At 37.3% G+C, this 72,089-nt stretch overlaps 1 pseudogene; it reads left to right on the forward strand.

The window, feature by feature from the left end:
• Positions 1-41,642: 41,642 nt before the first annotated feature.
• Positions 41,643-41,742, forward strand: LOC122097783 (annotated as a pseudogene).
• The last annotated feature ends 30,347 nt before the right edge of the window (positions 41,743-72,089 follow it).

A 72,089-nucleotide genomic window follows, 5' to 3' on the forward strand; every position in this document is an offset into this window, starting at 1 on the left:
ATTAAATAGTGTGTTTTTCAGCCTCCATGTGTTACAGGATTTTCTTTGGTGGCTTTTGGTTTTGAGTTCTAATTTTATTTACTTGTGATCTGAGAGAATGCATGGTATGACTTCAATGTTTCTGAAATTGGACAAGTTTGCTTTGTGACTAAAATGTGGTCTATTTTAGAAAATGTTCCATGTGCTGCTGAGAAGAATATGTATTCTGATGCTGCTGCGTGAAATATTTGTTAGATGTCTGTGAAATCTAGTTGATCTATGCAGTTGTTTAGGTCTACAGTTTCTCTGCTGAGTTTTAGCCGTGTTGATCTATCTAGTGTGGATAGTGGTGTGTTAAAGTCTCCAATAATTAATGTCTTTGGATCTATATGAGATTTGAGATAAAGTAGTTTTTCTTGGATAAATTTGGGTGCTCCTTTGTTTGGTAAATACATAATTAGAATTGTAATGTCCTCCTGAAGGAGAGATCTCTTAATGTGTATATAGTGACCTTCTTTATCTGTTCTCACTAATTTTAATTTGAAATCTATTTTATATGGTATTAGGATTGCAACTCCCGCCTGTTTATGGGGGCCGTTTGTTTGGTAGATTTTGTTCCAGCTTTTCACATTGAAAATGTGTTTGTTTTTATGGGCAAGATGTGACTCCTAAAGGCAGCAGATAGAAGAATCTTGCTTTTTAATCTAAATAGAGAGTCTATGTCGCTTGATTGAAGAGTGAAGTCCGTTAATGTTGAGAAATAGGAGTAAGAGGTATTTGGGAGTTCCTGCCATTTTATCCACCTAATTTGGGGCTGCAGCTACTGGGTTCTACCTATGGTTCTTGGATTCTTGGGTATGGTTTCCTGGCCTTTATTGTGGTCTTGTTGGTTTTCTATGTGTAGGACATCTTTAAGATCTTTTGTTGGGCTGGTTTGGTGGAGATATATTGTTTCAATTTTTTGTTGCTATGGATCATTTTTATTTTACCTTCCATAATGAAGGAGAGTTTAGGTGGGTACAGTATTCTTGGTTGTCTCTGCTGAGAAATCTGAGGTGATTCTATTTGTTTTCCCTTTATAGGCGATTGATCTTTTCTCCTTGACAGCTTTAAAGATCTTTTCCTTGGCCTAAATTGATCCTGTACAGATTATAATGTGACCGTGGTATGTCCTGTTCTGGTCTGGTCTATTTGGGCTTCTAACAGCTTCTTGTATCTGAATAGGCCTATCTTTTTGCATGTTTGGGAAGTTCTCTGCTAGGATGCTGTTACACAAATTTCCTAGACCATTAACTTCTGTCTCTAGATTCTTCTCTACACTCAGATTAGGCCTTCTGATGGTATCTTCCAAGTGTTGAATAGATCTATCATATTTCATGGATTTGTGTTGGATGGTTGTATGTTCATTCTCTATAATATCTATGCTGTCGTCAATCCCCGAGATTCGATCTTCTGCATGGTCTATTCTACTCTCAAGACTTTCTACTTTGCTTTTTATTTCTTTTCCTTCTAATTGGTTGGCTTTGAGAGCTTAATATTCTTTGTTAGAACTTTGTTCTAGATCTTGTAAGGACTTCTTTACTTCCTTAATTTGGTATTCAGTGTTTATTCTCAAATCACTTAGTTGATTGGTTATGGATACCTTGGACTCCCATTCCTTCTGTAGGGCTCCACTGAGCATTCCCTTTGCGGTCTCACTGATGTCGTTCAGCTCTCTGTTTATGGATTTCACAAATGCCTCCTTTGATCTTTGTCTATTCTCATCCCCATCTCTCAGTTCCTGTATTTCTCTTTGATTAGCATCCTCACGTTCACACATTTCCAGTAGTTCTCTTTGAGTGTTCTGAGCCTGTTCACGCCATTCCTGACTTTCTCTTTGTGTGTTCTAAGCCAGCTCACGCAATTCCTATCTATCTCTTTGATCTCAACCTTCTCAAGCAAATCCTTTTTTTTTATCTTTGAATGTTCTAAATCTGCTCATGTAATTTCTGTATCAATCTTTGAGTAGCCTCCTCACACTCAGGAGACTCCTGTATTGATCTTTAGTTTTCCTCCTCTCTCTCCCTATCATGCTCACACAGAGACATTTGCAAGTTTTCACTTACCCTGTTTTTTTTTTTTTTTTTTGGTCCGGTCGTGGGGCCTGAACTCTGGGCCTGGGCACTGTCCCTCAGCTCTTCAGCTCAAGGCTAGCGCTCTACCACTTGAGCCACAGCGCCACTTCCGGCTTTTTTCTTTTTGCTTATGTGGTGCTAAGGAATCGGACCCAGGGCATCAGGCATGCAAGGCAAGCGCTCTACCACTGAGCCATCTTCCCAGCCCTACTTACCCTGTTTAACTGTAGTGTTTATACAGCTTTTTGGAACTCTCCTCTGGATTATTCATTATCTGTTCTGTCCCCTGATTGTCATGAGTGGGAGTTGAGAACCCCGGGCTTGCTATTTTTCTTGTGTTTTTCCGGCTTGTTCTGCCTATTTGGGATGACAATAACACCAGTTTTGTACTAGAACACTATTTTAAAGTAAACATCAACCAAAGTCCATAGTTGCATAGTCCAAAATCTGCAGATAGAATCTGGTTCAAGAGATACAATCTATTGAACATCAAACAACTATGTCTTAATGGCCTAAGAACAGCAAAGGAGAATTTGACAACCAGAAATTATTAGGTTTAGGGAAAATGTGGGGAAAATAGGATTAGAGGGATTTGGGAATGTGAGGGAGAGTGGAATTAACCATATCCTAATCCCAAAGAGGGAAATGCATTGGACAGAATGATAGCAGAGAGAGTGAAAAAAAGAAAAAAAAGAGAAGAAAAAAAGAGAGAAGAAAAAGAAAAAAGAGACAAGAAGAAAAGGAAAAACAAAAATTTTAAATTAAAAAGTTAGGGGGCAGGGAAGTTGGCTCAGTGGTAGAATGCTTGCCTTGAATGCCTGAGGCCCTGGGTTTGATTCCTCAGCACCACATAAGCAAAAAGAAAAGAGCCAGAAGTGGCGCTGGGGCTCAAGTGGTAGAGTGCTAGCCTTGAGCTGAGGGACAGCACCCAGGACCAGAGTTCAGGCCCCACGACCGGACCCCCACCAAAAAAAAAGTTAAACCCTTAAAAACTGTAAGTTTGAAGAAGTAGTATTCAGAGAAGAATGAGGATGGGATGAGAGGAGGAGAGGGATAGAAAGGAGACATGAAAAACTAGAAAAATAAAAATGTTCAAAAATATTATATGGGTGTAAAGAGGTAATACTGCTATTAAGTAATTTAAGTCTAAGAGGTTTGGAATTGAGTTATTTCTGGATTAAGTATGGACACAATGGAGGATAAGATTTAATAATTGATGACGGTTATATTTGAGGGTGAACAGAACAGAAATTAAGTCACGCAGAAAAGAATGAAAGAGAAGAAATGAAAAGAATGAGAAAAGAATGAAAGAAAGAAAGGATCAAAAGATGAGTAGAGATTTTAAAAAGCACATACACATATACACCTAAAATAAAAATTATACAAGGAAGAAAAGAAAAAATAATTGAAAAAACATTTTTAAAATTAAAAATTTAAAAAAAAAATAAAAATAAGATGCAAAAAAAAGAAAGTGCTTTGATTTTTTTTTTTTTTTTGGAGGGAATGGAAAGATTCTGTATCTCCCTTGTGTCCATAACCAGTCTCTTGGTGGAGTCTCTGGTTTGCTTGTGGTGTTTGGTTTTCCTGTAGCTTGATTGGTTTATTAAATCAGTTTTTGGGGCAAGCAAAAAATGCTCTGCTTTACCCAGGATTTTGTGATCCTCCTCCCAGGCTAGTTCTGTGAGAGGGGGATCTCTTTTGAGTATCACAAAAGAGGGAGATGGCTTTTTCCTCTAGTTTGGGGATGCTGTGTTGAGGCTAAGTTCTGGATAGAGTTGAGGCTTTTCAGCAAACAGTAGCTTTTCCCTGAGGGGCTAGCTTCTGAGACAGTCACAGAGCCCAGCCTGGAGCCTTTCTTGGGGTTTATGTTTACTGAATTTCAATGGATTGTCTAGGTTGCTGTACGGAGGGGCAGCATCTGGCTCTGTTTACCAAGTGAAGAAAGCCACTCCTGGGGGCAGATTTTCCTCTGCCTGGGGTGGATGACATTTTCCTGGGAGCAGTTGTGCCTTGCAGGTCTGGGCAGGTTCCTGTGACCTGCTAAATGACTGTCTTGTTTTTTCCCAAGGCCTGAGTTGGAGCTGGCAGCTCAGCCTGGCTTTTGTCAGTATCAAAGACGGAGATCTCCTGTAGTGGGGTTGGGGATGGGTGCCTTCCCTCCTCTGCTCCTTCAGGAATTAGGATGTCAGGTTTCTACACACGCCTGAGGGTTGGTCCCTGGGTAGTCCCTGGTCTGAGATCTGCAGGGTGAAGATATCTGCTCCTTGTCAGTTCTTGCTGGTGTTAAGAAGTATCTGTTTACCTGCTGTGTCTGACACCTTTGACCCGGACTCTGTGTTGAAGATATGGTGGCTACAGCCACCGCTGCTGTGGCCGCAGCTGCCAGTAAGTGCTCAGATTTGTCTCTTTGCCTGGATTTTCCCTTCTGGCGAAACTCTTTGTACTGTGATGGCACACTTGGTGTAATTCTCTGGCTTAGGAGTGTTCATTAGAACTCTAAAACTTCTTTGTATGGGAGAGCTCGTTTAGCCTCCAGCTTCTCCTCCGCCATCTTCCTGACCTCTGAAAATCATATTTTGACGGTTGAAATCATCCATCTAATTTGACTCATAATCCCAGGCGTTAGTGAAAATTGCCAACTTAAATAAAAGAAATACCCTGGAAAACGTGGCATTTAATTTTTCTCAATCCAACTTAAAGTGTTCCCAAGTCAGTGGTCTCCTTTTCCTTCCAGACAGCCTACAGCAGTTTGCAGAAACAGGCATTCAGTGAGCCCTAGCTAATTGCCACCTTCTGATATGGAGAAGGCTCCAGGAGGGGGAATGGACTTGTGTACCACTTCCCAGCTGGAAACAGGCCAGGGTGGACACAGATTGGAGTCTGCAGGACTCCAGGGAGGAGTCAGAAAACTGGTGCAATGCCCCAGGAGGGAATCCATGCCACCAGTGCAGGCCCAGAGCCCTGTGCCCGGATGCCCACAGAAACCATAAATGCCCTAGGTAAGGTTCCCCTCTCATCCTCGGTCAGGGTGAACCATCTGCCATGTCACAACTTATGCCAGCCCCCAAAACCTCATAGATTCACAGCCCCTGTCCTATCCTCTCCCTCACCTCATTCCCTAATTTTGTTTGGCAGACACATTCCCAACCTTTGAATTAGCTCTAACTATAAACACAAAAGCAGAGTGTCTGGCTGGAAGATTGTGACTGTGGTCACACTCGCCTCACCAAACATTTGGCTGTGGATAGAAGGACAGGTGTCCACTCTAGTCCAGCAGTGTCCACTCTAGTCCAGCATTCACACAGGTCACCTAGGGGAGGCACATGCAGGCCCAGCATCTAATGTGGGCTATAGGAAAGGGCTAAGAGAGAGGTGGAAATAGGAGGAAAGGAATGTCTACTGAAATCTTCCCATAAAGGAGCCAAGAAACTGTGAAGGAGGAAACAAAAATTGTGGCTGTGCTCATACTTGGTATTGAAAAAAGAACAACAACAAATACACACACAGAAATAAAATGCTTTAGCTGTTTTTAGACATGATGACTCACATATATTTTCATTGCTCTCATCTCCCTGCTATCCCAACGTACAAACACACAGACACACACACTCACACTCACACACACGCACACACACACACACACACACACACACATACACACACACACACACACACACACACACACACAAATCCAGAACGGTGACAGAAGACTTATCCATTCAGCACCTGCAATTTGCCAACTGATCACTCACCTGAGCACAGTCAGGGTGTACAAGGAGAAAGATTCTCTCTCTCTCTCTCTCTCTCTCTCTCTCTCTCTCTCTCTCTCTCTCTCTCACACACACACACACACACACACACACACACACACACACACACACATACACACACTCACACAGAGACAGATTTGTACCTCTCCTAATTTTGTTGGTTCGTCATCTGGGACAATGTAGAAGCTGGAGCACGCGGGTTCTCATTCCCCGTACCCTTGTCAGAAACAAGGGCTCTCACAAAAGGAGAGGACCACTCTAATGACACAACACGAAGCACCTCTGCCCTTCTCCAGGGTCAGACCCTTCCCCTTGGAAACAACCAGCCTTAACTGTGCTAGGGATGTGCCTGATGTACTGGCTTTGTGTGCTCTATGCTCCTGTCCCAGACCCGTGCTCCTACAGCAACAGAGGCCAGCCATTGAGGCTACCTCCCCTGGTGCATGTGCCTGCTCTTTTCTTTGCTCTCTCTCTGCCCCTAATTTTCTTCCTGGCTGCCCTGCCTCTGCCGCGCAAGTGGCCAGCCCAGTGTGCTCCTTGCTGCAGCAGCTACGTGCTCCCTCAGCCACGCCCTGTCCTCCCCTTGGTCATGCCTCCTCCCCGCCTCGGCCACACCTCCATCACTGGGTTTGTGCTGTTCTGACTGCCCTAATGCTACCAGGCCATGACAGAAGCAGCCTCACCTCAGGTCAAGGCTTCCCCCAACCCCAGCAGCAGCTGCTTGGGGGATCAAATCTCCCCTCAGCCCAACTGCTGTGGGACTCTTCTCCTTCCACCCCACACACCAATAGGTGCACGGTGACCTCCATGTTTGTGTGTGTGTGTGTGTGTGCGTGTGTGATTGTTCGGGATACCTACCTTTCAAGGATTCAGAGCATCGCACCATTTGGGATGATAGCACACAGCACATTTTAAAAAAGAGCACAAAGTACCCTGTGTAATGGACTCAGCAATATGCACCTTTTGAAGGACTCAGCACATAGCAACCTTTGGGATCCTCATGGTAATCTAATGACTAATAACATAAGACATGCCATTTTGACATCACTAAACATAAATATCATAGTATTATGACATCATAAGTCAGAGTGACATTATAGACATAGTGTGAATGCTTATTCTGTGACTTCATTATATTTCAAGCGAGCAATATTGGTGGATATCAGAAATCCATTGTAACCTCAAAGCCTTGTGACATGAAAATCCTTTGCGACATCACAGTGTCATTGTGATATCATTAACCTGTTGTGACATCACAACCCTGTCCTGTCCATTGTGACCTCATCACCAATGTGACATCACAAAGCCATTGTGATAAAACCTTGCTGTTGTGATATTACAATCACCTTGAGACCCATTATGACATCTTTAGCACCTTTGAAAATTCAAATGGCCCACTTGGGCAGTTTTGCAGTGTATGGTAATTTCTGTTAGCTATGCCCAAGAGGAACCATGGTGATTCCTTTTGTGTGCTCCATGCTCCCTGGGGAGCTTCATCCTGTCCCTTCCTGTGCTTTCCAGTATGCAGTGACCACTTTCACAGAGCAGGGATGACTTACATCTTACTTGTTTCATTTAACATAAGAAAGGCCACTGGAAACATTTATTAAACAAAGAACATAGCATTTTAGCCATTTTAAGAGGACAGGTCAAGGTTATTAAGCGCATTCATATTACTGTAAGACAAACTCTCCAGCCATCTCTAGTGACTTTTTTCCCTACCAAAAAAGAATTCCTAACCTTTCCACTTCCTCCACCCCCAACAGCTGTCATCCTGTTTTCTCTGTAAGCTACACTTTCAATTCCACCTTCTAATGCACATTCAGTGTTTGTTTTCTTGTGACTGACAGTGTACTTGAAATAACATTTTCAGTGTTTGTCTTTGGTGAACCATAAGAATTCCCTTTTAGTTTGAAACTGTATAATATTCTATGTACAATATTCCTGTATAATATTCAGGCTGTATTGGATTTATGGGTTCATCTGCTTATTGGCATTGAGTTTCCATTCTTGATTATTATAAATCATGTTATTACAGGCAAAAAAAATCAAATGGCCTTTGTGACATGACAGTCCCATTGTTATCCATATCCTCATTGTCAACTGAGATCAGATATGCCAATGTAATATCACAAAGGATTCACAATATAATCATTGATGTAACATCACATTGTCATTATGACATAAGCTCATGGTGAAATTACAAATCTTTAATGACATCATACCACTATGACATCATGTTGTCATTGTGACATCATATAGACATTATGAATGCCTATTATGTGATTTCATTATATTTCAAATGTGGCAGGTGGGTTCATATCAAAAACACAGTTCGACTTCATAAGCATTGTGACATCACAATCCCTTTGTGACATAACTTTGCCATTGTTATATCTCTAAACAACTGTGAAAATTCTAACATATCCTGTCCTGATAAGTTTTGTGACATGTTGCCACTGTGTTGTTAGGCCCATTGAGAGCTCAATCTATTTTCGACCTCATATTATTTCAGGTATGACATGAAATATTGTGACATCCTGAATATTGTGACATCACACTGCTAGATGTAATGACCATTGTGTCACATTGTCACATCACAAATCTGTTCTGACTTCATCACATTTGTGCCAACAAATGCTTTGGAATCCTCATAAGCCTGTTTTAAATTTATATACTCATTGTGAATTAATGACAATTGAGGTCTGGAATGCCATTGTCACATCAGCAATCTACTGTGACATCACAAAAATATTTTGAACTTATCACTATAATGGCATCCAACTAATTGTGACATAACAACTCTCTTATGACATCATTTGACATCATATTGCAATTGTGATATTACTGTACCATCATGCTTTCACAAACCTATTATGACCTCATCACATCTTAGAAAATTCATGGCCTTTGGGACATCAAGCTCCTTCTGTGAAATTGTATCATTATGAACTTGTAGCAATTGAAACTTGAAATAAGATGTGATATTACAAACTAGTTTTGACATCACTAACCCATTTTTATATCATTAATACTTTGACAACAAAGCCTGTCATGAACTTTAGCACTTTTGACAAAAATCATGGCGTTTGTGTCATCACAGCTCATTTGTGTATGTCATTGTGACTTCATTCTCTTGTCCTCACTTTAAACTAATGTCAATTAAGATCTGTCATGCCATTGTAACATCAAAAACCCTTTGTGACATCATCACCAGTGTGACATCAGACTGTTGCTATGATACCATCAGCTCATTGCGACATCACCAAGCTACAGTGACATCATAGCTTTATGACATCGCATTGCCATTTTGCTGTCATGGACACATTCTGAATGCATATTCTGTGATTTCATTCTATTTCACATGTGCATATCAGTTGATTACAGAAACACATTGTGACCTCATAACCATTATAACATCATAAACCTTGTGTGACATCATAACAATTCTGACATCACATTGTTATGAAATCTTTAGCTTATGGTGACATCACAAAATGACAATGACATTAAACATTTGCCATTATGTCATTGTGATATCATAGTCACATTATGAATACCTAATCTGTGATTTCCTTGTATTTGAAATGTGGCATGTGGGTTGATATCAGAAACAACCATGGTCACATCAAAATCCCTTTGTGACATCAATTTGGCAATGTGACATCACAATGGCAATGTGATGCTACTAAGGCATTGTGATATCACAATGGTCATGAATTCACAATGAGTTTCTGAGATAAACCGACATGCTACATTAGAAATAGAATCAAATAACATCATAGGCAAACACAAAGTGTTATGACGCTAGAATGACAATGTCATGTTACAAAGCTATGATGCCATTATAGTTTTATATGTCAAAATGAGCTGATGGTGTCATAATGGCAACATGATGTCACAATTATGATGTCAGAAAGGATTTGTTATGTTTCAATGGTATGTCTGATGTCAGTTGTCATTAGTTCCCATGAGGATATAGGTACAAAATGGTTCTGTGATGTCACAGAGGCCATGAGTGTTTTCAAAGGTGATAAGAAGTCATGATAGTTTTGGGATGGCACAATGTGATCCGTAATGTCACAATGGAAATGAAACGTCCCATTTGGTTTTTTCTCTGAGCTTATGGTCAGCACCCAGGCCCTGTGTTCAACCCCAAAACCTAGCCACCAAGGGCCCAACTAGGAGTGGTCAAAATTTTCAAAACTTGATGAACTTCACGAGCCCTAAATGACAGGAAGCATTGTGATATTACACATGTGCTTAGATTTAGCAAGCTTACAGAAACCTAGAAAGGCACCATTGCCAATAATGAATCATTTTATTAGGTTCAGCTCCCTTCTTGTCTGCCAGAAGGATCCTTGAATAAATTGTACCAGGTTATTTCAACACTGGAACGTAGTCTAACAAAGACAGACCAAGTGCAGGCAACTTGGCCTGCCATGGGAGGTGGCAAAAATGAAGGCTTCCTGTCAAAACAGCACTGGGGAGAGAGACAGCTTGGGGTACAAAGAGGTCTTTTGCTCTTGGGCTTCAGAGCCTGCCCACAATTCTCCTCACTAATTGGCCCAGATGTAGTTGTTTGTTACACAGCTGTACAGGAGTGAGGCCTTTGTCTGCCTATTCAAAAATGAGGGAGACTTCCTCCAGCAACCTGTGGTTTGGAGAAAACCTCAGACTACACTAGGAACAGTGAAGGGAACCCTGGAACATGCATTGTTTTGAATGCACTGTCTGTGCAATGAAATCATTCTATTCAAAGCAAATTTCCTAGCTGGGTGCCTTTCATCATAATGACTCTGGACCTTAACAGATAGAAATGCATGCATACTTACATGCAGAGACATGGAGTTACTTTTTTTTAATTTGTATTTGCAGGTCCAGGGGTTGAATTATGAGCTTAGGCACTCTCCCTGAGTTCCTTTTGCTCCAGGGTAGCAATCTCCTTTTGAGCCACAGCCCTACTCATGGCGATATTTTATCTCTGTGATCCCTCAGAAATAAGAGTGCTGTGGACTTTCCTGTCATGGCAGAATTCATAATGGCATTCTCTAACTCTCAGCCTCCTGAAGAGCTAGGATTACAGGCAGAAGCAAATGACACCTGGCTTTCTTTTCTTCTTCTCATTCGTTTCTTTCATTGTGACAAACTGAAATCTTCACAGTGTCATTCCAATGGTTTGCATTTCAAAGTAAAATACCCAGGACTGGAGTTGAAGTGCCAGTACTGCCACCTACAAATGAAGGGAGATCTTGAGAAAAACATTCCTATCCATGGGAATGCCTAATGGAATGTTATAAAATTAACAATTAAATTTGCAGTTAGTTCATGTTTCTCGTATAGAATGACACACAAAAAGTAGTGGATTATGTCTTCCATTCCAGCACCATGCTATGATTCTCCTAATTAAACAATACAGACTACTTTTACATTAATACTTTAATAAGTATTCAACCATGATACTTCATTAAATGGAGGCAAAATTTAATAATAATTCATAATATATATAATTTAATATCCTCACATTGTCTCTCTCATGTACATTGCAAGCTATACATCTATCTATCTATCGATTGATCTATCAATCGATCTATCTATTTATATCTATATCTGTATCTATATCTATATCTATAGATATAGATATATATCTATATCTATCAGCCACTAACAAAGCTTGTTCCCAGGCCCTCAGAACTGGCTGGCAGCTCAGTTTGCCAAAGTCTTTTGTTCTACAACTCTCCCTTTCATGAATTGGGCATTGTGGGCTGTGAGTTCCAATCTCACCATGGCCAAAATTTTATATGTGGAGTCAGAAGCCAATTTTGACCCATTTTTTCCTTCTTTGTGAAAGTCCTGGGTCTCAGTATGATGTATAATCCATATGCAAATAAATCCATGTGATAAGATGTAATAAATGAAATAAATGTTATATATGTAGTAATACTCAATAAAATAAAAAAATAAGGATAATAAATGTCATATGGAGTAAACCCATGTATGCAAATAGATCTCATATATGAATATTATTTTTTTCAGTGCTGGGGCTTGAATTTGGGCCCTATAAACTGGGCTGAATTTCTTGTCTTCAACGATGGTGAGCTTTCTCTTCCCCATAGTGCCACTGAGTAACCTAGACCCTGTGTTCAAATCTCAGGCCTGCCAGAAAAATGGTGCAAATTCCAAGCCAGGGCCTTAAATTTTTTTGGACAGGCCTGGGGCAACTCTGCCTCAGCTTCGATCATCGTAGGCTGGGATGCAGCCTCTGGTCTCACAGCCCATCCTGAGATCCTAGGACCCGAGTTCAAATCTTAGGACTGGCAAACAATAAGTGCTGGGAAGGTGGCTCAGAAATAGAGTACTTGCCTTGCATGCATAAGGCCCTGTGTTCGATTCCTCAGCACCACATAAGCATAAAAAAGCTTGAAGTAGTGCTATGACCCAAGTGGTAGAGCAACAGCCCTGAGCTGAAGAGTTGAGAGACAGCACCCAGACCGAGAGTTCTCACCCCAAAACCGAAAAAAAGAGAGGGAGGAAAAAAAGAGAAGGATAAAACTGGGAAGTTCTAGAAGCCACTTTTACATTGTTTTTTCCTTTGCATTGGAAACATCCTGGGTCTAACTCACAGGGCCCGGAAAGTGTACATTACCTTGCACTGCTGAAGTTTGGTGGGCTATCAGGGAAGCCATAGCCAAACCAGCAACCTAGGCCCAGGGTGTGAATTCCAGGACTGCCACCTATGAATAGCGGGAGATCCTAAGAAACGCATTCTGATATACATCCATATGAATAGAATGTTGTAAAGTAACAATTACATTCGTAGTTAGTGTATGATTATATTATAAAATAATACACAATAATTATAGTACATTGACTAATTTTCAATTAATACTTTGTTATGTATTCAACCATAATACTTAAATAAAGGAAGGAATGATTTATTGATAATTGGTAGTAATATAGTATGCATAATTAAATATACATACATCTCTGACTTGTTTTATACATACATACATAATATATGCACACATTGTATATATATATATATATATATGTAACAATCTACATATCTATTTCTACACTTGTCATTCCTGAGGTTCAGTGCTAGAGTGCTCGCCTAGTATGTATGTAGCCCTGGGTTCGATTCCACACTATCACATGCACAGAAAAAGCCGGAAATAGTGCTGTCACTCAAGAAGTCAAGCACTGGCTTTGAGCATGAACGCTTAGGGACTGTGTCTAGGCCCTTACTCAAGCCCCAGGACTGGATCCAAAAACAAGTTAGAATGTTCTGACTGCAAGTATAGAAGGCAAGGCAAGGATTTCAAATACCTCATCACAGAGCAAGCTGGGAGTATGAAGTTGACAGCTGCCAACTAACCTGACTTAGCTAGTAGTGAACAGATACAACCCAGCACCATGGAACCAGACACTGCTTCCTACCTCTAGTTGCTTGGGGGATGAGATCAGACACTGGTGGGTTGAAAACTCAGCCCTGGCAGGAAGTCTGGGAGACTCTGAGCTGTGCCTCAAAGTGGTAGAGTTCTCGCCTTGAGGAAAAGTTCTTAGGACAGGACCTCCAACCTATGAGTGCAATCCCCGAGGCTGATGACCCTCCTCACATCTAAAACATTTGATGTGAACTTGTGTTGTTTGTGAAAGAATGGTGATACTGATGAAAGCAACCTAAATCTAATGACAGTTTGTGGGATACAGCTATGTGATGAGTCCTTCCTGGGGTGCTGGTTGTTCATGGGGAGCTGGGTCGTTCATGGGGTACTGTGTGCTGAGTCCTTCTCATGGTGCAATGTGCTGAGTCCTTCACGAGTTGTATTCATTTATCTGGTCCTTATAAGAGCTACACAAGTAAGATGATTGTGCAGATGAGAAAGTTGAGGCTCGGATATGTCCCCAAGGTAGGGCCAAATTTCTGTATATACTGAGCTCTAGTGACTTGTCCCCTGCAGACAATTGTTTTGGTTTAGTTTTCTCCATCATGAACCTTGAACTCAGAACCTAGGTGCTGATTTTTTTTTCTTGGGCTCATGGCTAACTTTCTACCATGGGGAGCCAAGGTCCCCCTTGCAGCAAAGTGTCACTGGTTAGGTGTCTTTAGCTGAGGTCTATCATCCTGCCTGCTCAGGAAGCTGAGGATCTAGGTTCAAAACTATCCCAGATCACAGTCCAAAGCCAGCCTGAGCTGGAAATTCTTTGACAGAAAGCCTGAAGGGGTGCTGAAGCTCCAATGGTAGAGCATTAGACTTGAGCTGAAGAGCTCAGAGACAGCACCCAGGCCCAGACTTGAACAACTCCAACTTACAAAAAAAGAAAGAAACCTGAAGTGGAGTGCTGGGAATATTTCTTAGGGGTAGACTGCTTTGCATGTGTGAAACCCTGGGTTTGAATCCTCAGTACCTCATCCCTAGAAAAGTACCTCATCCCTGAAGTGGCTCTGTGGCTCAAGTGGTAGAGTGCTGTCCTTGTACCAGAGAAGCAGTTGCAGTGGTCAGGTCCTGAGTTCAAGCACCAGGATTGGTGTACACACACACACACACACACACACACACACACACATGGAGGCATCGTTGCCAATAATGAATCATTTCATTAGGTATAGCTCCCTAATTGTCTACCAGGAGCACTCTTGAATTAATGGTAGCAGTTTGTTTTAACATTGAAACATAGTCTTATAAAGACAGGATGAGTGCAGGGAATTTGGCCTGCCCCGGGATGTGGCACAAATGAAGTTTTCCTGTCAAAACAGAGCACTGCGGAGAGAGAGAGCTTCGGGTAAAAAGAGGCCTTTTTCTCCTGACCTTCCGAGCCTGCCCACACTCATTCTCAGTAATTGGCCTGGATGAATTGTTTGTTACACAGCTGTACAGGAGTGAGGCCTTTTGTCTGCCTGTTCCAACAATGAAGCAGAGTTCCTCCAGCAGCCTTGGGTATGGAGAACCCCTCAGGCTACTCTGGGAACAGTGAGGGGAGCCCCCGGGCATGCACTGTCTCCAAAGTATTGTCTGTGCCATGAAATCATTCTATTCAAAGCGAATTTGCTAGCTGGGTGCCTTTCTACATAGAAAGTCTGGATGTTCACTGATACAAATACATTCATACATTCACAGACACATGGAGTTACTGGCTCATTATTTTTGTGTGTGTGTGGCACGTCCCGAGGCTTGAACTGTGAGCCTAGACATTTTCCCTGAGCTCCTTTTGCTCTAGGAAGCATTTTATTGTGTCGAAAACCATGATTACCCTAGGCTGGGGTGTGATGATACAGGAATCCTAGGCCCTAGTTCAACTCTCAGTACTGGCAAAAATACATCAAACCAACAAAATGGAGAAGGAAAAAAAACAGGAATTTACAAAACAGTTTTTCCTTGGTTTCCTGGGTCTCAGTGACTTGGCTTGAAAATTGTATGTGACCTTCCATGGCTGGAGGCTGGCAGGCTGGCAGCCTGAGTCCAACTCAGACACCTGGGCCCTGAGTTCAATCCTGAGATTGCCACTTACACATGGCTGAAGATCCTAGGAAATTCATTCCTATATATAGGAACACTAATAGAATGTTTGAAATGTACTAATTGAATTACTAATTAGCTAGTCATTCCAGTATAAGATTGTATGCAATAAATATAAGTCATTGATTAATAAATTATTAAGTCTTCTACCGTGACTAATTAATGGAGGCATAATTTTAGACCAAATAATTGGTAGTAATAGAATATAAGCTAATAAGATATAGACATCACACTTTATATAGGGTTATACACTAGAATCTACATAAATGTCTATCTGTCTCTCTTTATTCATTTATAGATGTATATACATATGTAAATACACACACATGCACACACACACACACATACACAGACACACACTGCAATCTAAACATCTGTCTGTTTATATATTGGCCATTCCTAGGACTTAATCTCAGGTCCTCAAATTTGCCCATCAACTTCACTTGCATGAGACTGATGTGCTAACATTTACCCATTCATGAAGTGGACCTGCTGGACTCTGAGTTCAAGTCACAGAATTGCCAACAACTGAATCCTGGTGGGAAAGCCAATTGCCCCACTTGTTTTCCTTATTGGTGAAAGTCCTGGGTTTCACGAATGATGTAGAATACAGAGGCAAATCTATTTCTTATGTAATAGAATGTAAAAAATGTTATATGTGTAATCATACTCACTAAAATACATAAGAAATAAATAAAACACAAAAATAAAATGAATACACTAACCGCAAAATGCAGTAAGCATGTATACGAATATTATTTTTTGAGAGCTAGGACTTGAGTTCAGGACCTAGGAACAAGCCTGACTTTCTTGTCTTACAGCACGGTGATCTTCCCCATCTCCCACAGTGCTGCAGATTTATCCAGACCCTGAGTTCAAATCCCAGGCCTGGTAGAAAAAAAGGTCATGAATTCCAAGCCAAGGGGCCTCATAATATTTCAAATATTTTAATGTATGTATGTGTGTATATATGTGTGTATGTATGTATGAATGTATTTATTTATTTATTTATATTTTGTCCAGCACAGAGCTTGAACTCAGTTCATGGCGATTCTGCCTCAGCTTTGATCACGCTAGGCTAGGGTACAACCACTAGACCCAAAACCAAATCTGGGTTCCTGGGCCCCAAAGGCAGAAGGAAAAAAAAATAATTAATGCTACACAGGAAAAAAAAAATCAAACCTGGCATCTTGCAGATGGCTGCCGGTTTTGCATTTGTTTTCTTTGCAAGGTGACTATGCTGGGTCTGAATGACACGGTTGAAAAATGTTGGTAACATTGCATTGCTGAAGGCTGGCAGGATACCAGGGAAGCAATAGGCCAACATAGCAACATAGGTCCTGTGTTTGAAACCCAGTCCTGACCCCTACCAATGGAGGGAGATCCTAAGAGTCTCATTCCTATTCAGAGGAATACTGATGGAATGCTATGAATGGCAAGGTTGAATTAGTTGTTTCTGAATACTACTATACAATTAGACAGAGTGATTTTAGGAGGCCAATGGATTTTAATGAATATTTTTGACACATTCAAAAAATACTATTAATTACATGGACGCAATAGTTTTGGAACAGTGGTTGATTTAATTGATAATTCATTAAGGATGAAAACAATAATATTAATTACATGGAGGCATAATAAATACCTAAGAATTGGTACGAATGTAGCCTATATAACTGAATAATGTATAGACAACTCTGGCACTCTATAAAGATATGTATTTATTTGTGTACTACCATCTGCATGTCAATCTGTTCTTATTTTGTCAACCCCTGGGGCTCAATCTCAGGTGCTGGAAATGTTTGTCAGCTCAATATGCCCCAGGATGGCATACTGACACTCACCCATTCATGAATTGGGCCTTGTAGGCAGTGAGTTCAGATCTCAGCACTCACAAAAATTGAATCATGGAGTAACAATCCCATGGTAACACATGTTTTCCTTTTCTGTGAAACTCCTGGTGTCAGCTGTGAAGTTTCATACATGGGCAAAACTATATCCTATATAATAAATGTAATAAATATTTCATTGTCATAACAGTCAATAAAATAGATGATAAATAAATGAATAAAACAAAAAATAAAATGAACAACCACACTAAGCACAATATGGGGTCAACATACGGGTCTCTATCTCAGGGCCTGGGAATTGCTAGGCAGCTGAATTGGCTACAGGCTGCTGTGCTGACAGTCACCCAATCATGAATTGAACCTTCTAGGCCCTGAGTTTATATCCCAGTACTGCCAAAAGTGTAATCGAGGAGTGAGAAGCCAAGCGTGACACATTTTCTTTTTCTTTGAAAGTGATCAGTGACATGTAGGATGTATAATTCAGTTGCACATCTATATTCTATGTAATAGGATGTCATAAATATAAAAAATGTCCTAGGTGGAAGCATTGTCACTACAATAAATGAAAAACAGATTGAATTAGTAGTGAATCATTGTAGGATAAAATTAGACACAATAATTATAGAACGTGGATTAAGTTCAATATTTTATCAATCATTAAAAGAATAAAAATTGCATGGAAACATAAATGCCTAATAATTGGTAGTAACACATGATGCATGATTTAATAATATCTAGACATCTGTCTCATTCTATAAAATATGTAATTATATGAATGGATGTATGTACATGTGTGATAAAAATAACAGGCTACTAATTATTAATTAATGCTTTATTAATTGTTAACTTGGACACATCATTAAATGGAGCCATAATTTAATATTTAATGTTTGATAGTAATAATATCCATAAATTAATATATACAAACATCTTTTGTGTATATAATATTTATATATAGCAATCTATTTCTATTTATACCTCGTTCACTCCTGGGACTCGGTATTTGAGTGCTCACCTATAAGCACGAAGCACTGGGTTCAATTCCTGAGAGCCACATAAACAGAAAGCTCAGAAGTTCTACTGTCTTTCAATCAATTGAGTGCTAGCCTTGAGTACAAATGCTTAGGGACAGTGTCAAAGCCCTTACTCAAGCCCCAGGAGTGCCGCCAGAAAAAGGTAGAATGTTCTAAATGCAACTATATAAGGACAGGTCTTCAAGTACCTCATCACAGAGAAAACTAGTAGTCTTGTGCTGACAGCTGCCACCTAAACTGACTTAACCAGATGTAAACTGCTGCAACCCAGCTCCATGGGTTACCCCCATCATCCTGGCTTACCCTGGCTTATCCACGATATCCTGGCTGCTCGGGGCTTTAAAACGTGGCAGGAAGTCTGCTAGATTCTTGGAAATATGGCTCGAAGTGTAGAGCTCTAGCCTTGAGCAAATGTTATTAGAAAAGTATCCCCATGCTTTGAGTTAGAGACCCATGGCTAACCCCCCCAAAAAAAACCCACCCCACTAAACCATTAGATGTGAACTTGTGTGGTTTGTGAAATGTTCCTCAAAGAATGGTGATACTGATGAAAGCACCCTAATTCTAATGACAGCTTGTGGAAGAGTGCTATGTGCTGAGTCCTTCATAGGGTGCTCTGTGCTGAGTCTTGCATTGGGAGCTGGGTGCTGAGTCTTCCACAGGATGCTCTGTGCTGAGTCATGCAAAGAGTGCCATGTACTGTGTCCTTCACAGAGTGCATTCTTCCATATGGCCCTTGTAAGAGCTCTACAACTGAGATGATCATGCCGAGAATATTGAGACTAAGATATGTCCCCTTGGCAGGAACAAAATTATGTATTACTGAAGACTAGTCAGTTGTCTACTGCAGACAATTGTTTTGTTTTGTTTTTTTCTCAGTCATGAACCTCGAAATAGGGGCCTAGGTGCTGTCCCTTACCCCTTGGGCTCATGGCTAGCACTCCACCACGTTGAACCAAAAACCTTCTTTTAGCAGAGGCCACAGCCTAGTGTTCTATAGCTGAGGTCTGTCATCCTGCCTTCTCAGGAAGCTGAGATTTGAGTATCTGAGTTCCAAACTATCCCAGACATTAAAGGTCCCATGAGACTATTATCTCCAATTCACCACCAAGAAATCTGAAGTGGAAGCTTGGTGCTTGTGTCTCATGCCTGTCATCCTAGCTACTCAGGAGGATGAGATCTCAGGATCAAGGTTCAAAGCTAACCTGGGCAGGAAAGTCCTTGAAACACATAGCTCCAATGCACCACAAGAAAAGCTGAAGTGGCGCTTTGGCTCAAGTGGTATAACACAAGACTTGAGCCAAAGAGGTCAAGGACAGCACCCAGGCTAGACTTCAGGTCCTACAACAATAAAAGAAAGACAGAAACAATCTAACAAACCTGAAGTAGAGGGCTGAGAATGTGCTTTAGTGGTAGAGTGCTTTAAATGTATTAAACCCTTGGTTTAATTTCTCAGGACCACATCACTAAAAAAAAAGGCTGAAGTGCCTCTGTGGCTCAAGTGGAAGAGGCAATCCTTGTATAAGAGAAACTACATACAGTCCTCAGTTCCTGAGTTCAAACTCAAAGAATGGTGTATGTGCTTGCGCACATGTGTGCTTACACACACACACACACACACACACACACACACACACACACAGACTAGAAAGTGATGCTGTGTTCAACCAGCCCTGTGTTCAACCCCAAATCCTAGACATCCAGGGCCCAACTAGGAGAGGTCAAACATTCCAAAACCTGATGAGATTCACTAGCCTTGTATGACAGGAAGCTTTGTGATATCACATATGTGCTTGGATTTCCGAAGCTTCTGGAAACCTAAGAGAAGCATTATAGGCCCATCATCGCCCTCAATGAAACACTTCATGAGGTTCAGTTCCCTAGTTATCTGCCTGAAGGACTCCTGAGTTATATTAAGCACTGTATGTGAACAGCATAATACAGTCTCCCAAAGGCAGAATAAGTGCACAGGACTTGGCCTGCCACTGAACGTGTAACAAATGAAGGCTTCCTGTCAAACCAGAGCACTGGGGGGAGAGATAGCTAAGGCTACAAAGAGACCTTTTTCTTCTGACCTGCAGATCCTGCCCACACTCATCCTCACTATCTGACCTGGAGGAAGTTGTTTGTTACACAGCTGTACAGGACTGAGGCCTTTTGTCTGCCTATCCAGTCAATGAGAGAGACTTCTTCCAGCAGGCCTGGGATGCAGAGAAACCCTCAGGCTACACTGGGAAAAGTGAGAGGAGCCCAGGAACATGCACTGTCATCAAAACACTCTCTGTTATGAAATCTTTGTATTGAATACAAATTTCCTAGCTTGGTGCTGTTCATCATAGCTACTCTGGAGCTTCACCTACAGAAATACATACATATATACACAAAGATATGGAGGTACAGGCTCTTTTTGAGGGGGCAGGTCCTAGGGATGAACTATGAGCCTAGGCATTGTCCTTGAGCTCCTTTTGCTCAAGAGTAGTGCATTAACCTTGAATCAAAGCCCCACTTCTGGGTTTTTCTATGATGTCTTAGAAATAACAGTGTCATGGACTTTCCTAAGCTGGCTGGATTCAAACTCATATTCTCTACATCTCAGCCTGCTGAGGAGCTGGGATTACAGTGAGAAGCCACTGACACCTTCTTTCCTTATTTCTTCATTTTTTAATCTGGACAATCTGACTCATTAAAAGAGTAATTCAATGGTTTGAATTTATAAGTCAACTACCCAACGTTCTTTATAAATGCTTTCTATGAAAAGTATTTTCTCTCCTCATCTTCTCCTCTGGCCACAGGTTTGAACCAAAAGTGAGAAATGAATGCCACAGCATTTGGGAGCAAATGTCCACAGGATATGCAAGCTCTGCCATTTAACATTGAGTTGAAGTGAATTTACTGTCTCAGGATGAGAGGACCAAAAACTGGAGTGATCCTCACACTGTCTGAATTGCACCTTTTGCCTATAAAATGATCTAATAATTATGATTGTTGGGTGTCTCAAAACCTTAAATATCTAGAACACACTAGAAGTATCTTCATGTATCTCTTGAGATTTCGACTAAGGGTTTGTGTGGAGAGGCTCCTAAGGGAATCCCTGAGGAAAGCCACTTGAAGCCTCTTCAGGAAATCACCATTCAAAGTCAGCCTGAGCAGGAAGTCTGTGAGACTCTAATCTCCAACAAACCATCAGAGAACCAGAAGTTGAACAGTGGCACAGAGGGTAGAGCTCCAGCTTTGAGGGAGAAAGCTGAGCAGGAGACACAGCCTAGTCCAGGCAGGAAAGCCTGGTATGTGCTTATGTCCAATTAACCACCAGATGGTTGGAAGTGGAGCTGTGGGGGTGGTAAAGCCTCAGCCTTGGGAAAATAAGCTGAGGAATGCATCGGGCCCTGAGTTTAAGCCCTGGGATGGCCACAAAAAAATTTCAAAAAGAGAAGGCCAAGTTTATATATCAGTGCCCTACCTACTTATGTGTGTATATTACTTCCCTGAGTACAAACAGACTGTATGCAATAATTCTGCTTTTATTTACTGGATTATTTTTCAGATATATTCCTTGTGCATACTGCATCATTCTCTTCATTTCAGACCCATGGTTTTCTCTTCCAGGATTCCCGGCCTGTGTCCTTATATGATGCACAATGAAGCTTTCAGCAGCCTTTATTTACAATTTATTATGAGGCCAATTCAGGAGCCATCACAAATCAGGCAGGGGAAGAGAAAATCAGGTTTCATAGAAGTAACCAGTATTCAGAAAGTTAAACTTGGGGACATAAAATGGTAGCATACTTATGTAAAAACTACCATTAAGGAAAAGATGAGGGGGCTGGGAATGTGGATTACTGAGAGAGTGCTTGTCTAGCATGCAAGAAGTCCTGGGTATGATTCCTCAGTAGTACATACACAGAACAAGCCAGAATATGTGCTGTGGCTCAAGCAATAGTGTGCTACAGACAATGCCCAGGCCTTGAGTTCAACCCAAGAACTGGCAAAGAGATAGCTAGATAGATAGTTAGGTAGGTAGGTAGGTAGGTAGGTAGGTAGGTAGATAGATAGATACATAGATACATAGATAGAAACATAGATAGATACATAGATATATAGAAAGAAAGAAAAATGATAGATGAATTGGGTCTTGGACACCAAGAGGAAAGAAGGGAACAATTCCCAGTCATGAGGCCTTCTGCAGTGTGCCAGGCCACCAGCATCGCATTCACACAATCACAGAGCAGGAAGACTGTCTCTTTCCCACTTCTTAGGCAGCCAAGGGCCCCAGAGCCAAGATGGCAGAGGTAGGTTCTAACTTAGGTGCTTGGAGAGAGAAGAGAAACAGCCCTGCCTCTAGTTGGTCTTGGGATTTGCATTAATTACTTGGAGAATGAAGGAAGGAGAATCACTGGCAGAGGTAAAAGAAGGGCCTTCAGATCTGACTGATGGAGAATAAAAAACCCACTCCCTAAGACCAGAGAGCAGGTTTTTTCTTCTCTGCTCCTCCCCTCTCCCCCACTAAACTGGTTCTCTATTGGTAAACTAAACATAGCCTGAGTCTCCCTTCACCTGAAGAGGAAGGTTAATTAGTAATTGTTTGAAGAGGCTGACAAAAGCCTGACCCTGGTTTAACTCTAACAAATGTTTCAGGTTTCCCCCCATTGCTGGTAGTGCCTGGAATGAGTTGGTTTTGCAACTAACTTCCCTGTTGAGTGTGTACATTCTGCCTCCTAATCCTACAGGCCTGCTCTCTGCAACTAGCCTGGCTTTTGCAACTGTTTTCTGTCATTCAAATACAGTGTTACACTGGAGTTCTTCCTGCTAACAGGACTAGGACTTGGATCCTGAAAACTTCATTTGAACACAGGATGGGTCAATAATGTTTCTTTCCTGCTTCTATAGCTCAAGAACTCTAGGAACATTTAGAGTGCCAGTAATTTCTCATCACCAAGGAAAAACAGGGAACTCTTGAACATCTGAATTTTCAGAAGTGGAAGTCAGATTATCATAGACTTTTCTGCCCTGGCTGGTTTTACTCTGTGTCCTGAGACCTCAGCCTCCTGAGCAAGGGGGGAGGGCCTGAGTTACTAGTGCTCTGCTAGGTTCAGAACTGTAATGACATTGACAATACAAGTCAACTGCTTATCACAAAGGGATTGGAGAGCATATTAAGCCTTTCAATATTAGACCTTTCAGAACCCTGTGGACACAAGTTTACAATGCTAGAGTCTGAGAGTCTGGGCATATGGATCTGCTACACTTGAACCTGGAGCTCTAACTCCAATTCTGGTGTAGATCAGTGTTCATTTTCCAAAGAATGATCTCATCATTACCAAATAGGACCTGGGTTCAAATCCGAGTCTTCACGCCAATGGCAGGAGATTACAAGAGACTCATTACTAAGGATAGGAATACCGTTTGAAAGAGTAGTTCATGAATCCATCTAGTCTAAAATTGGATGCAATAATCCTAGAATGCTGATTGATCTTAATTAATAGTTTATTAAACATGAAAAGAATAATATTCCTCCAATGGGTGCATAATAAATACCTAAGAGTTAGTAGGAACGTAGTAGGTGTCATTAAATCATAGATAGATGGCTCTGGCACTCTTTACCAATATATACTTACTCGTATACCACCATCTACCTATTCATGTATAGCTGTTTTGGCCAAACTTGGGTGTCAATCTCAGTGCCTGCGGACCACGATACAGCTTCATTGGCTAGAGGCTGCCATGCTCAAACTCACCCATTCATGAATTGGGCCTGATAGGCACTGAGTTCAGATCCTCTCACTGCCAGGCATGATGGAGAACACATCTAAAATCTAGATGCTATGTGATAGGATGTAAACAATGAAATAAATTGTATAGGTGTCATCAGAGTCAATAAAATAAATGGTAAATAAATGAATGAAACAAGAAATAAAATGAATAGCCACAACAAACACAATGTCGACTGAACATCTGGACAGAAGTATAAATCCTATCTTTAAAATGTCTATAAGGAGTATCTTTTCCAGTCCTGAGGCTTGAATTCAGCCCCCCTATGAGGAGGGAATGGCGGAGATCCTGAGATACTCGTTTCTGGACCTAGGAAGAGTCATGGAATGCAATCGATCTCATCTTTGAGTGAGTAGTTCGTGCATGATGTGAGTAGGAAATGATAGGCAAGACTCATGGGGTATTTATTATTTGTAAAGAGCAGTTGAGGAAGTGTGACAATAATCATCACTGTCATGAAATGGAGTCATCAGGAAAGATCCAAGAATCGGTAGTCACACAGATTGGATTCCATCACAGGTCACCATCTCTCCTACTCTATACAAATATGTACTTACTTGCATGATACCTTCAGCTTTTGAATGGATGACTATTATGCTTCTCACTCCCCCCCCACCCCAGGGAGGCTCAATCTTAGGTCCTGGGAACAGCCCAGCTCCTTTATGGCTCACAGGCTGTTGTGTTCATGTGGACCCATTCACCAATTGGGCCTGCTGGGCCCTGAGTTCAGATCCCAGCCCTGACAAAAGATTCATCTTCATATCAGAAGCCAATCGTTCCACCTGTTTTCCTTTCCTGTGCAAGTCCTGGGTCTCAGCTATAATGGAGAATTTGTGGTCCACCCTGTGGCCATGGGAATAAGTTGTTATCCATGTCAGCCCAGTTATACCTGTCGCCATATCCTCAAGAAAATACACAATACATCCATGAATAGCATACAAAATAAAGAGAATAACTACACTCAACGCACGATGCAGTCCTCACACAGATGTGAATATATACTCCATGTTTCAATGATGCATTGAGGAATATTTTGACTTCCTTGGGGCTCGATCTCTATTCCTGGGAGCGGCCCAGCTCCTTAGTGGCTCACAGGTTGGTGTGATCACGTGGACCCATTGGCCAGTTGGGCCTCCTAGGACCTGAGTTTGAATGCCAGCACTGCTAACAATTCACCCTGATGTGAGAAGCCAGTCGTTGCATCTGTTTTCCTGTGCTGTGCAAGTTCTGGGCCTCACCTAGGAGGAAGACTGTATAGACAACTCTATATTCATTGCAATAGGTTGTCATCCAATTCACCAGAGTTATATCTACCATCCTTTACTCAAGAAAAAACACAATACATCAATGAATAAGACACAAAATAAAGAGAATGACTACACCGAACGCAAGATGCCGCTCACCCATGTTTGGAAATATAGATCCCCTGTTTAATTATGAATGTATGACTATATTGGCCCCCACCAGATCTCGATCTCAGGTCCCAGGAATGGCCTAGCTCCTTAGTGGCTCACAGGCTGGTGTGCTCACCATGACCCATTCACCAATTGGGATTGCTAGGCATTGAGTTCAAATTCCAGCACTGACAAAAGATTCATTCTGATGTGAGAAGCCTATGGTTGCACATGTTTTCCTGTCCTGTGAATGTCCTGGGTCTCAGGGAGGATGGAGAATGCTCTATAGGCAACTCTATAGCCATGGGAATAGGTTGTCATCCATATCAGCACAGTTATATCTGTCACCATACTTAATAAAATACACAATACATCCATGAATAAGACACAACATAAAAAGAATAACTACACTGAATGCAAGATGCATACCACACCTGTAGGTCAAGAGAGATCCTATGTTTATAAAAGGTGGGCTTGCTATTTTGTCCAGTGCTGGGCTTCAAATCAGGCCCTGGACCAGGCCTGACATTCTAGTCTTCATGGATAGTGAGCTTTCACTTCCCCCAAAGTGCAACAGAGCTACCCAGACCTGAGTTCAAATCTCAACGCTGACAAAAGATTCATCCTGATATCAGAAGCCAGTTGTTGCACACGTTTTCCTCTCCTGCGAAAGTCATGGGTCTCAACTATGATGGAGAATGCATAGGCAAACCTCTAACCATGGGAACAGGTTGTCATTCATGTCAGCACAGTTTTACGTGTCACCATATTTTGTAACATACAAAATACCTCCATGAATTAAAGACAAAAAAAGGAGAAGTGCACCAAACACAAGATGCTGACCACCCAAATATGTCAATATAGATCCTATGTTTAAATTATGGATTTATGACTATATTGGACCACCCCCTGAGGATCAATGTAAGATCTTGGGAATGGCCTAGCTCTTTAGTTGCTCACAGGTTGGTGTGTTCACTTTGACTTATTGGACAATTGGTCCTGCTGGCCCTGAGTTCAGACCCCATTACTACCAACAAGTGGATCGTGGAGTAAAAAGCCGAGTGTGAAACTTGGTTTCCTATTCTCTGAGAATCCTGGGTGTCAGGCATGATGGAGAACATTTCTACAAATCTAGATGCTCTGTGATAGGATGTCATCAATGTAATAAAGGTAATAGTAAAACATAGTAAAATCAATGGTTAATAAATGATCAAAACAAAAAATACAAGGAACAACCACACAAAACATGTATGGACTGAACATCTATGGGTAAGTATAAATACCATCTTTACAATGTGTATAAATAATATGTTTCTAGGGCTGGGTCTTGAATTCAGGACTAGTGAACAGGCCTGATTTTATCTTCAAGTACAGTTATCTTCCCCTTCATCCACACTGCTGCAGATTTACCCAGATCCTGAGTTCAAATCCAAAGCCTGGAAGAATAAACAGCACGAAGTGCAAGCCAGGGAACTAATTTACTTTTTTTAATTTTTCTCAGCACCGCGTTTGAACTCAGGTCTTGGCAACTCTGCCTCAGCTTCTATCACCGTATGCTAGGATACAGCCACTGGACCCACAGCTCTTCCTGAGATCCTAGTCACCTAGGTCTTGCAGAAACAATGCTCAAGAAAAATGCCTTTTTACATTTTCTTCCCTTGCACGGTGACCTTCCTGAGTCTGAATTACACTGTTGCAAAAGGTACTTCACCTTGCATTGCTAAAGGCTGGCAGACTATCAGGGAAGCCGTAGGCCTACGTAGCAACATAGGCCCTGATTTCGAATCCCCGTCCTGACACCAACCAATGGCAAGAGATACTAAGAAACTGGTTCCTATCCATAAGAATAACAATGGAATGTTATCAATGTCATGGTTGAATGAGTTGATTGTGAATCATGCTCCTATAAAATTAGGCAGCATCATTTCAGGAGGTTCATTGATTTCATTTATTATTTATAAAGAATTAAAAGAATATTATTACTTACGGGAATGCAATAATTTCAGGACACTGATTGATTTCATTCATAGTATATGGATGAAAACAATAACATTAATTATATAGAGGCATAATAAATACCCAGGAATTGGTAGGAATGTAGTCTATATAACTGACTAATGTATAGACATCTCTGGCACTCTAAAAATTATATATTTATTAGCGTGCTGCCATCTTCATGTCAATCTGTTCTTATTTTGTTAACCACTGGGACTCAATATCAGGTCCTGGGAATTGCCTGTCTGCTCAATTTGCCCCAGGATGGCATGTTGACACTCACCCATTCATTAATTTGGCCTTGTAGGCCATGAGTTCAGATGCCAGCACTCCCAAACAATGAATCATGGAGTAAGAAACTGATGGTGACACATGTTTTCCTTTTCTGTGAATGTCCTGGGTACCAGGTATGAAGTGGAATACATATGCAGACCTATATCCTATGTAATCAATGTAATCAATGTTCTATGTGCCATAATAGCCAATAAAATAAATGGTCAATACATGAATAAAACTAAAAAATAAAATAACTACACTGAATGCAATGTGGAGTCAACATATGTATATAAATAGAAATCATATATGTGAATTGTACATGAATATGACGTTTTCTATAGGTGGGGATTGATTTCAGGCCTAAGGAACAGACTTGAATTTCTTGACTTCAAGGGGGCAAGCTTCCCCTTCCCGCACAGTGGAACAGAGTTACCAAGACAATGAGTTCCAATCACAGTCCTGGCAGAAAAAATGGCACGTTTATACTATGTGATGTCCAATTCTTAGATATTTCGTTAGGCCTCCATTTTATTACTGTGATTGTTTAAATGCTTCATAAAGTATTAATTAAAATCAATCAGTGTCCTATATTTGTGTATAATTTTATCCTAGAATCATTCAAAAAATGCTCCTTCAGTCTTGACATACATCACATTCCATTGGTAATCATATGGATGGGAACAAGTTTTTTAGGATCTCCTGCCATTTGGAGGTGGTGGCAGGACCAGGACTTGAACTGTGGGCTCCAACTCCTACTTCAACCCAAGGATAGGGAACTCACTGGTCTGTCCAAGAACAACAGCAAGACCAATTAGGCAGGCACCAGTAGCTCTAAGTAGTTCTTGATACTTACAAGGCTGTGATAGGAGGAAAATGGTCAAAGACACCCTAGGCAGGAATGTCCTTGAGACCTCTGTCCAAATTCTTTGTCAACAAAGCCAGAAGCTCTGTGGCTCCTGTGTGGAGGATAAGCCTTGAGCAAAAAAAAGCTCACAGACAGTGCCCAGATCCTGAGTTCAAGGTCAGGACTGGGAACAAATAAACATATACAACTATCTGTGCAGCCATCCAGCTAAAGCAGGTCACCCTCTTGTCCCCAACTGAATTGTGCAGAGTTCCATGGGAAAAGTGCTAGGGGATCCGCTGTCATCTTGACTCTGCCCATGCTGCTTGCATCACAGGATTCTGGCCACATCTCCATTCTTTCATGTTTCCTTCTGACCAATGGGATACAAGAATGGTGACCACATCCACATTCCATGCTGCCCAGTAGCACCAGGGTTCCCTCTGTTAGTTTACACCACTACCAGCAGTTGAGGAACTTAGAGCTGACTGAGTGCTGAGCAAGAGACTCAATGTGACTTTGGAGTATAGTAGGAAATTGATGCACTCCCTGGCCCCCCAATCCCCTTCCTACCTTCCTGAGGTGCCGGGTTTCAAACTCTGGCAATGGTGCGCTGCCAGCCAACCTAAGGCCCTGACCTGGTCCCTGCCCTTGGTCCTCTGCTCTGGGCCCATGTGTCCATAATGCCACCACCCAGGCTGCTCGCACTACCTGGAGCAGCCACCAACAGCTTCTCCCAGTGGCTGCCCCAACAACACCCCCACCTTGGGTCAGACACCACTCTGGGGTAACCATGAGCCCCTGCTTAATTCCTCTCCCTGGCTCTGAGGGGCCACCTTTCTGTCTTGGGCATTTCTGAGGTAGAGACTCAACATATGCTCAGGATTGGCTGGATAGTGGTCCTTGTATCTGTGACAGGTATGATCCACCAGGCCTGGTCCTCTGTAGTTGGGATGGTAGACATGTAACTCCATGCTCAGTCATCAGTTTAGATCTATTAACCCAAACTCTTAGTCCACAGCAGCCGATTCTTGACCACAGGTGAAGCTCTATGTAGGGCCTCAACCATGGGAACTCAGTCTCCTCAGGTGAGTTGTGAGGAAACATTTATACAGAGGGATCTCTGGAGCATGGCTAGGAACAGAGGGAGCAGCATACAGATAAAGTTCTTGGCTGCTGGCAATTCTGTGAGCATATGACAGGAAGATACCTGGAAAGGGCTCAGGTGGGGCCTGTTACTAATCGTACAACAAGTGTGGGATTATGAAACAAAGAATGGCTCTCTTTCATCATTCCCCTATCCCCATAAAGGAGGGGAGCCTTCACTCTGTTGAGTTTTTCAGCTGGGGAAACCAAGGCACAGAAAAGCCAGGTGACCTTCTTATGACCTCAACTTCACAGGACCTCGGCCTGACTTCTCTACCATGTTCCCTAGGACAATGGGTTCCATTCAGTCCACTTCTTGTGGTGGGAAGTCCACTTCTTGTCAGTCGTGGTGCTTGAACTCTAGGCCTGGTTGTTGTTCCCGAGCTCCTCAGCTCAAGGCTAGCACTCTACCACTTCAGCCCATAGTGCCACTTCCAGATTTCTGGTAGATCTTTGGAGATAAGAGTCTCATAATCGTTCCTGCCTGGGCTGTCTATGAACCATGATTCTCATATCTCAGCCTCCTGTGTAGTTAGGATTAGAGTTCTGAGCCACCAGCACCCGACTTGTGTAATTCTGACTTTCTTTCTTTCTCTTTCTCACAGGAATTGGTTGAATGGGTGCTGGAGGAAGTGACCCAGAGTCCCCATAATGCTGGAACCCAAAGTGGCCCTCTCTTTCTGGAGGTTGGCTGTGGGTCAGGAGCTGTCTCATTCAGCCTGTTGAAACAGCTCCATGAGGTAAGCCCCTCTGTGCCCTGGCTAGAATTTAAGGGTTATTCATTGTCCATCCAGCCTTACTGGACTTATTGTATTGTATTGTTTCTACATCATTTTATAGCACCTGGCCAAAATTATGATACATAGTTACAAAATGAAAATATAATGTCAACTTAAGAAAGTCATTTAGGGCTCTGGGAATGTGGCTTCATGTTACAGTGATTGCCTAGAATGCATAAAACCCTGGGTTCAGTTCCTCATATCACATAAACAGAAAAAAACTGAAAGTGGTGCTATGACTCAAGTGGTAGAGTGCTAGCCTTCAGAGAGAGAAAAAAAGCTCAGGAATAATTCCCTAGCCCTGAGTTTAAGCCCCTGGGCTGGCAAAAAGAAAACAAAACACAACAAAATACATTTGGTTAGAACCCATACTTGGAATATAAAATTGCTCCTTCCATACTGACACCTGACAATAGTCCCTAAGTCATGTACTTTACTTATATTAGGATACTGTGTTGAAAAAAAATGTTTTGTTCATTAGGTCACAGCAATTAATGCCAGGAATGTGCTTAGATGTCAGGTGAAGATTAACTCTGGAAATTCAAAGACTCTAAGATTTTGTGTGGTCACTGCTAATCACAAAGAGAAGGGTAGTCTAAGTGAGATTTGAAAACTTTTTGGTCAGTCATGACACCAAAAAGGTAGAGGCTAAGTAACAGTTGTAACAGAAGAGGAGGAATAACTTCAGATGCAAGGAATAAATGATATTAACTAAGGTATACCAGAAACTCTTCTAGAGAACCATTTTTGGTTATTGAAGTCCTAGTTATCAACTAGGCTTACTCCACATTGCCTTTAGCATTCTAAGTCTCTTACGCTAGTTCTTAATCTCTGTGAGATAAATGTATCTGCTTCTGTGCTGTTCTTTCATATCTGATCTCGTTTGCTTTCTAAAAATCTCTCTTTCTATATTTCTCTATGAACATTTCCTGATACTAAATGCATCTATACAGATGGCTCATGAGTCATTAATGTAACAACGTGGAAAAGGAGGACATATTTATTGCAACCTCAATGTTTCTGAAAAGCTTCAATGTCATCATTTGATTCAAATTTCCATTCTTTGGCTAGTGTCATTCAGTGCACATAAATGCAAATATGAGCTGGCTCCTGGTTGTTCACACCTGTAATCCTATCTACTCAGTAAATTGAGACCAGAGGATTGTGGTTCAAAAAAGCAAGCCTGGTTAGGGAAGACCAAGAGATCCTTATCTTCATTTAACCACCAGAAACCCAGAAGCGGTGTTGTAGCTAAAGTAGTAAAGTACTCAACTTGACCTGAAGAGCTGAGGGACAATGCCCAGGATCAGAGATCAAGCCCCACGACCAATAAAATAAGTGAAAATATGACTTTAAGTTTTCCCAAAAGGAACGAAAATGTAAATAATCTTCCCAAGCAGAAAAAATAATTCCAAAATTATTCAGTGAACCTACTTTTGCTGAGTTATTGAGGTTATGGCTTCTTTGCTGGACATTTTCTTCTTTTAAAAACTGTCAAATATTAGCTTTATAATAAACTTCATTTAATATTTCTTGTTTCAAAAGAGAAGTCGATGCAGTTGATGTCACTTAGCTTTCTTAATATTTTAGTTCAAAGCCAACCCAGGCAGAAGACTCTGCCAAACTCTATCGCTAATTAGGACCAAAAAGTTTTGGTTCGAGCAGTAGAGTACTAGCTTTGGGGGCAGGTGGACAGGAAAGACAATTTTTAAGGGACAGGGTTCAGCCTCTGGCTTCAAGCCCCAGAACCAACACAAAGTAAACAAACAAGCAAAAAACTCCACATATTTCTTTGGGACCCTCCTTAAAGGAGTACTAGTCTGAGAAGAAGCTCCTTTTGCTGATCATGCTCACTGGATCCTGCTTTTTTGGAATCCTTATTGCTATGGAGAAATCAGGACCAGACTAAAGGAATTGATAACTGACTCCTGCAACAAGCGAATCATCTCAGGGTTCAAATATCCATCCATAATACACTTTAAAACCTCCATGACTTTGTTTCTTTGCAGTAGAACACTTTTAAAACAACGTTATTTCCTTTTGTTCTCTGTTGGCCTTCAAATGGCATATTATTTCTTTTGGTAATATTCTAAACTAGAAGTTCACAGAAAAGTTTCATATAAGTAAAGAACACACTCGAACAAGTCAGGGACAGAGATTCCTTCAAGCCTTGGGATATTTTTCTTGTACAATAAAAAGGAAAGCACAAGTTAACTTGAATTTTGTCATTCCTCTATTTTCAATTCCTCTCCTGGGATCAGTGTCCACATCCAGTAACAGTTACTTCAAGTAACAATCAATTGTGCTGCTTGAGGTATAATGAATGTTTTCTTTCTTCACTGAAATAACACAAGGATATCTTTGGACCTAAGGTAACACATGTTTCAGAGAAAGTTACTAAAGAGAAAATACGAAATTTATATTGCTTATAAATATATTATCCATGAGTACATTGAGTTCAAACTTTAAAGTTCTCAGTAAATTAAGGCAAATTTGAAATAGGAAGAAGGTTCTCAAATCATTCTTTTGTGAGTGTCGATGCTATGCATTATTTCCCAAGTGCACATGAGTTAACAGTAAGAGAAACAATAGCAATAATAGGAGAAAGAGAAGTTTTGTGTTTAAGTATAAGGGTTCAATACACTATAGAAGACTCTACAAATAAGACAACATTGAAACAATAATTCCAAGTCCAGTATGTAGATTTACGGGAGTGATATAGAGAAAGTATTACTCCTACGTGGACCATGAAGTATGAGGCCACTCCCTTTCTAAATAATGCTTGCTAATCACACAAATTTGTTAAAAGTAGAATGGAAGAATAATTCTTCCCCAATAAAGGTCAGATATAAGAGCATGAATTTAACTAGGAAAAAAAAATGTCCATCTTGAGAGAGCAAGGATTATATTAGCAATGAACTGGTGGCTGACATTTATTTTTCTTTACTTATATTTTTTGTTGGTGGTGGTTTTGACATTTGAACTCGGCCTGGGCACTGTCCCTCTGCTATTTGGCTCAAGGCTAATATTCTACCACGTGAGCCATAGTGTCACTTCCAGTTTTCTGGTAGTTAATTCGAGAAAGTAGTCTCCAGGACATTCCTACCCAGTCTGGCTTTGAACCTCAATCCTTAGATCTCACTGCCACCCAGCTTAAGATCACATTTCTAACAATGTACACTCAGCATATGTAATGTGTATGTTCATCTATCTTTATATCAATTCTTGAGTTAAAAATCTGGGCTACAGCTTAGACTTTACATTCACAAAAATGTTTTAGTTTAAAAGTTGATACTCCTAGAAAAATAAAACCTAAGAATGTAAAGGAGTCTGGGAATATCAGTTTGCATACAGCCTGGGCAGAACAATCTTTGTGACACTACCTATAATTAAGCAGCCAAAAGCTGAATTGGAAGAATGGCTCAGGTGATGGAATACCAGTCATGAACAAGATTGATGAGCAAGATTGATGAATAAGAGCTTGACACTTTTGCATACATGTATACAAATATACACATACACACAGAGGCACTTATATGTGTACACACAAATGAAACAACTCTCAGAATATGTAGAAAAGTTAGAAAACAATAGAAAATATGTCCTGAGTAAGACTAGAATCAAGTGATAATTTTTTATATTAGAAAGTCTTAAGTGAAATTCTTCAAAAAGTTTGAGAATATTACATAGGTAGGGACGAGATATAGTAAGAGAGTCAAGTAATCATAATTCAAGGGATCAGATCCATGGAGGAATGAATCAGAGACCCATTCAGGTGCATCTGAAAATGTTCATATCCTGTGTGAAATGTTAGAAAATCTTTGAAAATAGTAGATAAACAGTCTGAGCAGTCACTTTGGTGGATAACATCACTGGAGAAGTTTAGAATTGCTAGTCTCTACCTAGATTAAATAAATCAACCAACTAGGCAGGGCAATGTGATACAAGCCTAGAATTCTAGCAGATTAGAGATTGGAATTATGTAGTGATACCTTCTCTGGACCAGGTAGTATAATTTTGTCTTAATAAAGCAAACCAGTCAAGAAAGGAATACACAGTTGGAAGTTTGGGCTAATTTTGTCATTATGGTTTGAGAAGTCAAGTTTCCTATTGAAATGCAACACATATATAATATTCAGTTGTGTTTTAAATGCTCTTTACTTTACAGAACATTCCTAGATGCAAAATGGCTCATGATTCCCATCCAAAATTTGAAAAAGTAAATAATCATCATTCTTTTGGATTCCAAAGAAATGATGAAGGATTACAAAAGGGTATCCCTGGAGAAAAAGCAAAGTTCATCTAATGTAAGACTATGTAGATTTTGCTAAATTAGAACGTAGATTTAAAATAAATATTTTGGTTTTGTTTGTAATTTCATATTCTATATGATACTACAAAATTATTTTTAAGTAGAGTGTTTAATTGAAAAACTCACAAATGATTCTAACATTCTATTTGCCTAGAAGATTCTTTCAAAAGAGTTATAATTAAAAGTTATTTAAGAGATAATTCCATCAGTTCATATATAAAATGATAATGTGAATAATATAGACAGAGTTGCCAACAAATGGATGAAATTAATTTATAAATTAAGAAAAATAGCATTTTTTGAATCTTTGGTATAACATGGTATGAAGAGAATAATTGTGTGACATATTCTTTCTTCTACATATATGTAACACAGGAAGCAATTTCCTTAATTACGTGCCTCTTTATACAATGAGAAAAATGCTAGCTTTGAGGTTTGTTTTTATTTTTGTTTTGTTTTATTGGTTTGTCCTAGGGCTTGAACTCTGGGCCTGGACACTGTCTCTGAGCCTGTTTTTGCTCAAGGCTTGTGCCCTACCACTTCAACCTCAGTGCCACCTGTGTCTGGCGTTTTCTGAGAAGTTTATAGGAGATAAGAATCTAAGGAACCTTCCTGCCTGGGTTGACTTTCAACTGTAATCTTCCTATCTTAGCATCCTGAATATCTATGATAGTTAAAAAATTATAAAATATAAATAATATTTACAAGTGTTCTGATGTCAAGAATACCACTGGGGGTAAAATTTATGGAACCCACTTTATTGAGGTGTTCTTTCCAAAACAAGGAGGGCATCACACAGAGGTGTAGTATTATTTCACAATAGAGATAAGCTATTTGTGATGTGAATTAAGGGAATTTTGAGGTGCACCATACAAGTTGGAAACTGTTGGGCTAGGATGACTTTATGAGATAAATCTTGGGATTGATGGTCATAGAAATAATAGCTTACTTTGATAAACAATTGCTTACTCTTAAAGAATTAATTATTACAGATGTTTCATAGTTTTATCCTCTACCAGAATGTGGCTATTTTTCTGTCGACTTCTCAATCTGTATCACCCCATTGGAAACTGCATCTATTGCAGAATTATATAACATGCAAACACGTATTGTTTTCAATCTCTCAGATATAGAATGTTCAGAATTTGAAAATGAGTAGTTATTAGTCATAGGAATTTGAAGAACACATATATCCTGTCTTCTTAACAACTTATTTACTTTTAAAAGTTACGGGTTTCACCAGAATTAATCTGTTTTCGGTTTTAGCATGAGAAAGTACTATATTTATTCTTTTTTGAAAATATAGGCAAGTATATTGTGAAAATATTGTCAAGTTGGATAACATTCAAGTTGATGATCCTCTGATTAAAAAGGGATAATTAATTCAAATTAGATGCCAGCTAGTATTGATTTTTAAAAAGTTACTACATAAAGAATAGTATTTATTATACTAATACATGATATTTATTTCATGCAGCTTATTTTTTAAATTTTTTATTAGCAAAGTGATTAGTACAGTGTGGTTACAGTAATTGTAAGGTACTGAATACATGTCTTTTCAAACTTGTTACCCCCCTCTCTCATTTTTCTCATAAATTTCTTTCACCCCAATACTCCTCACAAGTTGTAATGTACATTTCCAACATATTATTTTGTGAGTATTGCTATTAAATTGATTTGTCCTTGGTCAAAGAAAATAGAAGTTACATAGTACATTAAAAACAACAATTGTAAATAAAAATCTGTTTCCATATCTTGGAGTTCATTTTGCTCAGCATCAGCTTACATGGACATATATATGCATAACAAAGCCACTGGAAAATAATAGTTTCATGGACACTATGTCATGAAAACAACATTTTAACTGTTATTGATGGTAAAGTTGGAATTAGCGTTGGTGAATTCGCGATACTGATAAAGGAATTTCAAAAGAGTTTTAAAATTATGGCAGGTAAATTTTAATTGTTCAAAGTTTTTAACAACATAGCCTATGAAGAAAATTTAAAATTGCCTGGGAAAAAAGGCTTTCATGCAAAGAAATCCATGGAGACTTAACTGAGAGGGAGCAATGTGGGTAAAGATGGCTCATTTTTACATTAAACAAACAAACCTCAGAAACCTTGCTATCAATCCTGTAGGTTTCCTTGAGAATTGTCCTTACCCAGGAAATATACTCTTACTATGTGAAACAATGTTGTAGTGTAATTTAAATTCAAACTTCTTTAAAAAATAAGATATCAAAATTTGTGCATTGACCGTTAATTATCAAACAGTAATTCTCTGAAAAAGATAATTTGGGTCCAAATATTTAGGGAGAAAGTGCCCTCCACAATAAAAGAAGGTATTGGGTATACATTTTTCTGTTTGTAATATTTTCCAAAATGCCTTTGCATGTGAAATACTGAAAAAGAGAAAAAAATCTGATTGGATACTTCAAACCAATGATTTCATATTTCTAAGTATCTCACAAAAACATAATATCCTTATTAACATGAGATAGTGAGGACTTCTCTTATTACATTCGGCAAAAAGTTTTGGGATCAGAAAAGAATTGAGCAAATTGAAAAGGTAAGAAAACGTGGTCTTAGAAGCCGTAGCTCAGTGTATTGGCCTAAGCAGTGGAAAGAAGCCAAAACTTTTTGATATAGATTGTCATAATATTTTTGCTACCTAAAGTGATTTTACAGAGCGTATTTGCCTCACTATAATGTGGAATAGATTGAACGAAGACATGGAAATAAATTCCACATCCAAATAAAAGAGTTTTAAAAGAGAAACCATGAAGATGTAGCAGTGGGGGAGGCCTTATAGTCCTTCAGCTTCACTAGACTTGAAGCCAATAATCTGTGATTAATTGGAAATCATGCAAGAGCTAAGAAGAGGACATAGAAGTAGGACATAGAAGCATTGTCCTTTGTAACAGACACTGTCATCCAAGAAATGGGTGATTTAACTCTATTCTTCTCTATTTGCTCAACAACTTGTTGAGCAAATGCAAAATGAAGACAAAAAATAATCTATTGTAATAATTTTCCAAAGAATAACTTCACTGTTCCTGATATGGTATCTAAGTAGAATATTAAGAGAGAAGATAAAAGTGGAGTATTTTTTTTGTTTCCTCTAAGCATATTGTTAGCAAAATACATCTTTGAGGTTAGAAGTGATTGAAGCAAAAAGTGGTGGAGTATTTATTTTTGTGGGCACTTTAGACACAAGAAGAATTTCAAGGTAAAAGAAAAAAGAATCCTAAATATTTGTGATCACAGCTTCTTGGACTGGTTTTTTGGAGACAAAGTTTTACATTAGAATTTGTCCTCATTATCATAGATGTTGGGTTTTCGTGGCAACCAAATGCAAGGGGGAAGTTTAATGTACTCGCTTGGACAAGTAAACAGATTGATAGAAAAAAATGGCAGATAATATTTAGTGAATTACTTTGACCAATTACTTTGCCAGAAAAAAGAAGGAAAGATATAATTCAAAATCACTTGACTTAAAATTATGAAAATATAGTAATGAAGAGATATGCGAGAAAACAGAGGATTATTTTTTCTCCAGTGGAGTAATGGGTTCTTGATCTTGTTTCTATCATTCTATCTTCACAAGCTATCAAGTGCGGTTCAGGACTGGAGGATCCAGTTCAGACAAAGAGAACTCGAAGAAGAAAATATTTGCAGCAGATGTAGGTGATTTATAACCTTAGACAATCTATTTAAATCTGTTCAAAATTCTCCCCTACCCCGTACTGCCCTCTTTGAACAGTTTTTTTTTGCTTTCCCAAGACTGCCTTCATTAACTGCTTAAAATTTTGAGAGGTTATATTCAAACTCGTTGAGATTGCTGTTTGGTTGTAATTTTTGTGTGATTTTGTTTTTTTTTGTTGTGTTTTTAAGCTGCATTTCAAAAGCTTGTGCAAGTATGTTACAATTAAATATGTCCATCTAATTGTCCAATGCTCCTGGATCAGAGTTACTCCTTCTATCATTCTGAACCAACCCCTTCTCCAAGATTTATTTCCGATTTACTACTTCCTTTATCACATGTGTACATTGAGTATTCTAGCTGTACTTGTCCCTTGTTCCATTTTTCATTCATTCTATGTCTTTACTATTATTCTTCTCTGGTTTCATCTTCCAGATAGTCATTCTCTTAAAATGTCTGTTAATATTTTTAAAGGTTTATACACATTCCATGGAGTTTCAATCCTGCAAATACTTCAACTTATGTCAACTTCTATTTCCATAATTCATTCATCTGCAATAAAAATTCGCAAGTCTGGAGACGTGAATCTTTAGTCAACAAGAAAGTTTAAAAATGGCTTAGAATGTATTCCTAACTACCAATTTTTATAAATGCCTTTGTACAATGGTTTGTGATTATTTTATTTTACGTGGGATAGTATTTTCTGCTACCTATATGTTTTGGAAAAAAAGAAAAATAATAATTACTACCAAAGAGAAATATGATAGATATAGAAGACAGATTTTTTGTTTGTCACATCTCTGATGAGTACTCATATTCAAGACTTCAAGTCATAGTTTTTACTATGTTAGACAGACAGGGAAAACATAAAACAACATATGATAAGGCAACTATTTGTGACTTTTTAAAATGTACCTCATTATGTGATGAAATTTACTTTATTAGCTAATGTTTGGGTTTGAAACATGGGAGGCTGATCTATTTAACACATTTCTGCAAGGCACCTACTGAACAACACAAAGGTTGGGTGGTATTATTTCTACAGTTTAATGAATGGTTGAAACTATTTGACATTAGTGCTGGGTAAATAAATCCACTCTATTGTAAATTGCTCCCTCCACTTGAAAAACTTTTAATGTCATTAAGTATCATCTACTTGTCAAATGTTATTTTGGCAAATGTGATTTTAAAAAGTTTATTTGAAAAGGAGTATACTTTCAGGAGATTAAATGTAGGTTATCATTGGATTGAGAATGACAACATTTTTATACTACAGAACCAAGTTTTACTGAAGTACCAGTGTTTTGAAGCACTAAAGATCTTCTCAATTAATGTTTTTTCTGAATTATATTTGACCTCTAAGTCAAATTTTTCTGGCCTTGGTAGACCAATTATGGATCTATCATTCCAGGAACTATTTTTTTGGCCTACATATGCTGGACTGAAATATTTCATTAATCGTTAGGAGAGAGGTATTAAAAGTAATCTTGTGAAATTTGTGATCTTGCTCACTCATATGGGCTGGTCATCTGTAAATTGGAAATTTGAATTACAGTACTTTCTCTCAGATTTTTTTTTATCTCATCTTTATGTTGCCTTGCATTTCACAATTGCTTACTGCTAATTCCTATGTCTCAAGGAATTGAGGACCTGAAATATTATAGGAAATGAGAATTTGAGATGGGTCTTCAATTACTTTCTGATGGCATATTGCATGGGCCTAGGTGAGACGTCTTGCCCTTCTTATCTGATGATGTGGATAACTGGGACCTGGGATACTAGGAACCCTGGGTCCTGCAAAAGAATAATACTTTTTCGAAATAACATCAGCAAAATTTGGGTTCAAAAATATGATTCAAAAATATGGAGAAAACAGTTTGGGACCAGAGAGTTAAACAATAAACAGAGCAGCAGTGTAAAATCCCTTATAGATTAGAGGAAAACAACATTGTTTTTTTACCATGTGAATTAAGATGACCAAGAATATTTAGAAGGTATCCCAAGTTAATACCGAAGACATTGCATTGATACTTTTATATTCTAATATATACTCTAAACCTAATTATTTATATTCCAATTGTATTTATTGGAATAAATAAATATAAATTTATTTCTCAAATTATCAACTGATTCTAGTAAGTTTCACTGTGTAAAATAAAGAATCAGCACATATAAGTATAAATTATATAACTATATGTAATATAATAAAAAGGCACATGTTTTGCATTGTTCTGTTTTTGTTAGGATATCAAAGGCAACTCTGTTTTAAAGTTTTATTCCATTATCTCTACCTCAGTGTTTGGTAGGGTTAGGCCTAAAGATTTACCATTTGTAGATTTACAGACTGGAGGCAAGAGGAAACAATGTGATAAAAACATTACCAATTTAAGGCCTAAAATCGAGGAGAAATATATGGACTTCTCCTGCAGCTATGGAAATATTTGGTGATGTAAATGCTGTAGTGTAAGTTCCTGCCTGGTTGGAAGGTAGACAGACCAGGACTTTAGGTAATCATGCATATGAATGATTTTTCACCTCCTGGCTTTAGCTACTTTTGAAATGATAGATATAATAAACAATTATATTTTGATAAAATGCCTTCTAGTCTGAACAGTGCTGTCTGAACTGTTCATCTCTCTATGATCCCTTGTAACTAAGATTAATTTTGTTGCAGTAAGACAATCTTTGCTGTCAGGGTAAGATACTCTGGTTGGTCTGTTCCTACATGGAAGAATGAGAAAGGGTCAGGGAGACATTTGTGCCAGTAAGACCTCATTTGGGACATTTTAAGCTGCACAAGTTTAGAAGTAGCTCTTGAGCAAAGCTTACTTTGAATCCCTTAGCTCCACAAATCTAACTCAGTTGGACAAATAAGTACTTGAAAAAGCCATCACCTTTGGACCTAGCTATAAAGGCTTCAAAGTATGATCAGGTTTAAAATGAAAAAGACTTAAAATAGTCATTGACAAAAAAGGTTGAAATGTGAGCAATCGATTAAACAATATACATTTTTTCCCCACTCTACACAGAATTTTAGGGAAATAAGATCAATAGCATTGCTAGGAACAATAAGGTTTCCTTTTTACAAATAGGCAACGAAAGATATATGCCTATATTAAGATTGCATCATTAACTACTTAAATTTACAAGATACTACATGCTTCATCAGCACATCTACCCAAATTGCAACAATACAGAGAATTACATGGCACTTCCACAAGGATGATATGGAAATTTGTGAAGTATTCTTCGGATTCAAGAAATGAAAAACAGTTATTAAAAAGTTGATTACAAAGATACAAGTGAAAGAATACATTTAGTTCATAGAATTAAAAGTTTGTCTTCAGTGTATTAACTCTTCATCTTAGAAAGGCCTTTACATAGCATAACCTTTACAAAACATTTGAAATTAGATAACATTGTCATTTTATCCCAAAGAAATAAAATACTATAAGGACCTAGGAAAAACGGAATCTTAAACTGTTTCTATATGGAATGCAATCTGAAAGGACACATTTATTAATGAACCTATATATTATAAATCAATGTAGAATTCAAAGTATTATATTTGGAGAGAATGAAATAGATTTTGGACATTATACAAACAGAATACAGACTATTTTAAAATAAACTTTTTCAGACAAGTACCAGAAATATCTTTAGTTTCTTTACTACTCATTTCAACAGGTAAGTTAAACTTATTTCTGATTTTAAAAAATCACAAACTCTGCAGAAATCATTATAGATATATACAAACAAGTCTTGAATACATTTTGATATCAAAGTCAGGCAATTCACTTGGAAGAATACCATGGAATCCATGAATTTTTACAGTAAGATATTGCTGTATTGTGAGAATATTTTGGAAGGACACAAAGATGGACCATCATTTTTGAAATTTAAGAAACTTAACCGAACCATTACAACATATGAGAACAATTTGAACAGCCTTCCACAACTTCAAAGATGTAGTGATACATATTATGCTTTTTGCAATATCAAATGCAGTTTCTTCCAAGTTGTTCTTCAGACCTGGTTTGATAAAATGGTTCAACAGAAGGCAATCCAGCATATTTTTTCTACCTCTATTCCCAGCAGCAAGATGCAAGGGGGTCAAGAGGCATTTAGTTTGGACATTGGTATCTGCATCATGATGAAGTAAAAAAGAAGCAATTCTGGTATTATTCCATGTATAAGCACTGTGCAGGGGTGTCCGGCCATCGGCAATTATTTCATGAATATCTGCCTCGAGCCACCAACTCATGGACAATGTCTAAGTGTCCATTGTAGGCTTGCCAATGAAGTGGGGTATACTCATCCTCATTCCTAATATTCACATGAGTGGCCTTTTTGGAAAGTAGTGTCTACACTGTAGTAAGCTGAGTATTTTCGGCAGCCCAAAGAAGAAATTTGCTTGGATCCTTCTCCATCTTTTTTCTTGCAAATGATACCATTCCTCACATTTTCATCTTGTTCCTTGTCTTCATCAGAATTGCCTAACCAGTGACTTTGAGTACTACTGGGAATGAGGTGCCTATGTATTTCCCCAATAATTCACATTGGTTGAACTGGTCAGAAAAATCCAATGAATTTTCTGCTTCTGTTTTTCACCATGATTTGTTTTCTCTTTTTCCATGTTTTCTATTCTAAATTATTCTCACTGGTGAATAGGGAATTGATAGAGAAAAGAGAAAGATTTTCCTCTATATTCAAAGTTATAGGCTGAAAATGATGACCAGTGGTGTCTTCATGTGCAGCTTATTCTAGGAATGAGAAAATAGGAAATAATGCTTTCTATGAAAATGATTGGGATAATGGCAGAGCAGAAAGTGAAATGATGCAAGCAAAAATATAAAAGCAAAATAAATTAAGATAATTATGGAGCAATCATATTATCTATGAGAACCATGAAAAAGAGAGAGGAAGAGAAAGATGTACAATGACCTAGCTAGCCACAAATTCCATCCATGCCTCTGATCAATTTATAGAGGAAACAATTTTATTTTTAAAAAAGAGATGAAAATAGAATTTATGTATTTACTTGAAATTAGTAAATACATTTTAGTAGCCTACCCAAAGATACATAGCTTTGACTAAATTACAGACAAGAATATAAATCCTTGACAATTCTAGTAACAGATCTGACAAATCAGTTAAATCACACTTTTCCTGTACAATGAACGAATGTGTCTATTCTAGAAAAGCAGCTAGAGGAGGAAGGCCGATTGTATCTGTAACAAAACTTTGTGGAAAATGGTATTGAGGATTACTTACTGGTGATCCACTTGCACTGGAAGCGTGATTCTGAACTATTGCTTGCTGATTCTGAATTATTGCTTTAATCATTATATTCTCCAGGAAGAAAAAGTGAGATTTAATTGATAGCAAAGAACTACTAATACATTTTGACTTCTCTTTAAGCACCTTCAATCATCAAAATCACATGAAGACAATAGACAGGCCTACTCATTTTAGATGAAAATGTGTGTCTTTATAAAAACAAGAAATTTAAGTAGTCATACAAAGGACTTCTATTTTATTACTGCGTTATACTTTTTCCTAATGTTGGGCAACAATAAATAATGGACCTATTAGAAAGCTCTTATACCTCATATGTTCAATAGTGAGTCCTCTTATATTATATCATGGTAATTTTTGTTTATGGCCTTAAGAAGAAATTTACTACCATGAATTTCTGACAGGACAATATCATCACTATACATCTTGTTTCTATACACTCAGTTTTAAATTACTATATAAGTATGTGCATTAATAACTATAGAGGAAAAAGAAGCCACACTGGTGGCTTTTGTTTTTAATCCTAGCTAATAAGAAAGATGAAATCTGAGGATTGTGGTTTGAAACCAGAAAAAGCAGGGGAAAAAAACGCCATTAGATTCTGATTTGAAAGTAACCAGCAAAAGCTAGAAATGGAGCTGTGGGAAAACAGTAAAATGCTAGCCTTGAGAAAACTAAAACAAAAAAGTAACAAATTCTGGGACAGAGCCAGGCCCTGAATTCAAGCCTTAGTATTAGAACCAAACAAATTAATTAATTAATTAAAATAAATTAAGTGGTCATTTGTGGAAAGGCAAGTACAATGAAACATGCATGGTGACTAGATTGTGTACTTTTTTTAATAAGGAAAACTATCATTTGTACTAACCACTAATATTTTATTTGAACTTTTTTGTATGATAAACTCTGAATGTATATGTGTGTGTACATGTGCGCACATGTGTGTACATGTATATGTGCGCGTGTGCTGATGCAATGTTGTTTGCCAATGTGGACAGGGTGAGGTTGAAAAGAGCTGTGTTGCAATGTTTTTATTTATCAGCATTCTGTCATGTCATTTTATTGGAACCACCCTTCTGTACATATATATGTCAAATAATGTCATCATAATCAAAATATTTACAACATTAAGTTAGATAAAAGAGATCACTTTCAATTCCTTTTATATGTTAGGTAGGAAGATACAGAAATAACTAGGTAGTAAGTTATTTCTGTAAGATGACTGTCAGTACAAAATATGTATTTGACCTCTTAAATTGGTCATACTTTTAACATATACGCATTGAGTATGTTTGGCCAACTTGACCAAACAGGTATTACTCTCTGGTTAATCCTATGAAACACAAAGTGGATAAACTCTTTCCGGATTTCTATTGAAAACAACTTTCTTCGTAAGATCATATCTATTCTCACTAAGATAATCTACCCTGTATTTATTAGGTTTGAATATCCCATCATATTGACTGAAAATCAGTATTGTGGATATGCTTGTTAGATATACCTTTCAAAAACAAACAAACAAAAAGCATGTGTCACCTCCAGATTGTGGATGCATTTGAAGTTGTTTTGTACCTGCAATGAGATCTTCACTAATGTTTCTTTTATGGGAGTAACTATCACAACATTAACAAATAAGGCTTTTCGAATCTTTTCCAATATAAATAACATCCCAGAGTGAGTCTTGTAATTTCTGAAGACCCTTTGAATATTTTAGTATTATTTAAGTTCATTGACTATAGAGCAAAAATCATTTCTGAAATAAATATTGTTAAAATCTGAAAATGTAAGTGGGTATATAGGATTTGTGCATCATTTTATGAAAAACCAGTTCTTATGAAACTAAATAAAATAGAATAAAAGGATGTAAGTGACTTAGGTAAGCTAACTATTATTATAACTTGGTTTTCTATTAACATAGTCCTTTGAATAGATGATTCAGTTAAATTATTTCATTTGTGTCACTGCACTTCTTATTTTTAGAATCTTTGTAGTTATAAGAGTGAATTTGTAGTATAAATAAGGGTATTTTAAAATGGATTAAGCTTGTCTTTTGTGTCCTACTCCTAAGAAAATGAGTTATTTTCAAGCTTTAATAGTTTATAATTTAATCTTCAGTATCATAAGGCATTAAAAATGCAATAGAATTGATGTCTTTTCTTCATAAAAGAAAGGCAAATCTATTTCCTAACAAATGGGGCAATGTCATTCTTTCTGATGGAGGCATAGAATTCCATTTTGTATATATAACACATTTTCTTGATCCATTCATCTACTGAGGGGCATCTGTTTTGGTTCCATATCTTAGCTACCATAAATAATGCGGCAATAAACATAGTTGTGCTGGTAGCTTTATAGTGGTCTTGTTTGTGATCATTTGGGTAAATGCCCAAAAGTGGGATTGCTGGGTCATAGGGGAGCTCTAGGTGGAGTCTTTTGAGGAACCTCCATACTACTTTCCAAAATGGTTGAACAAGTTTACACTTCCACAACAACGTAGTAAATATCCTGTGTAAATATCCCCTCCAGCATCTGTTGTTACTAGAGTTCTTGATTATATCCACTCTAACTGGGGTGAGGTGGTATCTCAATGTTGTTTTGATTTGCATTTCTTTTATGGCTAGGGAGGTTGAGCATTTCTTCATGTGTCTATTGGTCATCCTTCTTTCCTCTTCAGAGAATTTAATAGTCTAGGAAATTTGTTTAACAAGATCCTAGCAAATAACTTACCAAACATGCAAAAAGATAGACCTATTCAGATACAAGAATCTGTTATAACTCCAAGTAGACCAGACCATAACAGGACATCCCACCATCACATTATAATCAGCACAAGATAAATTCGGACCAAGGAAAAGGTCCATAAAATTGTCAAAAAGAAAAGAACAATCACCTATAAAGGGAAACCAATGAGAATCGCCTCAGATTTCTCGGCAGAGACAATTAAAGCCAGAAGAGCCTGGAATGATGTATGCCATGCCCTAAAGACAAACAACTATCTAGAAAGAATACTGTACAAGCTAAACTCTCCTTCATAACCGAAGGTCAAATAGAAACCTTCCATAGCAAAGAAAATTGAAACAATATATCTCCACCAATCCAGCCCTACAAAAGATACTTAAAGATGACCTACACCTAGAAAACCAACAAGACCACAATAAAGGCTAAGAAAGCACACCAAAATTGAGAATCCAAGAACCATAGGAAGAACCCAGTTGTCTCAGCCCACAAGAAGGTGTTATCCACCTGCCATTTTATCAAAGGCAGGAACTCCCAAATAGCTCAGAGTCCTATCTCAATCTTAACGGGATTTACTCTCTAATTAAGCGACATAAACTGTCTAATTGGGTTAAAAAGCAAGATCCTTCTATCTGCTGCCTTCAGGAGTCACACATTGCTAATAAAAACAAACACATTTTGAATGTGAAAGACTGGAACAAAATCCACCAAGCAAATAGCCCCCATAAACAGGCAGGAATTACTATCCTAATAGCAGATAAAATAGACTTCATATTAAAATTACTTAGAAGAGATAAAAAGTTCACTACATACAAATTAAGGGAACTCTCCTTATGGAGGAAATTACAATTCTAAATCTGTATTCGCCAAGCAACGGAGCAGCCAAATATATCCAAGAAACACTACTTTCCCTCAAATCTCATATAGATCCAAAGACATTAATTGTTTTGGGACTTTAACACACCACTATCCCCACTGGATCGATCAACTTGGCAAAAACTCAACAGAGAAACCGCAGACCTACACAACTGCATAGATCAACTAGATTTAACAGACATCTACTGAGTATTTCACCCAGCAATATCAGAATACACGTTTTTCTCAGCAGCCAATGGAACATTTTCCAAAATAGACCACATTTTAGCTCACAAAGCATACTTGTCCAAATTTAGAAACATTAAAGTAATACCTTGCATTCTCTCACACCAAAAGGGAATCAAATTAGAACTCAACACCAAAAGCCACCAAAGAAAGTCCTGTAACACATGGAGGCTGAAAAACACTGTTGAACCCCCAGTGGGTCATGGAAGCGATTAGAAACGAAATTCAAGTGTTCATGACATTCATCAAAAAGGAGCACACAAACTGCCAGCTCCTCTGGGATAGAGCAAAGGCAGTACTCAGAGGCAAGTTTATAGGTCTGAGTTTCTACATCAATAAATTGGAGAGATCTGAAACCAACAATTTAATGAGACAGCTAAGCCTCCTTGAAAAAGAGCAGCAAGATAAACCTCAATCTAGTAGACGGAAAGAAATAATTAAAATTAAATCAAAATTAAATGAATTAGAATCCAAAAAATCCATAGAAAAATCAACAATACAAAGAGATAGTTCTTTGAAAAAGTTTACAAAATAGACACACCTTTAGCTAATCTTATTAGAAAAAAAGAGAACATACCAAATAAATAAACTTAGAGATGAGAATGGAAACACCGGAGAAACAATCAAGATTCATAACATTATAGGGGAATACTTCTCAAAACTTTATGCTAATAAGTTTGAGAACTTGGCAGACTTCACCTTTTCCTAGTAAATATCGACATGCCCAAACTAAACCAAGATGAGTTAAACCATCTTAACAGGCCCATATCCAGCATTGAAATAGAAACAGCAATAAGAGACCTCCCATCACAGAAAAGCCCAGGACCAGATGTTTTATAGCAGAATTATACAAGGCCTTCATAGCCGATCTCACAACAATACTCCTTCAACACTTCAATTAAATTGAAAGAGAAAGTTCACTACCGAATTAATTCTATGAAGCCTTAATTACCCTCATCCCCAAACCATGCAGGGAATCATCAAAGAAAGATAATTATAGACCCATATCATTGATGAACATTGATGCAAAACTTCTCAACAAAATTTGGCCAATCAACCACAATAATTCATCTAATAAAATCATACCCCACTATCAAACAAGATTCATTTCAGGGATGCAAAGCTGGTTCAATATACGAAAAACAATATAATTCATCACATCAACAAGAGCAAGGATAAGAATCACATGGTTATCTCAATAGATTCAGAAAAAGCATTTGACAAGATCCAACACCCCATTATGAGGAAGGTTCTGAAAAAATTAGGAATCCATGGAACATTCCTCAATACAATAAAGGCTTTATATGACAAACCTACAGCCAGCCTTGTACTCAATGCTGAAAAACTAAAGCCATTTCCTCTAAACTCAGGAATGATACAAGGATGTCCACTCTCTCCACTTCTCTTCAATCTAATATTAGAATGCCTAGCTACAGCAATAAGACAAGAGGGAAACATAAAGGGGATGCAAATAGGGAAAGAAGAAGTAACACTTTTCCTCTTTGCAGATGACATGATCTTGTATTTAAAGAATCCCACAGACTTCACTCCCAAATTACTGAAAGTGATTCAAAACTTTGGAAAGTAGCAGGGTATAAAATAAACACTCAAAAATCAATGGCTTTTATATATGCCAATAATAAGAAAAGTGTAGCTGAAATTAAGAAAGCAACTCCATTTGTATAGCCCCACCAAAAATAAAATACCGAGGAATTAACTTAACCAAAGAAGTGAAAGACCTCTATGATGAAAACTTTAAAAACCTGAAAAAGGAAATCAACACAGAACTTTAAAAATGGCCCAAAATCCCATGCTCCTGGATTGGAAAGATCAACATTGTGAAAATGGAAATACTTCCCAAGGCTATCTACAAATTCAATGCAATACCTATAAATATTCCAACCTCATTCTTCAAGGAAATGGAAAAGGCAATCCCAAAATTTATATGAACAATAAAAACCCTGAATAACAAAAACAATACTTAACAGAAAGAAAATGCTGGAGGAATATCAATACCAAATTTCAAACTCTACTACAAAGCCATAGTAATCAAAATATCTTGGTACCGCACAAGAACAGACCTCAGGACCAATGGAATAAAATGGAAAACCCAGAAATGAACTTAAAGACCTATAACCATGTAATCTTCGATAAGGGAGCTAAAAAAAAAAAAGAATGGAAGAAAGTCAGCCTCTTCAGTAAATGGTGCTGGCAAAATTGGTTAACTGCTGTAGAAAAATAACGCTAGATCCTTTTGTATCACCCTGAACCAGAATCAACTCCTAATGGATCAAAGACCTCGGATTCAAAGCAGACACTCTGAAAACATTACTGGATGGAATAGGAGAAACCCTAGGTTTCCATGGCACAGGCAAAAATTTTCTTGATATCTTTTTAAACCAATTGTATTCACAAGTTGGAGAGTCTTTAATTCTTGCTTAGGTCTTGGTGTCTATAATTTTTAACCTTTTGCTTCTAACATTAATGATAAGTCAGACTGCATTTTTTGCGTATATGAAAGGTAAAATATTTATCTGGGTTCAAATGTGATTTTTATATCAGTCTTCCTTTAATAGCATTTTAAAGTTGTAAATTTCTCTCAAACTGTTGGGTATCAAAAGCAATCAAAATAGGTCTAATGGTAATCAACTTAGGTGAGCTACAATGTGGAAATGATTGGTCCATAAGCCCTGCAGTCTGTTTCCAGCAGGAATTGGGCAGGTCATTCTTTCAGTAAGACTGAGTTAACCAGAGATGGCGTCCCCAGGCAGTGCAGTGTTGAGTCATGGGTAAAATACGATTTTTACTATTTTGAGCTAGAAATCAAGAACGTTATAGTTTAGCAGTTCCTTTCACAAGGGAGGTGTAAATTGATTATGACCGTGGAGTTTTCATATTACAGTTACCTATTTTCTAACAAAGTGAAATATTATTAGAGTCTACACAATAATTCTGGGTAATTTTCCTAGAATTAGTAGACTAAGTGCTGGTATTTTATTCATAAAATAGAATGAAGTTATTTGATACAGTGGAGATGGACCTTAGGCTAACACTTACCATGTGTGCAATGTTGTACTAGTAATTCCAACTCTAAAGACTTCAATATCATTATCTGAGAGTTCAAAATGGAAATAGTTACACTTTATGGAATTGTTGTGAGGATTAAATTAGATATCATAGGTTAAGTACTTGGAAAAAAATCAATTAGCTTTTGGCACATTCTACCTGTTATTTTATCATGTAATGAATTCTAATATTTTACTGAGATTTTATATTGTGTATCTTTATGATGTGCAATGTGATGTATTGATATTCGTTGTATTGGTCACTTTTCTGTCACTATGAGGAAAATAACTGCAAAGAAAATTTCTGAGGAGGAAACTATTATATTGAGTCAAGGTTTAAGAGAATACAATTTAAGAACAGATGTCTCCATTGTTTTTAATTTTATTTTTCATTATCTTAAACAGTTGTACAAGGGAATTTCCATTCAACAAATCAGTTTTAAGTACAATGGATCTTTATATAACTTCCACTCACCCTTCCAAATTTCACCCCCACTTTAATGTTTTTCTAGTTTCATTCTATCGGCCTTCATTCTCTTCCTCCATCACATTCTTTATTCCTTCCTTTTGACTTCCCCTCACATCTTCCAAGTGATAGTTTCCTAGTATTGATTTTGTGGGATTAAGAGTTCAATTTTATAAGAAATTACACCTTTTAAATACCCCTCTGCAAATAGCATGCTTTGGTTAATATTGTTGTGTAAACTTGTATAAAGTTCTAGCTTCCAAATATGAGACAGAACATGGCTCCCTTGTGTGTCTGGCTCTGACTTAGTTTACTTAACATATTTTTAGATATATCCACTTATTTGCAAATAATTTAACAGTCTTCATAATGGATGAGTACAATCCAGTTATGTATATGTACCATACTTTCTCCAAGCATCCCTCCACCAAAGGGCATCTGGGCTGTATCTATAACTTGGCTATGGTGAATAGTGTAGCAATGAACATGCTTCTGAAAGTGATTTCATTGTAACCTTTTGGAAGAATTCATCACTATCTTTCTGGGAGCAATCCTCTAGACAGTTTTCCAGAATAAGCACATGCCTTCCTTCATCTCCATCACAACGTTTTTCAAGTCCTCAAAAACACACTACTCCTTACAGGTCTCAATAAGCTAAAACACACTGTGCCCATATTCTTTCAATATATTTTTTCATAATTGTACATATAATTTAGTGAGAACCTTCTATGCAATCCTAATGTGAGAATGCGGGACGTGACAAGAGAGTAAAAGTAAGAAATATGCAATTTAAGTTATCATCATATTGAAATCTTTTTCAGCTCTAACTCATAGCCTCACATACTATTATTTTAATCTTTATTTGATTACTTCATCTATCACCTAAATTATAACAGATGATTTAAATACAAAGGCAAAAATGTGTGCTTTGATTTTGACACTAATGTGTGAGGATGCACAATATGTGAAAATAGATGGATTGGAATTAATAGCTATTATCTATTTTGTTAATGTAGAAATGGTTTTCCCAAACTGATTCTCACAATTCACATTCCATTCAACAACAAGAAACGTGTGACGATTCCCTTTGTTTTGATCCTTATTAACTTTTTTTTCCTTTTTGTTTTATAATGAAGGATGATTTCATAAATTTCTGTAGATACAAAAATGTGATAAAATATTTCTACATGTATGCATTGATATATACGTACACACATATATTACACAGGTTATAATGATCATTTATAACTGCTGTAATGGCACAATTTACTAAGTTATTAAAAACATCGACGGCTCATGCCTGGATTCCGGAGGCTGAGATCTGACGACCATGGTTTAAAGCCATCCTGGGCAGGAAAGTCCGTGAGTCTCTTATGTCCAAACAACCAACCGAAAATCAGAATTGGAACTGTGGCTCAAAGTAGTAGAGTGGTAGCCTTGAGAGAAAAAGTTCAGGGACATCATCCAGTTTCTTAGTTCAAGAAATAAAATCTACCCCAAAAAAATCTATTTAATTTACACCTGTTAAGTAGAGTATTTCCATTACCCAACTGAACATCCATGTTCATTTGCAGTGTAACTTTGTTTTGTCTGAAGTACCACAAAACATTATCACTTAAGTAGAAAGCATTGCAACGTGGGTTCATTCTATCTGTCTCATGGACTTTTCTCCACTCACATATTAAAATGTTACAATTTATTTAAAATCATAACTTTTTAATACCCATAATAGATTTTGAATTGAGTGTCTTGTGCCCCTAAATGGTCTTCTTACCACTTTGTCATGTTCTCAGCCCTAAATTATCCTGATTATTTTTCATATAGAATTTGGCTTCCTACTTGTGTATGATCTTGGGCTCAGCCCACTTTATGTTATTCTTCCTGAAATTTATAATAACAGGTGAATGGCATTGTGTACAGATATTTCTGTCCAGTCTGGGCTTTAACCACTATCCTCACAACAGTTCACACTCTCATGTACTCAGGATTTTGATAAGCTTGTCATAGCTTTTTTTTTTTAATCATTGCATTTCCTGCAGGTTCTTGAGTACTGAATTAATTTGTGTTTTCTTGGGTTGTTTTGTTTAATTTGAATGTATGTGTTGAGTTTTTCCTCACTTTTCCTTTTGTTTCTTTCACTCAAGTTTTTATCTAAAATTCTGAGAAACCAATTCTTCTTTCTCAAGATAGTCAAGGTGAACATTATTTATTCCAAAGCAATTTTAGTAATATTTAAACACCTTCATATCTATGAATGGTATACAAATGCTAAATGCTGAGAAGGGCCTTTTTATTTTCACAGCAGTCCTTAGCACACACAAACAGATCATGAAATAGATGAAGATAATATAACTACAGATGCTGGCCAGGAGGAGAAAAACCTATTATTAATTGTTTGACAGAGGCTTCCCTTCTGGAGAAAGAAATATGCTGCTTGATGCAATATTACACAAAATCATATTGCTAGGAGGATCCTAAATGATAATCTAATACTACAGATTTGTGAGAGATGAATTGACCTCCTGAATAATATACTTTTGGGTCAACTAAAAACAGGCTTCCAAAAAGAGAGTAGATTTTAGAGAAACATGATGAATTTTATGTAAATGGGTCCTTAGCTGATTTTGTTAATTTGTGAAGTAATAAAGGGAAATAAAGTACAACAAGGTAAAAAAATAAAGAACTTCCTTAAGATAGTGTTCTAGCACAAAACTGGTGCTATCTTCATCTCAAATGGGCAGAGTAAGCCAGAAAAACACTAGAAAAATGGCAAATCCGGGTATCTCAATTCCCAATCTTGATAATCAGGGGTCAGAACAGATAATGAATAATCCAGAAGAAAGTTCCCAAATAGCTCTACAAACACTGCTGGCAAACATGATAAATGAGAAGTTTGATAACTTACAAAGGACTCTGTATGAGCGTGATAGGGAGAGAGAGGAAGCACCCCAAAAGTCTATAGAGGAATATCATAAGCGTGAGGAAGCTACTCAAAAACTGATACAGGATTTGCATGAACAACTTGAAAATACTCAAAGAGAAAGGGAGGAATGGCTTGAGCAGGCTGAGAACACTCAAAGAGAAGTGCAGGAATCCCACGAATGGGAGGAAAGAGAGCTGCAGAAATCCCACAAACGGGAGGAAGCTAATCAAAGAGTAATACAGCAATTGAAAGACCAGGTAGAGAACACACAAAGATCACTAAAGGCATTCATGGAATCCATTAAAAAAGAGCTGAAGGAAGTCAGGGAGACCACAAAGGGAATGCTGAATGGAACCCAACAGAAGGAATGGGAGTCCAAAGAAACCATAACCAATCAACTAAGTGATTTGAGAACAAACACTGAACACCAAATTAAGGAAGAAAAGAAATTCATACAAGACCTAAAACAGAGCTTCAACAAAGAACTTGAAGCCACCAAAGCTGACCAATTAGAAGGAAAAGAGATAAAAAACAAAGTAGAGAGTCTTGACAGCAGGTTAGACCATGCAGAAGATCGAATCTCAGGGATGGAAGACAGCCTAGATATTATAGAGAAAGAACATACAACCATCCAAGACAAGTCCAAGAAGTATGATAGATCTATCCAACACCTGGAAGACACCATCAGAAGGCCTAATCTAAGGATAATGGGTGTAGAGGAGCACCTAGAAACAGAAGTTAATGGTCTAGGAAATTTGTTTAACAAGATCCTAGCAGAGAACTTCCCAAACATACAAAAAGATAGGCCTATTCAGATACAAGAAGCTTTTAGAACCCCAAATAGACCAGACCAGAATAGGACATCCCACCGTCACATTATAATCCACACAGGATCAACTCAGACCAAGGAAAAGATCCTTAAAGCTGTCAAGGAGAAAAGGTTAATCACCTATAAAGGGAAACCAATTAGAATCACCTCAGATTTCTCAGCAGAGACAATCAAAGCAAGAAGAGCCTGGAATGATGTATGCCATGCCCTAAAAACAAACAACTATCAACCAAGAATACTGTACCCAGCTAAACTCTCCTTCATAACTGAAGGCCAAATAAAAACCTTCCATAGCAAAGAAAAATTGAAACAATACATCTCCACCAAACCAGCCCTACAAAAGATTCTTAAAGATGTCCTACACATAGAAAACCAACAAGACCACAAGAAAGGCCAAGAAACTGCACCCAAACTGAGAATCCAAGAACCATAGGAAGAACCCAGTTTTCGCAGCCCCCAAGAAGTTGGATAACATGGCACGAACTCCCAAATACCTCTCAGTCCTATCTCTTAACGTTAACGGACTGAACTCTCCAATTAAGCGACATAGACTGTCTAGTTGGATTAAAAAACAAGACCCTTCTATCTGCTGCCTGCAGGAGTCACATCTTGCCCGTAAAAACAAACACATTTTCAATGTTAAAGGCTGAAACAAAATCTACCAAGCAAACGGCCCCCATAAACAGGCGGGAGTTGCAATCTTAATATCAGATAAAATAGACTTCAAATTAAAATTCGTGAGAAGAGATAAAGAAGGTCGCTACATACTAATTAAAGGATCTCTCCTTCAGGAGGATATTATAATTCTAAATATCTATTCGCCAAACAATGGAGCACCCAAATTTATCAAAGAAACACTACTTTCCCTCAAATCCCATATAGATCCAAAGACATTAATTGTTGGGGATTTTAACACACCACTTTCCCTACTAGATAGATCAACTCGGCAAAAACTCAACAGAGAAACTGCAGATCTAAACAGCTGCATAGATCAACTAGACTTAACAGATATTACCGAACATTTCACCCAGCAACATCAGAATACACGTTTTTCTCAGCAGCACATGGAACGTTTTCTAAAATAGACCACATTTAGGCCACAAAGCAAACTTGTCTAAATTCAGAAACATTGAAGTTATACCTTGCATTCTCTCTGACCACAAGGGAATAAAGTTAGAACTCAACACCAAAAGCCACCAAAGAAAGTCCGGTATCACATGGAGGCTGAACAACACACTGCTGAATCAAGAGTGGATCATGGAAGATATTAGAAAGGAAAGTCAAATGTTCATGCTATTCAACAAAAATGAACACACAAAATACCAGCTCCTCTGGGACACAACAAAGGTAGTACTCAGAGGCAAGTTTATAGCTCTGAGCTCCTACATCAACAAATTGGAGAGATCTGAAACTAGCAATTTAATGACACATCTAAACCTCCTTGAAAAAGAGCAGCAAGATAAACCCCAATCCAGTAGACAGAAAGAAATAATCAAAATTAAATCAGAATTAAATGAATTAGAATCCAAAAAAACTATAGAAAGAATCAACAAAACAAAGAGTTGGTTCTTCGAAAAACTTAACAAAATTGACAGACCCTTAGAAAATCTTATCAGAAAAAGAAGAGAACACACCCAAATTAATAAACTCAGAGATGAGAATGGAAACATCACCACGGAAACAACCAAGATTCAGAACATTATAAGGGAATACTTCTCAAAACTTTATGCTAATAAGTTTGAGAACTTCACAGAAATGGACCTTTTCCTAGCAAATATTGACATGCCAAAACTAAACCAAGATGAGTTAAACCAGTTTAACAGGCCCATATCAAGCATTGAAATAGAAACAGCAATAAGAGACCTCCCAGCTAAGAAAAGTCCAGGACCAGATGGTTTTACAGCAGAATTTTACAAGGCCTTCAAAGCAGAGCTCACACCAATACTCCTCCAACTCTTCAATGAAATTGAAAGAGAAAGCTCACTACCGAACACATTCTATGAATCCATCATAACCCTCATCCCAAAACCAGGCAGGGACTCATCAAAGAAAGAGAACTATAGACCCATTTCTTTGATGAACATTGATGCACATGGTTATCTCAATAGATGCAGAAAAAGCATTTGACAAGATCCAACACCCCTTCATGATGAAAGTTTTGGAAAAATTAGGCATCCATGGATCATTCCTCAATACAATAAAGTCTATATATGACAAACCTACAGCCAGCATTATACTCAATGGTGAAAAACTAAAGCCATTTCCTCTTAACTCAGGAACAAGACAAGGATGCCCACTCTCTCCACTTCTCTTCAATTTGGTATTAGAATGCCTAGCTACAGCAATAAGACAAGATGCAGACATAAAGGGGGTCCAAATAGGGAAAGAAGAAATAAAACTCTCCCTCTTTGCAGATGACATGATCTTGTATTTAAAGAATCCCATAGACTCCACTCCCAAATTACTCAAGCTGATTCAAAACTTTGGCAAAGTAGCAGGGTATAAAATTAACCCCCCAAAATCAATGGCTTTTCTGTATGCCAACAATGAGAAAAGTGTGGCTGAAATTAGGAAAGCAACTCCATTTGTAATAGCCCCACAAAAAATAAAATACATAGGAATTAACTTAACTAAAGAAGTGAAGGACCTCTATGATGAAAACTTTAAAATCTTTAAAAAGGAAATCAACACAGAACTTAAAAAATGGCAAAACCTGCCATGCTCCTATATGGGAAAGATTAACATCGTGAAAATGGCAATACTTCCCAAGGCTATCTTCAAATTCAACACAATGCCTATCAAAATTCCACCCTCATTCTTCAATGAAATAGAAGAGGCAATCCAAAAATTCATATGGAACAATAAAAGACCCCGAATAGCAAAAACGCTCCTCAACGGAAAGAACACTGCTGGAGTTCTATCAACACCAAATCTCAAACTCTACTATAAAGTCATAGTAATCAAAACAGCTTGGTATTGGCATAAGAACAGACCTCAGGACCAATGGAATAGAATTGAAAATCGAGAAATGAACCTACAGACCTATAGCCATCTAATCTTCGATAAGGGAGCTAAAACAGTAGTATGGAAGAAAGACAGCCTCTTCAGTAAATGGTACTGGCAAAATTGGTTAACTACATGCAGAAAACTAAAGCTAGATCCTTATATATCACCCTGTACCACAATCAACTCCAAATGGATCAAAGAACTTGAACTCAAAGCAGACACCCTGAAAACATTACAGGATGGAATAGGAGAAACCCTAGGTCTCCTTGGCTCAGGCTGAAATTTTCTGAATAGAGACACGGAAACAAAGCAAATCAAAGAAAGGTTGGACAAATGGGATTGCATAAAGTTGCAGAGCTTCTGCAGGGCAAATGACATACTAGCAAGACCAATAGAAAGCCCACGGATTGGGAGAAGATCTTTACTAGCCATACAACGGACAAGGGTCTCATTTCTAAAATATACTTGGAACTCAAAAAATTAAACCCACCAACAACAAATCCTCAAAGAAACAACTGCCCAATAAATAAGTGGGCGAAAGACATAAAGAGAAACTTCTCTGAAGAAGAAAGAAGGATGGCCAATAGACACATGAAGAAATGTTCAACATCCCTAGCCATAAAAGAAATGCAAATCAAAACAACATTGAGATATCACCTCACTCCAGTTAGAACGGCAAAAATCAAGAACTCTAACAACAACAGATGCTGGAGGGGATGTGGACAGAAAGGAACCTTACTTCATTGTTGGTGGGAATGTAAACTTGTTCAACCACTTTGGAAAGCAGTATGGAGGTTCCTCAAAAGACTTCACATAGAGCTCCCCTATGACCCAGCAATCCCACTTTTGGACATTTACCCAAATGTTTACTAACAAGACCACACTCAAGCTACCAGCACAACTATGTTTATTGCAGCATTATTTACCATAGCTAAGATATGGAACCAACCCAGATGCCCCTCAGTAGATGAATGGATCAAGAAAATGGTATATATACACAATGGAATTCTATGCCTCCATCAGAAAGAATGACATTTCCCCATTTGTTAGGAAATGGAAAAACTTGGAAAAAATTATATTAAGTGAAGTAAGCCAGGCCCAAAGAAACGTAGGTCCCATGGTTTCCCTTATTTGTAATATCTAGTATATGTATGAGTCAAGCGGAAAAGGTCAGATAATGTGATGTCAGGAAAATGAACCCTTAGATGTGTATTTTAATGTTTTTTTCTTTCATGCATGTGTTTCTAACACATTTATAAGATTATCTCTTTGTTGTTTTGTATGTCCCTCCCCCACAGTATAACCCCTGCTTTCACTATATTTGATGTCAGTATAACTTGTGGAGGAGATGGGGAAAAACCAGTTATTTAAGGATACAGGTGGACCTGTTGCAACAATGAGAAGTACAAGTTGTCATGTCCAAAACGAGCTTTACAACGTTGGTGCGGGGAGGGGGGGGGGGCAGGAGGGGGAAGGAGAAGGATAGGGATTAGGGGGGGAAAGGGGAGGCTGGGAAGGGATGTGAAGGGTAAACAAAGGAGGAGGCTGCAATGCTTGGTAAGAAATGTACGCATTATCCTGCCCATGTAACTGTAACTCCTCTGTACAGTATGTTCACAAATAAAATAAAATTAAATTAAAAAAAAAAAGAAAACTATCTTAACAGGCCCATATCAAGCATTGAAATAGAAACAGCAATAAGACACCTCCCAGCTAAGAAAAGTCCAGGACCAGATGGTTTTACAGCGGAATTTTACACGGCCTTCAAAGCAGAGCTCCCACCAATTCTCCTCCAACTCTTCAATGAAATTGAAAGAGAAAGCTCACTACCGAACACATTCTATGAAGCCATCAAAACCCTCATCCTAAAACTAGGCAGGGACTCATCAAAGAAAGAGAACTATAGACCCATTTCTTTGATGAACATTGATACAAATCTTCTCAACAAAATTTTGGCCAACCGATTTCAACAATTCATCCAAAAAATCATACAACACGATCAAACAGGATTCATTTCAGGGATGCAACCTGGTTCCATATATGCAAATCAATTAATATTATTCATCACATCAACAGGAGCAAGAATAAGAACCAAATTATTATCTCAATAAATGCAGAAAAAGCATTTGACAAGATCCAACAACCCTTTATGATGAAGGTTTTGGAAAAATTAGGAATCCATGGAACATTCCTCAATACAAAAAGGCTGTATATGACAAACCTACAGCCAGCATTATACTCAATGGTGAAAAACTAAAGCCATTTCCTCTTAACTCAGGAACAAGACAATGATGCCCACTCTCTCCACTTCTCTTCAATCTAGTATTAGAATGCCTAGCTACAACAATAAGACAAGATGCAGACATAAAGTGGATTCAAATGGGGAGAGTAGAAGTAAAACTCTTCCTCTTTGCAGATGACATGATCTTGTATTTAAAGAATCCCATAGACTCCACTCCCAAATTACTCAAGCTGATTCAAAACTTTGGCAAAGTAGCAGGGTATAAAATTAACCCCCCAAAATCAATGGCTTTTCTGTATGCCAACAATGAGAAAAGTGTGGCTGAAATTAGGAAAGCAACTCCATTTGTAATAGCCCCACAAAAAATAAAATACATAGGAATTAACTTAACTAAAGAAGTGAAGGACCTCTATGATGAAAACTTTAAAATCTTGAAAAAGGAAATCAACACAGAACTTAAAAAATGGCAAAACCTGCTATGCTCCTGTATGGGAAAGATTAACATCGTGAAAATGGCAATACTTCCCAAGGCTATCTTCAAATTCAACACAATGCCTATCAAAATTCCACCCTCATTCTTCAATGAAATAGAAGAGGCAATCCAAAAATTCATATGGAACAATAAAAGACCCCGAATAGCAAAAACGCTCCTCAACGGAAAGAACACTGCTGGAGTACTATCAACACCAAATCTCAAACTCTACTATAAAGTCATAGTAATCAAAACAGCTTGGTATTGGCATAAGAACAGACCTCAGGACCAATGGAATAGAATTGAAAATCGAGAAATGAACCTACAGACCTATAGCCATCTAAACTTCGATAAGGGAGCTAAAACAGTAGTATGGAAGAAAGACAGCCTCTTCAGTAAATGGTACTGGCAAAATTGGTTAACTACATGCAGAAAACTAAAGCTAGATCCTTATATATCACCCTGTACCACAATCAACTCCAAATGGATCAAAGACCTTGAACTCAAAGCAGACACCCTGAAAACATTACAGGATGGAATAGGAGAAACCTTGGTCTCCTTGGCTCAGGCTGAAATTTTCTGAATAGAGACACGGAAACAAAGCAAATCAAAGAAAGGTTGGACAAATGGGATTGCATAAAGTTGCAGAGCTTCTGCAGGGCAAATGACATACTAGCAAGATCAATAGAAAGCCCACGGATTGGGAGAAGATCTTTACTAGCCATACAACGGACAAGGGTCTCATATCTAAAATATACTTGGAACTCAAAAAATTATCCCCCCAACAACAAATCCTCAAAGAAACAACTGCCCAATAAATAAGTGGGTGAAAGACTTAAAGAGAAACTTCTCTGAAGAAGAAAGAAGGATGGCCAATAGACACATGGAGAAATGTTCAACATCCCTAGCCATAAAAGAAATGCAAATCAAAACAACATTGAGATATCACCTCACTCCAGTTAGAAGGGCAAAAATCAAGAACTCTAACAACAACAGATGCTGGAGGGGATGTGGACAGAAAGGAACCTTACTTCATTGTTGGTGGGAATGTAAACTTGTTCAACCACTTTGGAAAGCAGTATGGAGGTTCCTCAAAAGACTTCTCATAGAACTCCCCTATGACCCAGCAATCCCACTTTTGGGCATTTACCCTAATGTTTACAAACAAGACCACACTAAAGCTACCAGCACAACTATGTTTATTGCAGCATTATTTACCATAGCTAAGATATGGAACCAACCCAAATGTCCCTCAGTAGATGAATGGATCAAGAAAATGTGGTATATATACACAATGGAATTCTATGCCTCCATCAGAAAGAATGACATTTCCCCATTTGTTAGGAAATGGAAAAACTTGGAAAAAATTATATTAAGTGAAGTAAGCCAGGCCCAAAAAACATAGGTCCCATGGTTTCCCTTATTTGAAATATCTAGTATATGTATGAGTCAAGCGGAAAAGGTCAGATAATGTGATGTTAGTAAAATGAAACCTTAAATATGTATTTTAATGTTTTTTTTCTTTCATGCATGTGTTTCTAACGCATTTATAATATTATTTCTTTGTTGCTTTGTATGTCTCTCCCCCACAGATTAACCCCCGCTTTCACTATATTTGATGTCAGTATAACTTGTGGAGGAGATGGGGAAAAACAAGTCGTTTAAGGATTCAGGTGGACCTGTTGCAACAATGAGAAGTACAAAATGTCATGTCAAAAACGAGCTTTAAAATGTCGGTGTGGGGGGGGGAGGGGGGAAGGATTGGGTGGGGGGAGTGGGGGGGCTGGGAAGGGAGGTGAAGGGTAAACAAGGGAGGAGGCTGCAATGCTTGGTAAGAAATGTACGCATTATCCTGCCCATGTAATTGTAACCCCTCTGTACAGTATGTTCTGAAATAAAATTAAATTAAATTAAAAAAATAATAAAGAACTTCACATTGAAATACTTATTTGTGTTTGTCTATGTGTGCATGCATGTGTGAGTACACACACGCACATGTGCATAGGCTCATGCATGCATTCATCATTCTGGAGGCTTGATAGTGCCTGGGCACTGTTCCTAAATTTCTGTGCCCAAGGATAGTGTTCTACCACTTGAGCCTCTGCTCTACTTCTGGTTTTTTTTGGAGATAATGGCATTTATTTTCATGATTGGACTGGCTTGGAACAGTGGTCTTCAGATCACAGCCTCCTGAGTAGCTAGATAACCTGATTCAGCCTTTGAATAGCTAGTTAAAATTCTGCCTGTCCTCTATGTTTCACTGCTCTTTTATTCTTTTCCTGAGGTAATCACAAGTCTAAGACATATATATTTCTAATGGCTTTAAAAATACTGTTACTGCTTGGCACAAGTGGCTCCCATCTGTACTCTTTAACTAGTTACGAGGCTTGAGAACAGAACCCAGGCCAAAAGTTTAGTGGACTTCCTTCTCAATCTATAGCTGGGTGAATTGGATCATTTCCACTATCCTGCATTATCTTCAGGCTAAGTTTGGAAGGACTGCAGAATCCAGGCCAGCCAAGGTAGGAACCTAGACAAGTTGGTGTGCAACTCTTGTGCCATTGATGATGGGAAGGCTAAAAGGACAGATCAGGTGCATGTTCTTGTGGAAAGGGAACACCTATCCTAAGATTAACCACTGATATGACGCCAGCCTAGCAAGAACAATACCCCAAGTTGAAATCCCCACAATTTCGCACAACCAAAATAAGAATATACATTAACATCCAAAAACTTAGTACAATCTGTTCTTTGCTCAACTATCAGCTTTATCTGATTATCATATGATATGATAGAATAGTTTCTTCATTAAACCTAATATATATTTAAAACGACATGAAAAATTCTTTCTCAATTATTAAATGCAAACACATGGCAAATTGCCTCATTTCTTACCTATTTGACGACCACTATAAATTCTTCTTATGATTATTAGTAGTGGTAATATATTCTGACTTATTACTTTATTTTGTAACAGTTTTTAAACATTTTGCTTCTCTGCTGAAGTTGAAGTATTTAAATAATATTATCAAATTATATTCCTTAGGTTCTTAGGGCAGTTTTTTTTACAAAGTTTTAATCAATGGCTTCTAAGAATTCTTAATTGGTATATTATTTGCTTTAGTTTTAATTTCAATTTAATTTTATTATAAAGGTAATGTACGGAGGGGTTATAGTTACATAAATAGGGGTATAAGTACATTTCTTATAGAAGCAACATTGTTATCTCTCCCATCGATTTTTTTACAATCAAAAAAAGAACTACTGATGCTTTTGCTGTTACTATTGATCTATGGGTACTTTTGCTTTCTTGTTCATGCATTCTTTATTAAAAAAACTTGATATACAGAGGGTTTACAGTTACTTAAGTAAACTAAACAGTAGACTTCACTTTATTTTCTAAATTTCAAATTTTGAACTCATTTATTTTCTTTTGTTTCTTTAGAGTAATTCTTTTTTCAAAGTTGTATAATTTAAATTTGCATGATTTTTACACATGTAAATTATTTAGACACGTATATTTTGCTTTAAAAATATTTAACATGTGAATATTTAAAAATTATTTTCTTAATTTTTATATAGTTGGTGAATTTAAATATATTTATTTTCTTACAGTTCTAAACCTATTTGTCCAGGTAACAAATACTTACTGTATTTTCAAGAAGCACATACTTTATTAAGAAAGGTTTCATTACCTGGTCACTTTTTGGAAATATTTGTACTGGAATTAAAAAAAAATATGTTTGATGTGGGCATAGTGATTTGTGGCTTCCATTAACTAGCCATGGCAGGAAATGTAAATAGGGTTTGTAATTCGGGAGAGACTGAGAAACTATGAGACCTTATTATAAAAATATTCAGAGTGAAATGATTATAGGTATAGCCATCCATAGCAAGATATAGAGAACCTGGTTATCACATTCTAAATATTGCGTTAAAACACAATAACATCAGTCTTTTTGTCAAAATAAAAAGATACATGTTTCAAAATGTTTATTATTTAAAACTTATTTGCAAAGGTTCTCATGTCTTCTATTTCTTAATTTTCAATTTACTTAATCTATAAGAATCTAAGTATATTATGACTATTTTATTCCTACTAAACTTATAAATACTATGAGCAATATTATGATTTTATATATTAACATACTTGTATTATTTGGGATAATTTCCTGTTTAATATGATAATATCAATATTCTAAGTGTAAGTGGTGTGTTTATACTTGTATACATGTGTGTTTATGTGGTTTTTGTGTGTGTGTGCTTTGTTCGTACTTTATAATGCTTGGGAGATAACACCATTGCTTCACATATGCTAGGCTAATATTTTACCATTGAGCTATACTGTCTAGTTATAATCCAAATAGTGTTTTAAATTATGACTTTAAAACTTTCATTCCAATATGTTTTTTTCAAAATTATATATGATAAAATGTGATCCATCTCTATCCACGTTAGCTATTTTCAATGTTATTTAGAATACTTCCACTGACTTTACACTTCCAAAATCTTTTGTTTGTTATTGACAATGGTTTTACTTTGTTTCTTTTCTATCTTCGTTCTTTTTCCTTTGAGAGTTTACCTATTCTTTCTCCTATATCTTTGGAAATTAATTATCATATTCTTATTAAAATATCTTTACATTGTAACAGGTCTAGTATTTTCTAATTTATTTTTTCCCTTTTTTCTCTGACTTTCAGTACAAACTATTAGGTGGATTAAAAAGAAACTTGATTCAGGACAGTTTATCTTTCTCCTTCTCATCTCTGAAATCTTTCTGTTTTTTGAAGCACAATACCAGTGACAAGCAGCTCCTATGTGGTCCATCATTCTTTCCCCTCTCACTATCCTCTGTTGCACAGCTCAAGTTTTTATCATTCAGCTTTATTGTGCTACAGCGTTATCTAAATCTTAACTCATTCCTAAATTAATTTTATTTGTTTCAAGCATTCTCTAAAACATTTTTCTATATATAATATCTAGGATATTGTGTTTTCACAAGGTGCAAAATATGAGTGACTATCAAACATCTATATATCTCTGTAGAATATTGTTCCACCAGCTCAATAAACTCATATGTAAATTCAAGGAATACAGGTCTATAGGACAATCATGTAAAATGGTGTAACTTGAGCCTTCATACTAGCTTTGAATCTTATTACCAAGTTAAGTAGTAAAGACAACATAATTCTACTATAAGAACAGATATATAGAAGAATTTAACACATTTGTCAAAAATAAATTCTTAGTTTTATGGTCAATAGATTTTGAAAAGGATGACATGACCTTATGAAATACAAATATAATCTTCAATGGGTGTGTTGGCATTATTACCTCTCTAGATTTAAAGAATGATCTTAGGCTACTACCTCAATCCTTTTTGTGTTTTGTTTTGATTTTGTCAGTCATGGGGCTTGAACTCTGGGCTTAGGCGCTATCTGTGTGATCTTCAGCTCAAGGCGAGTGCCCTACCACTTGAGCCACAGCACCACTTCCGGGTTCTAGTGATTTATTGGAGATAAGAATCTCACCGAATTTCCTGCCCTGGCTGGCTTTAAACTGCGATTCTCAGATCTCAGCCTCCTGAGTAGCTAGGATTACATTCATGAGCCACGGGTGCCGGGCCAACCTCAATCCTAATACAAAAACTTAAAATAAGAAAGATGATTATCAAATCAAATGTGAGATGTAAAAACCTATAAAACATAAATGTAAAAATTCATGACATTGGGTCAGTAAAGTTTTCTAAAAATTTGACATGGAAAGCATTAGTGGCTAAAGAAAAGGAAGAATAAACTGGATTATATCTCAAGTGATAACCTTCCATAACTCAAAGGACACTATAACAGAAGTGAAAACATGACAAACAGATAAAGGGTACATACTTGTTAATGCTACATTGTTAATGCTACAATGATTCTGAATCTTAAGTACTTTTTTGGGGGTTCCGGTCATGGGGCCTGAACTCTGGGCCTGGGCGCTGTCTCTCAGCTCTTCAGCTCACTGCTAGTGCTCTACCACTTGAGCCACAGCACCACTTCTTTTTGCTTATATGGTGCCTAGGAATCAAACCCAGGGACTCATGCATGCAAGGCAAGTGCTCTACCACTGAGCCATTTTCCCAGCCCATCTTAAGTATTTTTATATCTTCTAATTCTATATAATTTTTTCCCGAATAGGGTATTTCTTTAAAGAACATATGTAACTTAATAGTCAATAGGAAAAGCATATGAAATAATCTCCACTCTAGTATCTAAAAAAAAAAAAGAAAAAGAAAACGCACTAGTATGATTATAAGAACATGACACAAAATATATTAATTCATTTGTGGAGAAATTGATCATAGTGATTGATTTTTATAATACTGCGATAATTTTAGCAAGCACATTTTCAAGTCTTCAAAAGGTCAAAGAGAATTGTATAGGATCCATGCATTACACTTCTATGAATGTATTAAAGAAAAGTAATAAAACTTGTTTGGATATGGAATGTAGTTCATTGACAGTGCACATGAATAGTATGTGTGAGACCCTGGAAATAATCCCCAAAAACAAATTTTAAAAGGCACACTATAGAGGATATATGCTGGGCAAATTCCTGTAACTGAATTTTTTATCTATTTTAATGTCTGTTCTAAAATTTACAGCATTTCTATTTGAAGAAATGCAAGTTTGTGAAAATTAGGCTTTGAAAACCTATGAAGATACAATTCACATCCAAATCACTAAAATGTATACAATAAAAGGAGATAATATATTGCAAGTGAATTACATGTCAGGAAAAAAAAAACTTTTGTTAAAAACTCTGCAAACAAAATGTAGATTACCTATAATGATGTTTTCTGTGTTGGCTGAAAACTCTTTATAAATTACAGCATTAAAACAAAGATGTGATTTCTGTTCATTTTGAGAGTTTTTTCCGTTTCTTTTTAGTTTATACAGAGATAACTTAATAAAAAGTGTATGTGATAACTGGAATACCTAGGAATTATGCATCACTTATAAATAATTGATAACCTTTTCTGGAAGTAACATTTAGCAAATGACAGAAGACCCAAATCTAGGCATATGAATTTTATGAAAGGCATATATGACTTGCTTAATCCATTGTTTTTCTCTACTTTGCTAGCAAAAAAATATTCTCAAGATAAGAGCCAATAGCAGTGAAAAGAAACAAAATACACAATCATCTTGATTTATTTGTGAATATAACAAATGAAATTAAACCACTCCACATAAGGAACTCCAATATTAGTATCTATGAAGATGTACCTGAATGCCAAAATCCATTGAATTTTTTAATTTTAATTTCTACCAACATATGAAAACTAGAACAAGAAAACATATAGTCTTAGAGTGAACCAGCCTTGGAATAATTTTCTTAATTGTTTTGAAGTTACAAAAGAATTGATATTCCTTTGTTTGGAAATCGTTTAAAATGTTTATCACTTATTATAATTCAAATACCAAGCAAGAATAATTTTATAAAATCATTACAAATATCATTCTATTACTATCATAAAATAGAATAAGAAACCAGTCCCAATATATTATCTACCTATCATTATTCTTAATTCCTAATCATTACCTAAATATCTTAAACAATCTAAATAGTCATGTCTTCAACATATTCTATACTTTTTACTTAACATTTTCCAGGGGGATGTATTCATGTTTCTAAGAAATGTTCACAGCAGTTAAAAGATGCTTTTGTGAAATTAATGTGATACATTTTGTTGTTGTGGGTGTTGTTTGCAGGCCTGGGCATTGTCTCTAAGCCTTTTTATCCTCAAGGCCAGCATTCTACAACTTGAGGCACAGAGCTAATACCTGTTTTTGGTGGTTAATTGGAGATAAGAATCCAACATGTACTTTTCTGTCTGGGCTAGTTTCGAACACAATTCTAAGATCTCAGCACCCAGAATAGCTCAAATTATAAGCCTGAGTTACCCGAACTTGGTATGAAGAATTTTTTAAAATTTTAATTATGTTTTAAGATGTTTGTGTCATTATAACATATATCAGTCTACACATGAATTTAGATATATGTATATATTTCTGAAGACAATTCTAAAAATGTATCTTTCTACACATAACATATACATATACATATACATACATATACATATATATGTATATATATATATATATATATAAAAGACAGAATCCCTGAAAAACTTGTATGCTACTCTTTTTGATCTTTTTTCATTTCAAAGATATACAGTCTATTTTTCTAAAACTTTCCTAGAATAAAATAACTAATATTTCAATAGAAAGTAGTGTTTATTACTTTCAATGAAATTTTAGATATGCACATGATATTGTAACATTTACGATATATCACTTGAAAAAGTTCTGTTCAAACACTTGAATATTTGTGTGTAGTATCAGGGAGAGAGGAAGTTAATTCATAATTTGTTATAAGCACATAGTCAAGCTATCTGATATGGTTTAGTTTTTTTGTCTCTTTATTTGTTTAAAATTTTAATATGGATGCATGCAAAGTATAAACTTTTAAATTATTTATCAAAAGAAAAAAGAAAAAATCATAGACACAAAACACACTTTCAATAATTAGCACTTATGATGATAATAATAATTTTGTAGAAGATGATGATGATGATCACGGTGTAGCACGATAATGACAATGTTGTGATTGAAAAGGAAAAACTTTAGACATTTTTGAAGCTAGATTTCCTACATTAAATACATAGTAATAGACAACATTGGATTACATACAATAAGAATAACAAGAGTAGAGTTTCGATTTCAAGAAATACAATCACATAAATAGGTAAAGACAGTAAAAACCCTAATGTTATCCCTGCAGTCTCAAATGTATACTGACTTTTCTTGGTGGTATTTTTTAAAATAAAATCGTTTATTTCCACATTTTGATGGACTAAGATATGGTTTTCAACTTAGTGTGATTATTTCAAATACTATTCTTATATAGATATTATTCAATAACCAATGATTTACAATAATAAATTAAGAGTATGTTCTTCAATACAGCTGTGAATACATGACACAATTTACATAATACCACTTAAATATCTGTAGTTGCCTTAAAATGCCACAAGCCTTAGAGCCAGAAGGTAAAATTTATTTTTATTTCTGCATGAAACAATTTGTGACTTTACACCAACAAACTGAATTTGACTATTTCCTTATTTGCAAGCTAAGGTGGAAAATGTAAAGATTCGTCACTTTTCTCTTTTCTTGCTCTACAAGTCAACAAATACATTCTTCAATATTTCTGGTAGATTACATCCATTTACTTATGAGAAATGTAAGGCCAACAGTCAATGTAGTGAGTAAATAATGATACTGGAATTTGTGTCTGAGTTCTTCATTCTGTTTGCTTACAAGGAGAGTAATTTGTTGATGGAGAGGACCAATATGAGAAGATTATGGGGAAAAAGCATACTTTGTAAATGGTCGTTTTAGGAATAGGTGACCAGTGATGAATACTTGAAACAGGCTGGTGTCAGGGGCATAAAAAGGGGTACATACAAATTATATTAGTGACAGAAACTGAGAAAATCTTGATCATTTATCTTATCTAATGTGCAGGAGTAGAAGGTTAAGAAGAAATCTGAAGTGTGTCCACAGCTCTGGCTGGCAACTGTGTTAGTTATATTCTTGATAATAAGGACTACAGGTGGAAATGATGGATTTAGTGTTAAAATTTTCTGATATTTCTAAAGTTTATGTTAAACAGACACAAAGAAAGTTCTGTTTAGACATCATCAAAATATACACGACCATGAATATGAAAAAGAATAATAAAATCGGGGACATAATTAAAGGGAAGAGGAAAAGGAAAGTTCTGACACAAGTGTGAGCAATGTAAGCACTAGTGTGGACAAGATTGGAAGAAAGAGATAAATAAGGAATCAAGAAAGTAATAAACAGATTTACAGAAGTAAAGAAAAGAAAGAATTCTCAGGAAGCTATTCAAGGAAATATACTATCTGGATTTGAAAACTAAAAGGACATAGGCAAGTTCAATAAGAACAGTGTTTTGGTGAAAATCATATTGATAAAATTTTGAGATATGAATGTGAAGCCATAAAATTCTAGATCAATGAATTCAACAGATCCTGTTGATTGTAAATATTGGCAACAAATGCTTTTATCCTGACCTTAGAAGTATTACACAGATATAACTGTCATGAACTTTACTTAGAGGTATCCTGTGAATATTTTTGAAAACTTTGTTTCGCCAGGAGATTATAGATTGAACTATAGCACAGACAAGCATAATTTGTCCTACAGTTCCAATGAGTGACCAATGTATCCATATCAGTTTGGGATTTGATTGAAATATCTTTAGATATGTTTGGATATTTATCAGCCTACTCATTATAAATGTAGGAAAAGTAACACCAAGCATTAGGTTGAACATACAATTTACTGATGTTACTGAAGACTGCTCGAATTGATTCTTCTTTAGAATAGAAAATGCCTCAATAGCCCTGGACACATCATATCTGCCATATACTCTAAGTCTAGTTCTTGTTAGGGATATCTCCATGCTGAAATAACCCTGTCAATCAACCTGCCAAAATTTTTTATATGTAGAAAGTGCTCTTATAAACTTCAAGCTTTTATTGAATGGAAGTGCTCAGACATTACCCTCACCACTGGGATTAAATGCCTAAAAAGATAAGACATGTTGCTTTATTGAGTTTCTTTCATTTTCTCATAGTGAAGGGTTCTGACGTAACAATACTACAATGGTGACTTTTATTAACACAACATCTAGGATCTAGTATTAATTCGGATAATTAGCTCCAAATTTTGTGGATATATATATTTCTCCTGGGTGAACTAATGAGCTACAAGAAAATGTTCTTAAGGAGCCTTTCAATTCTAATATCGCAGTCTCAAAATGCTTCAAATTCTACATCCTCTAATTTTGGCATAGTGTTATATTGTGGAAATTTTCTCCTCAGAGAGTGAGTATTATCCTATTGCTTAACCTAGACAAAGTACCTTCATACATAGACTGGGCCTGTGCAATCAATTAGTGGTAGTTGAACAATGTTCTTATTAGTTTATAAAAATGAAATGGAAATAGAGCAACTATGAACTCAAAAGGAATGTGCATACAGACAAAGGCACAAAACAGACTGTCCCAAGAAATGCTGAAGTATAATTTCAAATAGTATTCTCAGATGTGAGGGTGTGTTCAAAGTACAGCTTCAAAAAATGTAGTTGGATAACTTAGGGGAAAAACTGCTTTAAACTATTCTGGGATAATTGTACAAGTGAGAGCCCCTAACTCTTACTCTAATCAGCCACAGCATCACCAATTTAGGGATTATTTTCAAAGTGCAAAGTGAGAAAAAAGGCTCCTCACAGTTAGTGTTCATTTTGAAGCAATGGCAATCACATAACTTTTCTTATAAGTCTTCATTTATTTTTGAGCATTAAAGTAGGAAAATGCCAAGTAAATATT

The sequence above is a fragment of the Dipodomys spectabilis genome, unplaced genomic scaffold (genome assembly GCF_019054845.1).
Source record: "Dipodomys spectabilis isolate Male_0828 unplaced genomic scaffold, ASM1905484v1 ptg000435l, whole genome shotgun sequence".
NCBI lineage: Eukaryota > Metazoa > Chordata > Mammalia > Rodentia > Heteromyidae > Dipodomys > Dipodomys spectabilis.